This window comes from Monomorium pharaonis, chromosome 5, assembly GCF_013373865.1.
Source record: "Monomorium pharaonis isolate MP-MQ-018 chromosome 5, ASM1337386v2, whole genome shotgun sequence".
Taxonomy (NCBI): Eukaryota; Metazoa; Arthropoda; class Insecta; order Hymenoptera; family Formicidae; genus Monomorium; species Monomorium pharaonis.
The window spans coordinates 21090354-21162442 of record NC_050471.1 but is presented as its reverse complement, the minus strand read 5'-3'; the positions used below and the strand labels follow the sequence as shown (position 1 = coordinate 21162442).

At 39.5% G+C, this 72089-nt stretch overlaps 4 protein-coding genes and 2 long non-coding RNA genes across 10 annotated transcripts in view; 3 read left to right on the top strand and 3 right to left on the bottom strand.

The window, feature by feature from the left end:
* Nucleotides 1-13485, top strand: part of LOC118645502 — a 13868-nt gene extending 383 nt beyond the window's left edge. Inside the window, exons 1-8 of one of the 5 annotated variants that reach the window (XM_036286702.1) lie at nt 6003-6093; nt 6198-6382; nt 7604-7758; nt 8356-9945; nt 10232-11283; nt 12018-12633; nt 12725-12946; nt 13353-13400. In XM_036286702.1, the coding sequence (XP_036142595.1) occupies nt 7752-7758; nt 8356-9945; nt 10232-11283; nt 12018-12633; nt 12725-12946; nt 13353-13375 (3510 nt within the window). In that variant the 5' untranslated portion in view covers nt 6003-6093; nt 6198-6382; nt 7604-7751 and the 3' untranslated portion in view covers nt 13376-13400. Of the gene's footprint in view, nt 627-5969; nt 6094-6113; nt 6383-7603; nt 7759-8355; nt 9946-10231; nt 11284-12017; nt 12634-12724; nt 12947-13352 lie in introns of those variants that run through there. The other 4 variants (XM_036286706.1, XM_036286705.1, XM_036286703.1 and 1 more) reach the window with 4 other exon arrangements.
* On the bottom strand, nt 697-2196 carry LOC118645506. Its single transcript, XR_004963205.1, has 3 exons — nt 2143-2196; nt 1221-1530; nt 697-932 (listed from the first exon to the last, which is right to left on the bottom strand). It is a non-coding gene; the product is annotated as an uncharacterized LOC118645506 (long non-coding RNA).
* Nucleotides 2266-5815, bottom strand: LOC118645507. The gene is made up of 2 exons (XR_004963206.1): nt 3497-5815; nt 2266-2302 (listed from the first exon to the last, which is right to left on the bottom strand). It is a non-coding gene; the product is annotated as an uncharacterized LOC118645507 (long non-coding RNA).
* Nucleotides 13486-20948: 7463 nt separating the features above from the next.
* Nucleotides 20949-26204, top strand: LOC118645803. The gene has a single exon (XM_036287512.1). The coding sequence runs from the start codon at nt 20949-20951 to the stop codon at nt 26202-26204; it is 5256 nt and encodes a 1751-aa protein (XP_036143405.1).
* Nucleotides 26205-31447: 5243 nt separating this feature from the next.
* On the bottom strand, nt 31448-33685 carry LOC118645657 (putative nuclease HARBI1). The gene is made up of 3 exons (XM_036287199.1): nt 33032-33685; nt 32346-32928; nt 31448-32132 (listed from the first exon to the last, which is right to left on the bottom strand). The coding sequence occupies exons 1-2, from the start codon at nt 33297-33299 to the stop codon at nt 32600-32602; spliced, it is 597 nt and encodes a 198-aa protein (XP_036143092.1). The 5' UTR covers nt 33300-33685; the 3' UTR covers nt 31448-32132; nt 32346-32599.
* A 35-nt stretch (nt 33686-33720) lies between these two features.
* Nucleotides 33721-41023, top strand: LOC118645675. Its single transcript, XM_036287282.1, has 3 exons — nt 33721-38084; nt 38213-39294; nt 39422-41023. The coding sequence occupies exons 1-2, from the start codon at nt 37625-37627 to the stop codon at nt 38674-38676; spliced, it is 924 nt and encodes a 307-aa protein (XP_036143175.1). The 5' UTR covers nt 33721-37624; the 3' UTR covers nt 38677-39294; nt 39422-41023.
* The last annotated feature ends 31066 nt before the right edge of the window (nt 41024-72089 follow it).

The window sequence follows — 72089 nt, the reverse complement described above, 5'->3', positions numbered from 1 at the left end:
TTAAGAGATACAAAGCTTCGTAAGCATATCGCAACAAGATGCATTACATTAAATCTATCAGATCCTGATGTGACAGTATTAGCAAATTATCTAGGTCATAACAAAAACATCCACATGCAACATTATCGTCAATCTCTTCCACAATCAAATTTTTACAAGCTATCAAAATAATTAATAAAAATACCACAGATTTTTATAGTATATATTTATCATCCATCAATATATGATGACTGTTTTGTGTCAAATTTGACTTACTTTATATGCCAAACCTTATGTATTTATTGCAGAAGTATTTTAAGCAATGTTCAATGTTGAAATAGTTAAAATGTCTTGGTTACTTAAAATAGCACAAGATAAAGATAATGATTTTCAACAAAATAATGAAGAAAATAACTCGCAAATTAACAATGATAATTTGACTACAAATGAAATACACATAAAAACATAATTTTAGTTTTTCTTACATTACAACGCAAATATTTTTGTATATATAATTTAAAAAATTTACTGTATTTAGAAAAACGCCTTAAAAAATATATTTTTAGCAGATTTAGATTTTCTTGATGTTTGGTTGTAAATAATAAAAATAACTTGCTGCAATAAATACGTAAGATTTAGCATATAAAGTAAGTCAAATTTAACACAAGACAGTCATCATATATTGATGGATGATAAATACTATAAAAACCTGTGACATTATTAATTTTTCAATGGCTTGTAAAAATTGCCTTAATAATCGTAAACTCGTACATTGTTCTTAGTAAAAAAGCCCTTACATCCAGCACAACATATGAAATCATGTGCAGCTTTTTTTCTTGATTCTGTTGGTCTTCTACAAACTATGAGTCCTTCCTTATTATACATGGGATATTTATTATATAAACAATTGCCTCTTCGCCTTAGTCCGATAATCTTATGTCTTTCTTTGTTACCTAATATAAAACAACAGAGAGACAAACAACATTACAAAACATAAATGAAGAAATTTAATTAAAAAATATATAATAAAAGCATTAAATAATATTAAATATTATCATTTTTATTTTACTTTATTATTTTACTTTTATTTTAACACAAAATCAAAATTAGTATTAAATGTAAAATTATCAATAAATGATTCTGACTGATTAAATATATCTTGATGCAGATTACATTTTAATAGCATGTCATTTGAGATGGATCCATTATATATAAATAATAATATTGAAATATTTCTATACCTTTTGGTAGTCCAATAAACTTATTTACATCCTCTTCATTTGTATCATTGAACACATATCAATTGAGGTAAACTCATTTTCTAGCTCCAAACTACTTTTTGTAAAACTAGCACATGCATATTGCACTCTGATATCACGTCATTTGAGGTAGAGTTATATGGTATCTCCATATTAAAATGTACGATTGAAACGTGTAGATAGCACTCTAGTGGCATGTTGTTTGAAGTAGCTCCGGACCAGTGTTTAATTGTACCACTGGTATGTTTTTAATTTAAATTTGTGGCTATGGTATTAAGCACTTCAAGATTACCTGTATTAAAGCATTTTTAAATTACTTAATAAAAATTTAAATTAGAAATGTGTTAATCAAAATAAAATTAAATTATTAAACATACAGATATATTAAATTTAATTCAATAAGTTTTTTTTTTAATATTTTTTATTCTAATACAGAGAGAGAGAGAGAGAGAGAGAGAGAGAGAACGATTAGTTTAAATAATTTGTTTAGATTTACTTTATTCAAACGTGATGTTATATTAAACATTATTAATTAAAGAAATACTGACTTGTTAAATTAAACAATATTATGCTGTTATAATATATGCTGTTTGAAAAATTGAATAAACTAATTTGTTTCTTTACATAAACAGCTTTGATCAACTATTTTAAGTAAAAATTTCAAATATTTTGATTAAATTAAAGAAATTATTCTCACTCTAAGTACATACATATATTACATAACAAAAAATAAAACATTTTATATTTCTTGATTATCATTAAAAAAATATATATAAATATATATATAAATCTGTAGAATTATTTTTATTTATCAATAGATAAAAATAAAAATTTGCATGTCACTATATAAACAATCACTTAAGATATTTTACTGCATAACATTATTTAATAGCAGAATACTTACTATACATTACAATTAAATGTCTCCTTCTTCGTGCATTTCAAAATTCAACAGAACAATGTTTTTTATATTTATATAGACCGTACATATTAAAATAAATTGTTATTCCTGGGTTTATTTTTATTCTTTCGTAACTATATCATATTTAAAATCTCCAAAAAAGCTGCAACATAATAGCAACAATGCAAAATTACATAAATGTATTGAGTCAATTGTAATCGATTAGATTCTAATTTAACTTATGTTCTAAATTTTACTTTAATAATTAAACATATAATTAAACATATAATTAAACATATGTGATTCTATAAACAGAGTACAAAGAAAATTATTTTTTTATTATAAATTTTAAAATTACTGATTAGTGAAAAAACATAATATCATAAAATCAATTTATTGAAAATGGAAAATTATATTAGTAATTATAAAATTTCTGCATTTTTGTAAAAAAAACTTGTAGTAAAATCACATAGCTTTTTTATCAACGTTTTTTTTCTTTTCGCAAGAAAGACAAAAATTATTCATCACTTATCATGATACTTTTAAATTCTATGAAAATTCATCTTATTAAATAATAGGAGAGAGAGAGAGGGGGGGGAGGAGGGAGAAAGAGAGAGAGAGAGAGAGAGAGAGAGAGAGAGAGAGAGGAAGAGAGGTATAATATTAGATAGAATGTTACACACTATACTATGTTGAACCAAGATTCTGATCTCGCTACATACATTTTCATACCGTGCAACAAAATGCACAGAAATATAATGATAAACATAATTTTAGGTGTATCACTGGTCTAGATTATCTAGGACTCTCAATTATCCAACGAACAAACATTTAGGCTACGTTCAGAAACGTCACCCGAGTGCTCTTGGGTATCATTCTATCCTTGTGTCACATTCAATGAACAACAGTGACAGAATGATACCCAAGAGCACTCAGGTGATGTTTCCCAATGCAGCCTTATACATGTCGATAGTCATATCTGACAAAAATTTAAAATTTAGCTTCGCCAATTATATTTTCATATAGTACACTATAAGTATATATGTTATATATAATTAACACAACAGTCTATACATTTTCACATATATTATCAGCTCAGTTAAATAATTAAATGCATAAACATCCAACAAAATAATTGTTTTTACAAGCGACATGTTGACGAGTTGCACCTGAGAGACAAATACATGCAAATGCTAGCATATATAAATCTTTTTGATAAAAAGACTCTATGTTACTATTCAGATTTGAGAGTAGATTAAATCAAACAATAAGAGACGTAAAGTTAAAGCCAAACTTAAATAATTATGTACATTACTGATATCAATCACCCACACACATAACCTTCTAGCTAACCTACCTATCTACCTCTCTTTGAGGTTTGCACCGATCCACACAATCAACAGATACAATATTGCATTGCAGCAGCTTAACAATTTAGCTGCGTTTTGTTCCACGTATGATGCGCATAATACGTGAAACTGAACGCAGCTCTTGACATTACACTTCTCTTCTTAATCCCTCCGAAGATATGGGACGATAGGACCATGAGGTATAATAATATATGTTGAGCTATGATGAGCGTAATAAGTAATGAAAAATGCCGTGATGTAATAGATAAAAATGCTGAAGTTGAGGATGCAAAAAGGAATAGCAGATATAAATACAGCCGATTGCATCAGCCACGTTCAAAAATTTCGTTAACACATTCGCAACCGATGTGCGACTCTTGACTACACGTTTAAACGCTTACATTCGTATAGTTGTGAGTGCGGTCAAGTTGCCCCTACGAATACTTCGAAGCATTCTTTGATTCGTCAATTTATAAAATTTATTCTTTTGATTGGTTAATCAAACGCTTCGAAGCATTTGTAGCGGCAACTCGACCGCAGCCTATGAGAAACACAAGGGGTACGTTCCGTTTCACGCATGGTACACATGATGCATCGTTCATCCTTGTTGTTTGTCAAACGTTAAACAAGGATGAATAATGCATTATGCGCATCATGCGTTGAAACGGAACGCAGTCAAGAACGGTCCTGAACGCTTTCGATGACAAAATTTCAAAATTGACCTGACAACTGCCAGAAGTCTTGAAAACTGCCTTTTTATCAATAAAAATGACCTTAAAACTGCCTTTTCATATACATGTATATATACATACATATGTACATAATATTTTTCGACATAATCATAATTACGAATATATATAAATTTATTTATTATTATATGTGTATATTTATCTGCGTAGTCATAATTATATAGCTATGCAGCCAAATATATATCATGTATATGTAAATTTGCGTAGCTACACTAATGATCACACAGTAAATAAATAATATATATTATATATATATACAATATAAGAGTAAAAATAAGTAAATAATAATAAGTATACATAACATACATTTTATTAAAAAAATTATCAACACAAACTGCTATACTGACAAGATAATTATATTCACAAATCAATGGTTATCAATAATTTAAATATACTCACTAACTTTTGCTCAAATAAACAATAAATATGTTCTACGGAAGTAACCTAATTTCCGTTATAATCAGCATAACTATTGGTTAATTGTTATGCTAACTCAACCCAATTATTCAAACTCTCGGTGGAAAAGTTTATGAAAAAATTAACAATCTTCTTAATAGAACATCAGGTTTGTTTTTTATTCCTGCACTGCTGCACTAGCGCAATAAGTTAAAATGAGAAAAAATATTTAACTTATTGCAGCAGTGCTATTATAAGAGACTTTATTTTTACAAAAATACAGAGATTTTATCATTTCCAATAATGTAATCGCAGATTGTACAAAGAGTTCAAAAAGAACTCAATTGTATGTCACCAATTATGAATTCGTTTTGAGATGCAAAAAGAATTATTTTTATAAAAATATAATAAAAATAATTCTTATTGCATCTCAAAAAGGATTCATAATTAGTGCATTCAATTGAGTTCTTTTTGAACTCTTTGTACTATTTGGGATATCTTTTGTTCTTAATAAACAAATTTGACGATTTTATTTGTATTTTTTTCTTGTTAATTAATAATAAATTCTAATGAGTATAATTTATTAGATCATAATACATAATTGGATTTCTTTATGCTCTGTTTCGTAGAATATATTTTTATTATTTATTTAAGCAAAAGTTTGTGGTCCGTATTCAGAACGCGCTAACAAAAATGTTAGTGTGTTGTTATCCAATAGAAGAATATCTGTATTATAAAAAACATATTTTTATATTGGATATAACAACGCGCTAACATTTTTGTTAACGCGTTTCAGAACGTATTCAGATACGGACCCCAGTGAGCATATTTATATTATTGATAACAATTTATTTGTGAATACAATTATATTGTATTCACAAATAAGTATAGCAGTTTGTATTGATAGTTTTTTAATAATAATAATAAAGTTATTCTTTTTAAATTTATATCCCCTCATGTTATGTATAGTTATATTAATTGTTTACTTATTTTTACTCTTATATATATAAAATATATATAATATATATAATATATATAATATATTATTTATTTAATATTATTCTGTGTGATCATTATTAATTGCAGTAGCTACGCAAATTTACATATACATATATATTTGTCTGCATAGATATATAATTATGACTTATATGCAGATAAATATAATACGCATATAATAATAAATAAATTATTTATTGCGTTTTTAATGCGTATTATAAATACTCGTAATTATGATTATGTCGAAAAATATTATGTACATTGTATGTATATATACATGTATATGAAAGGGCAGTTTTGAGGTCATTTTTATTGATAAAAGGGCAGTTTTCAAGACTACTGGCAGTTTTCAGGTCAATTTTAAAATTTTGTCATCGAAAGCGTTCAGGATCGTTGGCAGTTCTTCTCATAACTATACTGCGTGGTCTACAATGGCAGCAGGAGTAATGGAGTAGGAGTAAGAAGTAAGAAATATGAAATCAGATTTGCCCATTTCGTTTACTCCCGGTTTTTAATTGGTCAATATACACTCTTACTCCTTACTCCATTACTCCTGCTGCCATTGTAGACCCCGCATACGAGTGTAAGCTGTAAGCGTTTAAGCGTGTAATGTCAAGGGCTGCGTTCAGTTTCACGTATTATGTGCATCATACGTGAAACAGAACGCAGCTAAATTGTTAAGCTGCTGCAATGCAATATTGTATCTGTTAATTGCGTGAATCGGTGCAAACCTTGTCAAAGAGAGGTAGATAGGTAGGTTAGCTAGAAGATTATGTGTGTGGGTGATTGATATCAGTAATGTACATAATTATTTAAGTTTGGCTTTAACTTTACGTCTCTTATTGTTTGATTTAATCTACTCTCAATTCTGAATAGTAACATAGAGTCCTTTTATGAAAAAGATTTATATATGCTAGCATTTGCATGTACTTGTCTCTTAGGTGTAACTCGTCAACATGTCTCGTGTAAAAACAATTATTTTGTTGGATGTTGATGCATTTAATTATTTAACTGAGCTGATAATATGTGTGAAAATGTATAGACTGTTGTGTTAATTATATATAACATATATACTTATAGTGTACTATATGAAAATATAATTAACGAAGCTAAATTTCAAATTTTTGTCAGATATGACTATCGACATGTATAAGGCTGCATTGGGAAACATCACCTGAGTGCTCTTGGGTATCATTCTGTCACTGTTGTTCATTGAATGTGACACAAGGATAGAATGATACCCAAGAGCACTCGGGTGACGTTTCTGAACGTAGCCTAAATGTTTGTTCGTTGGATAATTGAGAGTCCTAGATAATCTAGACCAGTGATACACCTAAAATTATGTTTATCATTATATTTCTGTGCATTTTGTTGCACGGTATGAAAATGTATGTAGCGAGATCAGAATCTTGGTTCAACATAGTATAGTGTGTAACATTCTATCTAATATTATACCTCTCTTCCTCTCTCTCTCTCTCTCTCTCTCTCTCTCTCTCTCTCTCTCTCTCTCTCTCTCTCTTTCTCTCTCTTATTATTTAATAAGATAAATTTTCATAGAATTTAAAAGTATCATGATAAGTGATGAATAATTTTTGTCTTTCTTGCATTAGCGAAAAGAGAAACAAAACGTTGATAAAAAAGCTATGTGATTTTACTACAAAACTTTTTTACAAAAATGCAGAAATTTTATAATTACTAATATAATTTTCCATTTTCAATAAATTGATTTTATGATATTATGTTTTTTCACTAATCAGTAATTTTAAAATTATAATAAAAAAATAATTTTCTTTGTACTCTGTTTATAGAATCACATATGTTTAATTATATGTTTAATTATATGTTTAATTATATGTTTAATTATATGTTTAATTATTAAAGTAAAATTTAGAACATAAGTTAAATTAGAATCTAATCGATTACAATTGACTCAATACATTCATGTAATTTTGCATTGTTGCTATTATGTTGCAGCTTTTTTGGAGATTTTAAATAGTTACAAAAGAATAACAACAAAACCTAAGTAATAACAATTTATTTCAATATGTACTGGTCTATATAAATATAAAAAACATTATTCTGTTGAATTTCGAAATGCACGAAGAAGAGACATTTAATTGTAATGTATAGTAAGTATTCTGCTATTAAATAATGTTATGCAGTAAAATATCTTAAGTGATTGTTTATATAGTGACATGCAAATTTTTATTTTTATCTATTGATAAATAAAAATAATTCTACATATTTATATATATATATTTATATATTTTTTTAATGATAATCAAGAAATATAAAATGTCTTATTTTTTGTTATGTAATATATGTATGTACTTAAAGTGAGAATAATTTCTTTAATTTAATCAAAATATTTGAAATTTTTACTTAAAATAGTTGATCAAAGCTGTTTATGTAAAGAAACAAATTAGTTTATTCAATTTTTCAAACAGCATATATTACATAATATTGTTTAATTTAACAAGTCAGTATTTCTTTAATTAATAATGTTTATTATAACATTACGTTTGAATAAAGTAAATCTAAACAAATTATTTAAACTAATTGTTCTCTCTCTCTTTCTCTCTCTCTGTATTAGAATAAAAAATATTAAAAAAAAACTTATTGAATTAAATTTAATATATCTGTATGTCTAATAATTTAATTTTATTTTGATTAACACATTTCTAATTTAAATTTTTATTAAGTAATTTAAAAATGCTTTAATACAGGTAATCTTGAAGTGCTTAATACAATAGCCACAAATTTAAATTTAAACGTACCAGTGGTACAATTAAACGCTGGTCCGGATTTACAAAATAAATTTACTGCAAACAACATGCCATTAGAGTGCAATTTACATGTACAAGTCGCACAAAATTCTAGTACGGAGCTACAAAATGAATCTACTTCAAACAACATGTTACCAGAGTGCTATTTACATGTTCCAATCGTACATAATTCTAGTATAGAGATACAAAATAATTCTACTTCGAATGACGTGATATCAGAAGGCAATTTACATGTACAAGTTACACAAAATTCTAGTACGGAGCTACAAAATGAATCTACTTCAAACGTGTTACCAGAGTGCCATTTACATGTTCCAATCGTACATAATTCTAGTATGGAGATACAAAATAACTCTACCTCGAATGACGTGATATCAGAATGCAATTTACATATACAAGTCATACAAAATTCTAGTATGGAGATACAAAATGACCCTACCTCAAATGAGGTGTTATCAAAGGGCAATGTTCATGTGCCAGTTGTACAAAATGCTAGTAAGGAGCTACCAAATGACTCTATTTTAAACGACATGTTATCAGAGTGCAATATACATGTACCAGTTATACAAAATGCTAGTACGGAGCTACAAAACGACTCTACCTCAAACGACATGCTATCAGAGTGCAATATTTATGTGCCAGTTTTACAAAACGCTAGTTTGGATCTAGAAAACGAATTTACCTCAAATGACATGCTGTCAGAGTGCTCTTTAAATGTGTCAACCATAAGAAATGTTAGTACGGAGTTAGAAAATGAATCTGCCTCAAACAACATGCTATCAGAATGCAATCTATATGTGCCAGTTATACAGAACGTTAATACAGAGCTACAAAATGAATCTGTCTCAAACGACATACTATCAGAATGTAATCTACATCAGGATATATTAAATCCATCAGAAACATCTATTGATAATTTTACATTAAATACTAATTTTGATCAAACAGTAACTATTTTATTTGATGAATTGAATGATTTAGGGATATCTCCGAATAATATGTTAAACTATTCTAATGAAGATGAAAATAATGTATCTAAGAATCTCAATCAATCCTGCAATGTGGATAATTCTATGGAAATTGAAAATAACAGAAATGAAGCAAATCATGAAAAAGCGATGAATGATATTGATGTGGCAAAATTAATAAAAGAATCTAATAACAATTTAAAACAGGTTAATGACATATCGAACTTAAATAATTCTGATTGTAGCGATTGCTACAGTGATAAAGATCCTGATTATCATTACAGTACTGATTCAGAAAATTCTGAGGTAGAAGATGATGCTCAACATTGTTCAATACAATCTACTAACACTACAAATAGTAGTTTAGAAACATCATTAAATGCGTCTAGACAACAAATTTGTGATGATGCTAATTTACATGTCGAATGTTCAAAACCTAAAGGTCAAGAAAAGAAAAATTTTTGTTTTTATTGCAAAAAAATGCAGGCAAAAATAAGTAGACATTTAGAACGTGTTCATAAAAATGAAGAGGAGGTAAAAAAGTTTACTGGACTACCAAAAGGTATAGAAATATTTCAATATTATTATTTATATATAATGAATCTTTCTCAAACGACATGCTATTAAAATGTAATTTACATCAAGATATGTTTAATCAGCCAGAATTATCTATTGAAAATTTTACATTGAATACTAATTTTAGTTTTGTGTTAAAGTAAAAGTAAAAGTTAATAAAATAAAATAAAAATGACAATATTTAATATCCAGTACTTTTATTATATTATTTTAATTAAATTTCTTTATTTATTTTTTGTAATGTTGTTTGTCTCTTTGTTGTTTTATGTTAGGTAATAAAGAAAGACAAAAGATTATCGGACTTTTAAGACGAAGAGGCAATTATTTATACAATACAGATCCCACATATAATAAGGGAGAACTCATAGTTTGTAGAAGACCAACAGAATCAAGAAAAAAAGCTGCACATGATTTTATATGTTGTGCTGGCTGTAAAGGCTTTTTTACTAAGAATAATATACGTCATCATTTTAAACAGTGTACAAAGAAAATTGTTGGCAGAACTGTGAAAGTACTGGGAAGAAAAGTTCAAGGAAGAATTCATGAAAGTGCGAACTCTATTTTAAGAAACGTTGTATTTCCGATATTAAGAGAAGATGACATTATCAGATTGATAAGATACGATGAATTGTTGATTACTTACGGTAACAAGTTGTGTATAAAGTATAAACATCAACACCAACAAGATATGATTAGAGCTCGTTTGCGATTATTAGGGCGATTTTTAAAAGCCATCAAAAAAATTAATAAAAATGTCACAGATTTTTTTAGTATTTATCATCCATCAATATATGATGACTGTATTACAGCTGTGAATCAAGTAGCAGGTTATAACACAAGTACAAAAGTTTATGCAGCTCCTTCCGTTGCATCAAGAATTGGCACTCTTATAAAACAAATAGGAAATCTTGCTATTGCTGAATGCATAAAACAGAATAAATTTCAAAAAAAAGTAGACATAGAAAACTTTTTAAAGTTGCTACAAGAAGATTTTGGCGTATCTGTCAATAAAACTGTTGAAGAAAGCATATTACAAGCTAAGCGCTATCAATTACAAGAATTACCTCCGTTAGAAGATATAAAATTATTGCACAATTTTTTACAAACTAATAGGCGTTTGGCATTTCAACGTCTCAGTGACACATTTACTTATGATAACTGGCGGCAACTGGCACAATTTACTCTAATTTCGGTTCAAGTATTTAATAGACGAAGAGCCGGAGAAATTGAACGCATTTTTATCGATGATTATAAGCACCAAGAAGGTATAAATGAACAAACAAATCCAGATTTATACGAATCTTTATCACCTGAAGCTCAAAAAGTAAGTTTGCAATGCTTCTATGTGTAATCGTTTAACGGAAACTTGGGGCAGAATGGGATAGTGGGATAAATGAGACGGTACTATTATTTTCATTGCACGGTGCCACAACCATGCAGAAAACTTGTTACAATCAAGAAAGTGGCCTCAATCTTATCACGACTGTTGAAGCACTTCACTAATTTTCACGGTTGCGGCACCATGCAATGAAAGTAATAGTACTATTCAATTTTAGCCCCTTATCCCATTCTGGCTTAGTTTTCCTTATGTGTTATAACATAAAAAAACTATAAAAATTAAAAAATTCATATATAGATATTAATTACAAAAGTTATATTGGAAATTATCGTGAAGTTAAACTTTTAAAAGTTATATTATACCTTATTTATATTTTTGTTCATTTATTTAATCTATTATGTATCCATATTTTTTCTAACTTATACGCTCTATTAATTACATTCTTTAGTTTTTTATTCTAATTTTTGTGAATGAATAATGAACATACATGTGCATAAAAAGATCTAACGTTTTAATAATATTAATTAAATTTAAATAGTTTAAATGTATTAATATATATGAATATTAATTAAAATTTTACACTTTTAAATAATTATATATATACATTTATACAAAAAATTAAAAAAAAATTAAATAAATATTACACTATTAAAACTATACGATATTATACTTAATTTTACATCTAATTTTTAAAATAAATATGTAATTGTTAATTTTAGATAGCTATGAAATACGTAAGATTTGTTATTAGAGGAAAATTAGGAAGACCTGTACCTGTTCTTTTGGATTCCGAAATGAAAAGTTGTATAGATTTGCTCTTACATTACCGTAAAGAAGCAAAAATACCCGATGCAAACCCATACATCTTCGCTTTACCAGGTTACGATAAAAAGAGGTTTAGATATATAAGAGCTTGTGATTTATTACGCACATATTCTGTAGCGTGTGGAGCAAGTATGCCTCTTAGATTAAGAGGTACAAAGCTTCGTAAGCATATTGCAACAAGATGCATTACACTAAATCTATCAGATCCTGAAGTGACAGAATTGGCAAATTATCTAGGCCATAACAAAAACATCCACATGCAACATTATCGTCAATCTCTTCCACAATTTGAAATAGTTAAAATGTCTCGGTTACTTAAAATGGCACAAGGTGAAGATGATGATTTTCAACAAAATGATAAAGAAAATAACTCGCAAATTAACATTGATAATTTGATTACAAATGAATTTGAGACTAATGGAAGTGGAAATAGTGATATAGATATTGATGTAGACAATGATTATGTAGACACAAATTCAACTTGTGGGGCTAATAGGAAAAGACGAAGCAGTAAGTATAAAATAATTTATTTCAATATTTCTAATATGGAGCAGGCTTAAATTTAATATACTATATAATATACATTTTTAATATCATGCAGCATCGCCATATGGTGCAACAAAACGCGTACGATGGACACAAACGGAATGTAATACAATAATTACAGCATTTAAACAAGAAATGTCAGAACGACGTTTACCATCAGGAAAACAAATGGTAGAGGTTAAAATGAAAAATAATTGTTTAAGTCGTCGTTCCATTCCTCAAATTAGAAGCTGGATTCACAATCAAATTTCAAGAAAATCTAAACCACGTGCTAAGGGTAATATATTTTTAAGATATTTTTATTTAATAATCTTTGATAGTTTAAATTTGTATATAGAATGATTAATAAACGAATAGCAAATTTTAAGAGATTGTTGGAAAGATTATGCTAAGTGAAAAGTGTCATAGAAATATAGTTATGTGAAAAATGTCGGTACAGGTTAAAAACAGATAATTTTTAATAGTTACGTAGGCATATAAGTTACAAAATTTTGTTATTGTATAATCAAATTATACGTTTTGGTAAAAAGTCTGCATATATATTTTTTGTTTTGCTATAATTTTCCAAAACTTATTTTCCTTTAAGATAAATATAATTTGCATATCATCATATGCAATTGTCTTTCATATTTAAAATTTATATTTAACATATTAAAAATAATATTAATTATTTTATGTTTCAGATCTTGATAGCGAGAGAGAATAAGATTTATCTAAATTATTTTCGAAAATAAAATTGAACATCGTTTAAAATACTTCTGCAGTAAATACATAAGATTTAGCATATAAAGTAAGTATGTCAAATTTGCCAAAAAATGAATTGCTGTTTTAAAATTAAAAAAGAGTTACATATTTATATTTATATATATATATATATATATATACACAGGGTGTCCCAACGCACGTGGACTCGTAAAAGGGTAAAAGGGATCGAGATGAACATAAAAGTCTAATATTGTCTTGGATTAGGTCTGCAAATAATCGAGATATTAACGTATGGAATTCTCAAATAATCTAATTAATTTCTATCATAATTGTGAACAGTAAATAATAAAAGCTTATCAAACATTCATAATAGATTTTTTTCCGTGTTATGGCTCAAGCGGATCGAGCTCTTTTCTCGGCGCGCTCTCATTCGCATAATTTGAAAAATTAATACCTTGATTATTGGTGAACCTAACCCGAGACTTAATCTAAGACCTAACCCAAGACAATATTGGACTTTTATGTTCATCTCGATCCCTTTTACCTTTTTACGAGTAATGGTCCACGTGCGTTGGGACACCCTGTATATTTGACCTTATGATAATGTGTTCATTTATCATAAAATAATTAATGTTGGCAATGTCTGTGATATGCATCTTGTTATGTAATATATAATGGTAGAAGTTAAAATAAAAAATGAATATTTATGCCGTCGTTCCGTTCCTCAAATTAGGAGTTGGATTCGTAATCAAATTTCAAGAAGATCTAAATCACGTGCTAAGGGTATAATATATTTTTAAGGTGTTTTTATTAAAAGAAGAGATTTGTTCTTTTTTCGTTCTTTCTTTTTTTCTAAAAAAGAAAAGGAAAAAATGTTTAATTTGAGAAAAATAAATTTTAGTTTTTCTTACAACGCAAATATTTTTATAGTATATAGTATATAGTTTAAAAAATTTACTGTATTAAAAAAAATACTTAAAAAATATATTATTAGCCGATTTAGATTTTCTTGACATTTGATTGTGAATAATAAAAATAACTTATGTAGCGATTTATCAGAAATTGTACAAATAGTGTACTTGTAGTACAAATAATATAATTAACTTAACGAAAAGTGAGAAAGGGAGAAACGAGCGAGTAGAAGTGAAGAAAAACCAAAGAAATATACTTAAGATTGGAAATTTAGATACTCTATATTTAGAAGTTATTCTTAATACTACAAATATCATAATTATAAGTTAATCTTTTTATGGATTATCATGCAATTATTTCTTTCAATGGTTTATTTTTAAATATGTATTCAATTGAGAAAAAATGTTTTTATAACGTTTTTTACAAATTGAAGTACAAATTATATGCAGTATAAAAATATGTACGTATGTACAGATTTATAATTTATACAAACTTGAATATGAAATAAACCATTAAAATGAATAATTGCACAATAAACCATAAAAAGATAAACTTATAATTATAATATTTGAACTAATTCATGTTAATACTCATTAACATAAAATGATTAATAACCGAAACGTCTGTGATGGTTTTACGTACACTAGAATAAGAGATTTTGTGTAAAGTGCTGATGGGAGAAAGATTTCATTTTATTTTTTGAGAAAGAGTTAAGATTCATATTTCTTTTTGAGAAAAAGAATAAAAAAGAGTAAAAACTCTTTAAAGCAATAAATTTTGATTTTTTTCTGTATTGCAGTGCAAATATTTTTGTACAGTTTCTCGCTGATTTATATGAAGTAGTTAACTATATCTCAACAAACTACTAAACGTTTCGAGAGCCTCATTTCTTCTACTCTTTTCCACTAACTTTTTTTGTATTAAATTATTTGTACTGTAATTTGTAGTTTGTAAAAATATATTGCAAGAACAATGTTTTTTGTCAATTTAAGTTTCAAAAAACCTAGTAAAATATTAATATTTTAATGAATCAGTTTGGAAATGCACAATAGTAAAAATAAACTCACTAATTAACTACTTTGAAACATCACAAATTGTAATACCCTAAACAATATTTAAAAAAAAATAAACAGAGAGTAAAAGAACAAACAAAAGCAACGCAAAAAAATTTCGTAGGATATTATAAATTAATAAGTTTTACTTTTATAAAGTTTATAAATTATATAATTCGATAAATTTATTTTTTTATCGATTAAAGTGTTAATATTTTTATAGTTTCTTTTAAATTTGAATTAGAAAAAAAATATTGTTCTTGCAATATATTCTTACAAACTACAAATTACAGTGCAAATAATTTAATACAAAAAAAAGTTAAAAAGGAGTGAAAAAATTGAGTCTCTCGAAACGTTTAGTAATTTGTTGAGACACAGTTAACTACTTTATATAAATCAGTGAGAAACTAAAATGTATTCCTACATTTATAAGTGTGAGATTATGCGCGCGCGCGCATGTATGTATACTTATGGTACCAAGCCAATTGTATGCGTGTTTTGTAGTTTTTAAGATATTCTGTATCACATTTTTGTATAATTCTTTGTGAATAATATGTTGCACATCTAACAAACTATTAATCTGTTCTTTTTATCTGCATTTTTTCATCTTTTTTTAAATTGACTAATATCTTATATTCCCATTATTTAAATTCAAGCTCGTCAAATATAACTTGATTTGACAAAAAATTGTAGCTAAAAGGAACAGATTTAATATGTTTTTCAGTATTATTAATGCTTATATTTTATTATTAAATATTATAACATATATATAAATTGGATTTATATGTCAACATAAATCAAATATGCCTCAATATACAAGATAAGATATTGTATACTTTTTTGTTGTAAGAGATTTCTGATGAAGTTTCTAATGATATATAATTTGTGATACAAATTGTTTAAATGTGATTTTGATGTATTCAGTATATAATTAAAAAATTTCAATTGATTTCCAGTTTCACTTTTATGACCTTTCTATTCTTCCTTAAAGTAATTTTAATTATTAATTATTAAAAAATTTTTTTTAATAATTAATTAATATTATCTTAAAATGTTTTAAAAATTATTTTTATATATGTACTTATTTATTAATTTTATCAATAAAATTGTTTTGTGTCGTGTTAAGTATTTTATAATAATTATTTTGTATATATTAAGCAATTTTTTTCAAAATATTGTGAAAAATTTTTGACTAATAAAGACTTTAAAGAACTTTAAAGAACAATTATTAAACACTTATATAATTTTTTTTAGTTAAAATAATTGATACTAATATTTTTTAATTATTTGTATACATGAATTAGAAAAATCTTTAATACTATTTATTTAATAACATTTATACAGATAGCGTTTGGTATAAGAGATATCTCGAAATTAGATAGGCATTCAATATGCATTAATCAATGACTTCTTGTTTTCTCTTACCATGTTTTTGGACTAAAATGTTAAAACAGTACTATTTCTTTCTATTTTTTGAGACACTGTTTCACAAGGATAAGAAACGCACAGTCTATTTGTTAAAAAGTCTGGCAAAATCAAGAATCTTGATTATAGAAGTTGGGACTAAAATGACTAAAATTTTGATGTAGTCTGAATCAAAACCCCATAGTAAATTAATGTTTGTAGAAAATCGAAATGTAACTTACTGAAAATTAAATATAAGTAAAACTTGTAATAAGAGCTTCGTGAGATGGACTGCAATGGACAAAAAGGTTGAACATATTAATTTTAAATGGTATATATAGATCTATATATGGCAGTTTTCAGTTCTAATATGTATAGTAACAGAATGGCAGTTTTCAACCCGTTAAACTTTTGACAAGAGAAACCGAAATAATGTCTATTTTTGAAATAATAGCGCATTGATGTTCACTTATAATAAAAGAAAGTAATTTATAATATTCTAAAATAATTTATGCATAAATTCTTGTTTATTAACGTAGTCGATTTCGTCGCAATAGTCGACTCAAGTTATAAATGCTCAAACTAGAAATTGTTTGTCATGGAAAGATTAAAATGTAACTTTTTGAAAATTTGATAGTAAAGTAATATATTTAATAAGGAAAATAGAATAGTAATCATTTCAATCTCTTCATGGATTATTTTTGAAATAATGTTGTCAATAATGCGCATTTTTGTCTTCCTTTGTCAAAGGTTTATAGTGTGAAAATCATTTGTCGCTATACATATGTATACAGACCTAAAAACATTCATTCTATTGGTATAAATAAATCTGAAAACTGTTTAAAATTAAAACTTGTAACTTTTTATTTATTGTGATTCGTTTTATGAAGAAAGAGAGAGAGAGAGAGAGAGAGAGATTTCCCTTGTTACATATATTACTTTACATCAAATTATCAGAAAGTTACGATTTGATCTTTGCCTAACAAACACTTTCCAATTTGAGCTTAAGCGACGAAATCGACTACCTAAATAAACAAGAATTTATTCAACTAGCATGTTGTTTTAGAATATTATAAATTACTTTCATTTATAATAAGTGAACATCAATGCGCTATTATTTTAAGAATAGACATTTCGGTTTTTCTTGTTGAAAGTTTAACAGGTTGAAAACTGCCAATCTGTTGCTATACATATTAGAACTGAAAACTGCCATTATGCTGTGATATACAGATTTATAGTCTATTTAAAATTAATCCTTTAAACTTTTTTTGCCAATTGCAGTCTATCTTATGAAGATCTTAAGTTTTACTTTATATTCGATTTTCAGCAAGTTACATTTCGATTTTATACAAACATTAATTTATTACAGAGTTTTGATGCAAACTATGTCAAAATTTTATTCATTTATTCTCAACTTCTATAATCAGAATTTCAAAGAAAGTGCAAAAGATATAATCTATCAATTTTTTGCCAGACTTTTTAACAAATAAACTGCGCGTTTCTTATCATTGTGAAAGGATGCTGATCTTTTAATTGCTTATAACTTAGAAATTATTGATGCTTTGACATTTTTGCTGAGAAAAATCTCAAAATTGGCAAGAAAACTCTGCCTTTAAAATATGATCCGATAGTTTCGGGATACCCTGTATATCTTATTTACACATTCTGTTGTTTTCGATAACTGACAGTGCAACATTAATTTTATTAACAATTTATTTATATATTTCTAACAATATTAAAAAAACGATATTTGATTAATTATAAAGAACTAATATGAACAAGTCATCCATTTTTGCTCTCAACTAGGACGTTCACATAGTTTTTTAAAGTTGTTTGTATGTACATTTACATAACATTTATTGCTCACAAAATGTGGGAAAAATGTATGAAAATCGTAAAAAAGATTTATTTTAATATCAAATATTGAAAAAAAACGAATATAGTGTTTTATTACTTATGTTTATCATACTTAAGAGAAAATTATTTAAAAAAAATTTTTTTAGATCATTTATCAGATCATTTATTCTAAAATAAAAAATTAGTTTATATTTTACAGTTTTCCATATCTAAATAAAAAGAAATGTAATTTATAATATGGTTTTTATATATTATTACGTATTAATGAATAAATAGAAAAACTATGCATTAAAATATTGTGTCCTGAAAACTACCTATTTGAAGATTTATAATATTTATCTGAACGGCAGTTTTCAGGTCACAATATTTTTATCTATAATTATACTTTTAAGTTTATTTATTAATATGTAAGGGCATAAAATCACATTATATCCTTTATTTCTTTTTATTTAGATTAAAAAATTGTAAAGTACGCTATAATTTAACGTTTTAAATGTATAATTTCAAGTGACCTGAAAAATGCCTTTCTACTGATAATTTAATTTACTAAAAGGTGTTTTTCAGGACCTACAATAGATTCATCTAATTCTTTTAAATTCTAAGTTAAATAAGCATAAATATAGCATTTTATTACTTATATATATCATATCTAAGAGAAATAGTTGTTAAATAATAATTATCTTTTCATATTTATGGAAAAATATACTGGTCCTGAAACCTGCCTTGCAATATATCAGTCTTCATATCTGGGAAAATACGTATTATTTTCAAATTTTTCAAACGGCATTAATGTTTTTTCAAGGATTATTCAACATCTATACAATAAAATTTGGGGGTTTTTTCGTGTCCCGAAAACTGCCCTTTCATATACCTATATATATATATATATATACATATATAAATCATGTAACAATTTTAATTATTTACTATTTTTTATTTTTATCACTTAGTATATTTTATAGCTTTTCAGTCTAACATAATGTTACGTTATATTAAGACTGTTTCTTTTTTTACAAGGACTTTAATTAATATTTTTACTCTGTAAAATAACATTTAAATTTTATTTTTGTTTGATTAGTCTAACACTGTTACGTTATATAATAAGAACTGTTCCTTTTTTACAAGATTAATTCGTTTTGTACTTACTACGAGATAATATATTAATTTTATTATTGTTCGGTGTAATACGAAGTATTTATAAAAAATACATGAGTGCGTAGAGAGAAAGAAAAAGAGAGAAAGGGGAGATATTTTCTTGATAATATATATTTTATTATGTACAAGTAAAGGTATTTAAATGAAAACATAATACATGTGTAATGTAATTTCAAACTGTATTTTATTTTAATAAATAAAATGGTACAAACATTAATATTGTTTAAATTTAGAATTTTCTTAATTCTAACGTACCTGTTTGAGATTCGACTGTTAACAATAATGTGTTTTGATAAACATAAATATTTCTTGTTTCCCGTCGTGAGATGTTGTCGGGAATTCATCATCTCATCTCGCCGAGCCGGAGCGTGGACCCGTGGACGTCACCCGTACACGCCGTGATCGCGTGAAGTACCGGGCCGATCAGCTGCTTGCTCTTCCCCGATATTCTCCTCCTAACAACGAATATCGAGGGAGAGTAAGGCGCGTTACCATTTTTCGGCGCGAAGTGAGTCAGTCTTGCGCCTGCTATTGCCCGCCAAGCCTCTCTCAGTTCTCTCTAGGCTTTTTGCATCTTTGAAAAACCTAACGTTCACTACTCGGGGTATCCCTCGGCTCAATTATCAAACATCGTTTCATTGTATTGTGGAAGTGTCGCGACTCGCGAGTGCGCGGTGTTCATTGCGACTTTGCGGGAACCGACGGTGATCTCGCGTTCGCGATCGAACGTCTGCCTCGCGATCAGTCCTGCGGTCTCGTTCGCGCTCAAGATATCCGTCCCGTTGGGGCGTCCTGACACGCGCCCGGCAAGATCCGTCGCGCAATTTAAAGGCAGAAAAGACGACCGTTCGAAACGAAGATTTCCGTTCGTTTGGGATTGGCCCGTCGCTCCCGCATGCTCGCGTTCTCCGTGATTCGCGAGAAGTTATAGTTAAGTGTATTTGAAAAATAAATGGTGCTGATAAGTGTGAAACAGAAAAATCCTGCCTTCTTTCATTTGTGTTTGTGCCTCCTCCAGCGAGTCCGCGGATTCGCGCAACACGTTCTCCGCGCTCAATTCTGAGCGGTTCCGGCCTCTAGCGCACACGGTTGCCGTCGGCAAACGACTTCGCGCGCACATTTGTTGGTCCTTCGAACCGGATCGCGAGAGCGTGTGGAGGGCCTACATTCGTCTTCATTTCGGTGCATCGCATCATGTCTCTCACAGCATCTCAAGCGTTATCGAGTCAAGGGGTGCGACAGCACTCTATTGAACGAGCTCTTGATAATTTTAAGAAGCTCGGTCGAAACAATTTGACGGCGGCGAAAATTCGGTCGCGCGCCACGTCTCTCAAGGAAATCTGGCGTTCATACCAGGAAGGTCACTCCACGTTAATGCAGATAGTTCCTGTCGCCTCCCAGTCTACAATAGAGTATTTCAGCAAGGCTCAATACGACCAGACCGAAGAAGTGTACAACACGACGTTGGATTATATGATGGACTGTCTGGAGGATATCGAGCCAGTAGTGAGTCACCACAATCAGTCTCTCGAGACTGGACCTGCCGTTCATGACACGACTTCGCTCTCATTAGTGCATTTGCCGCCTATAAATCTGCCGCCGTTCGACGGGAACTATGCGGATTGGGAAACATTCCGCGATCGCTTTACTTCCTTAATCATTAATAATAAAGACTTGAATGATTTCGGACGCATGCATTTTCTCGTGTCGTCGTTAAAAGGCCGTGCTAAAGAACGTCTCGCGACTCTCGCGGTTACCGCTAACAACTTTAAGCTTGCGTGGCAAACATTAACCGCACGGTACGAGAGTAAACGACGACTACTCTCGTTTCATTTATCCGCGCTGCTCGATTTGCCCAATGTGAGTCGGGAATCCGCCAGCGAATTACAACTTTTATGCGACAAAATTAATATAGCGATTACCTCACTGCAGAAACTCGATCGCACTCCGAGCGATCTTTGGGACGACTTCCTCGTATTTCTGACGTCACAAAAGTTAGATTCGGCCACTCGTAAAGCGTGGACACTTTATACCACTCACGCCGACGCGCCGTCGACGTACGAAGCATTAAGTCGTTTTGTCGCCTCTCGCATTAGCGCACTGGAAGAATGCTCTCCTGATAGCAACTCAAAATCCGCCTCTAAGTCTGCGGCTTCGTCGCGCGTCCATCTTGCTACGTCCGATAACGCGGCGCTGACTTGTCCGCTGTGCAAGTCCCGTCACTTTATTAATCTATGTCCGCAATTCATCGCGAAAAATGCGAGTCAACGGCGGGAACTCGTCAAGCGATTCAAGCGCTGCGTCAACTGCCTTAGCAGTCGTCACTCCGCGTCCGATTGTACAAGTAAATATACCTGTCGTTTGTGCGCTAAGAAACATCATACGATGTTACACATCGATGTGGAAGCGAATTCTGATGCGGCGACGAGCACCTCACAACATGCGAAGGTATCGTCCGACGCGGCGCCCGCAGTCGAAGTGAATTCATTGCTCTCCTCAGCGCAACCGCGCACTAATGTTCAAATACTTTTAGCGACCGCATGGGTCACTGTCAGGGTCGCTTCCGGTCGATCTGTATCCGTCAGAGCTTTGCTCGATCAGGGCTCTGAAGCCACGTTCATCAGCGGGAACGTGGCTCAATTGCTGCGCGCGAAACGCATCCGAATGCCGGTTTCCATCTCTGCCGTCGGCGGGACTCATGTCGGCACGGTGCAACACGCCGCCGCGATCATTATATCTCCTCGTGCGTCGACTACGCCGGCTTTCGAAACGACGGCGCTTGTCCTCAATTCGCTTACGTCGTACGCTCCGAAATTCGTCTCGGACTTGTCCGGCTTTCCGCATCTAGCCGGCTTGTCATGGGCGGATGCTAAACCGACTAGCTCCGACCCGATTCAACTCATTATCGGCGCCGATCTTTACAGCGACGTAATATTGGAGGGCGTTCGAAAGGGGCAAAGCGGAGAGCCCGTCGCACAAAACTCCGTATTCGGCTGGATTATCTCCGGTCCTCTTGCGCCGACGGTCGACTCGTCGCGAGCTTCCGTCGTTAACTCGCCGCCTCAGCAATACTCCGCTCACCTCACAGTCCACAACTGCTTGCTCGGTCAATCTCTCGCCGAGGAAATCCGGAAGTTCTGGGAGATCGAGGAGCTCCCTCAATCTCAGACTCTAACGCCGCAGGATGAGTCATGCGAGGCTCACTTCCGCGACACTCACTCGCGTCGGGAGGACGGCCGATATATCGTGCGATTACCTTTTAAAAGGGGCCCGCCAATCGACATCGGTCGTTCGCGGGCTGTTGCCGAACGATTATATCATTCGTTATTACGCCGTTTCCGCCTGCATCCGGAGTTGGCACAAGAATACGACCAATTTATGCGTGAATATGAACAGCTCGGGCACATGCAAAGGGCACCGCCCTCGCAAGACGCCTCTCATCAATCTGTTCATATTCCGCATCACCCGGTGTTCCGCGAAGGAAGTGCGACGACGCACTTACGCGTCGTGTTCAACGCGTCGAGCGTCACGTCAAACGGGTTATCGTTGAACGATTGCTTGTACGCGGGTCCGAAATTGCAGACGGATTTGCCCGCGATTATTCTGCAGTGGCGCCATTTCAAGCTCGTTTACATGGCTGATATCGCGAAAATGTATCGCCAAATTTTGGTCGATCGGCGAGATATAGACTACCAGCGTATCGTCTGGAGGGGTGCTAACGATCAGCCTAGCGATTATCAGTTGCTCACCGTCACCTACGGTATGACATGTGCGCCGTTCCTAGCACTTCGCGTCCTCCGCAGTCTTATCGACGACGACGGGCACCGTTTTCCGTTGGCCATCCCCATTCTGCGCAATCAAATTTACGTCGACGACGTTCTATTCGGGGGTGATGACGAATCCGGCGTCCGAGAATCTCGCGATCAACTCGTCGACTTATTACGCTGCGGTGGATTCGAGTTGCGAAAATGGGCGAGCAACTCGCCGGCATTGCTCAGCGACGTCGATCCGTTGGATCACGGACTCGCTTGTGACCGACATATTGCGACCGATGAGAAAGTAAAGGTTCTAGGCATTGTATGGAATCCGGCGCGTGATGTCTTTCAAGTTAGAGTCTCTCTCTCCGCATCAGTTCCTCGGTGTAAACGAGCAGTTTTGTCAACAATCGCAAAGCTATACGATCCCTTGTGGTGGGTGACTCCCGTCACCGTCTCAGCTAAGATCTGTATGCAGCAACTTTGGCGTCTTAATGCGACCTGGGACGAAGACATTCCTGAGACTCTTTTCCGTCAATGGCATTCCATCTATTCTCGGTTTTCCTCACTAAACGATCTCCATATCGCGCGGTGGACAGGAGTTCAATCAAACGTCTCGCATATCGAGCTGCACGGCTTCGCCGATGCCTCCACCCTCGCCTACGCGGCAGCCGTTTATCTGAAGGTTGTCTCCGCCTCAGGTGCAGTGACGCTCTCGTTGCTCGCCGGTAAGTCAAAGGTTGCTCCCATTGCGCCTCTCACCGTCCCTCGCCTGGAACTGTCCGCGGCTCTCTTGCTCGTCCGTCTCGTAAACTTTGTATCTGGTTCGCTCTCGATTAAATCTGTTCCGTGTTTCTGTTGGACGGATTCAACCATCGTGCTTACGTGGTTGCGCGCTCATCCATCACGATGGAAAACATTCGTCGCCAACCGCGTCAGCGCGATTCAAACCCAGTTGCCGGACGCTGAGTGGCGTCACGTGCCGACCTCTGATAATCCCGCGGATTGCGCATCACGAGGCTTGTTCGGTGACGAATTAACTCATCATGCTCTGTGGTGGCGGGGACCACCTTGGTTGCAAGCCTCACGGGAGGAATGGCCTCGCGAGCCCGCCTCGCCGGTTGTGGATGCTCGCGCCGAGGAGAAACTCGTATCGTTAAATGTATCTTCCCCGCCCGCCCGGTGGGATCTTGCGACTCGGTATTCTTCGTGGCTCAAACTTATTCGTATCACGGCGTATCTTTTCAAGTTTATTAACGCCTGTCGACGCCGTAGCGTCGATTCCTCTTCTTTCATTTCCTCACTTAACACCCCTTCACTCCTCGAATGTAAGTCAGCCAAAACATTTTGGCTCAAAAGCATCCAATCGGAGCTTTTTTCGGTTGAGATTCGCGCTCTAACCGCCGGTAAAACCGTCCCTACGAGAAGCTCGTTGGCCGCTTTGACGCCTTTTCTCGACTGCGACGGGATATTACGCGTGGGAGGTCGTCTCCGTCACGCTCCACTCCCATATAAAACACGCCACCCCGTTTTGCTGGCGTCGCATCCCCTCGTGAACCTCATTGCATTGCAAGCTCATTTGCGAGTTCTGCACGGGGGGCTGCAGCTCACCCTTAGCATGCTCCGTCACGAGTATTGGATTGTTCGCGCTCGAAGTTTGGTCAAGGCGGTCATCCACAACTGTACCGTTTGTTGTCGAGAGCGAGCCGCTATTCCGGTTCAGCTAATGGGGGATCTCCCCAAAGCGCGCGTTTCAACTCCGTCTCGGCCGTTTTCTCACTGTGGCGTCGATTACGCCGGGCCCGTACAGATACGCGCGTCCGCCGGGCGCGGTATAACGTCGAGGAAGGCATATATCGCTGTATTCATATGCTTGGCCACATGCGCCATTCATTTGGAGTTAGTCGGTGATTATTCGACCCCGTCGTTTCTTAATGCATATCTTCGTTTTTGTTCGCAACGAGGCCTCCCGTCGGCAATGTACTCGGACAACGGCACGACGTTCGTTGGCGCCGACAGGGAGCTGCATTCCGCTTATCAGCATGCCCTGCGCGATCCTGATTTCCAAAATAAAACTGCATGTGATAACGTCTCGTGGCATTTCATCCCCCCGTCTGCCCCGCATTTCGGTGGATTGTGGGAGGCGGGTGTCCGCAGCATGAAGCATCATCTGCATCAAATTTTAGATCGTACCACGCTCTCGTTTGAAGAGTTCACTACGCTTTTGTGCCGGATCGAGGCATGCTTAAACTCGCGTCCGATCGCGCCGTTGTCCGATTCATTCGACGACTATGAGAGCCTCACTCCGGGACATTTCCTGATAGGCTCCGCTCTTAATGTTCCCCCTGAACCTTCGCTGCTGCAACTTAACGAAAATCGGTTATCGCGGTGGCAACTCATTCGTCACCTCTCTGAACGATTTTGGAAGCTTTGGGCAAACGATTACGTCAACACGTTGCAGCAGCGAAGCAAGTGGCGAAAGATTCACCCGAACCTAAAAATCGGGAAAATAGTTCTATTGCGCGATGCGACGCTACCTCCGTGTAAGTGGAAGCTCGGGCGAGTCACGCAGCTTCATCCCGGTGCCGATAATCTAACACGCGTCGTCACCGTGAAAACCGCTACATCCGAGTTTAAGCGCCCAATCGGGCAGCTATGCCTCCTTCCCGTCGAAGACGTAGCGTCGAGCGATTAGCTCGTTCGCTTCTGCGACATCTAATTCTAAGTTGCGTCGTCAAATTTATCTTGTTTCGACATGTTAGATTTAGTTTAGTTTAAGTCATATTTAAGCATTAAGTGTTCTTCGCCTATAGTTTAAGGAACGTTCGTTCTTTTGTACCTCACTCGCGTCATTAAGATACATTGTTAAGCATGACTTTATCATTTTCATTCCATGTTTTGCGCTCGCGGTCGTCGACCGGCTCGCGTCTTCGTGCGATTATCTTTTCGTTCCTTTGAAACGAGCGTTTCAAGGAGGCCGGTATGTTTGAGATTCGACTGTTAACAATAATGTGTTTTGATAAACATAAATATTTCTTGTTTCCCGTCGTGAGATGTTGTCGGGAATTCATCATCTCATCTCGCCGAGCCGGAGCGTGGACCCGTGGACGTCACCCGTACACGCCGTGATCGCGTGAAGTACCGGGCCGATCAGCTGCTTGCTCTTCCCCGATATTCTCCTCCTAACAACGAATATCGAGGGAGAGTAAGGCGCGTTACCATTTTTCGGCGCGAAGTGAGTCAGTCTTGCGCCTGCTATTGCCCGCCAAGCCTCTCTCAGTTCTCTCTAGGCTTTTTGCATCTTTGAAAAACCTAACGTTCACTACTCGGGGTATCCCTCGGCTCAATTATCAAACATCGTTTCATTGTATTGTGGAAGTGTCGCGACTCGCGAGTGCGCGGTGTTCATTGCGACTTTGCGGGAACCGACGGTGATCTCGCGTTCGCGATCGAACGTCTGCCTCGCGATCAGTCCTGCGGTCTCGTTCGCGCTCAAGATATCCGTCCCGTTGGGGCGTCCTGACACGCGCCCGGCAAGATCTCCGTCGCGCAATTTAAAGGCAGAAAAGACGACCGTTCGAAACGAAGATTTCCGTTCGTTTGGGATTGGCCCGTCGCTCCCGCATGCTCGCGTTCTCCGTGATTCGCGAGAAGTTATAGTTAAGTGTATTTGAAAAATAAATGGTGCTGATAAGTGTGAAACAGAAAAATCCTGCCTTCTTTCATTTGTATTTGTGCCTCCTCCAGCGAGTCCGCGGATTCGCGCAACACGTTCTCCGCGCTCAATTCTGAGCGGTTCTGGCCTCTAGCGCACACGGTTGCCGTCGGCAAACGACTTCGCGCGCACAGTACCTAAAATTAAAAAAGATGAAATAATATTAATATATTACTAAATATTTAAATATATTTTTAAGTTTTTGCATTTTTTGAAAAGATCTTGATATATACATTGTGACGTGGTAGCTTAGCTGCCACGGGTAGCAGCGTCCCTCCCCCGTCACAGGCTGCGAATTCGCGCCGTACGGGGAAAATAGGCGAGAGGCGAGAGGGGATCTCCATGGGGAACCGCGACGGGCCTAGCGAGCGTATTATTAATGTTACATATTTTTGATTTCTTTGCGCGGCGACCGCCTCTCGATGGAATTTGGCGAGAAAGCGAGAGAGGAAGAGAGAGAGCGACGGCGATGCGGGGAAGAAGGAAGGACGCCACTGGTGCCCGGGAGAGACGAGCACGCGGCCCGCACGGGAATTCAGCATGGCCCTGGGAGAGCCACGGCCGGAGCCTAAAGCGGCGGTGCCCGCCAACACCACGGCGGAACATCTCGGAGGGCTGTGGAGGAGCCCGAATGGGACCAAACGCGTCGAGGGAGGCGTCAAGTCCTCTCGCGAGGAACGGAGGTCTCCGCGTGCGCTGCCCCGGCTCGGGAAGTGGCCCAGCGGGAGAAAGAAAATTTCGCGGGGGCCTGCGAGGCCCCCGGAAGGATTACGGCGCGCACGTCCCTGCGTACGCAGGACTGCGTGCCTTGTAGCAATTGGGTCGCGGCGCGGAAACAATGCGCATGACCAAACGGGGGGTCGCGGCGTCGATCTGGGATCGACCGCGATCCACCCCGCTTTTGCGTGCGAGCGGTTTAAGCGGAAGGTTGCGTGCGGTGCCTCGAAGGGCTGGTTATCGGTGTGGCTGGTGTGAGGCCTCCGCGAGAGCCAAGGGACGAGCCCAGAGACGAGGGAGGACATCGCCTGGGGCATTATCGGTGAGGTGGCCTGCCAAGATAAGTTAGTGTGAGCGATTGCCGGCCGGCGAGGTGTTTCCGGGCCCGTTCTGCATCCGTTTTTGTGTTGGTGCGTGATTCGCGTGGGCCGCAGGGCGGTCATACGTTCGCGTAAGTAATTGGGGATTCGTCGGATGCAAGCGGGCGGGACGCCAACGCGCCGATCCACGGGGAGGACGGTTGTGAGGACGCTCGGGTTTCGTCGGAGATTCCCCTCGACCGTGTGCGCCGCAAAGCCCTCGCGCGAGCGAGTCGACCGTCGCGAATAGCGGGTGGACGGGACTTCCGGTTTCGCGACGGCGTAGGTTGCGGCCTCGGCCGGCGAGTATTTTGTGACCCCCGCGAACCACGCGGTCGTGTTCTATCGTTGCCGGGAGTGTCGGCACGTTCGAACGCCCGAAATTCATTGTGCGCGGAAGATTCCATCGTCTGTCCTTGTCGGCCGCGTGCCTACCGCGGGAGCTTCCCGCGTATCGTTCGCGTTTCTTTTGGTCTAATTCGCGCCGTGGCGCCGCATTGTCGGAGCGCCGCATGCCGCGTCCCGTGAGATTATTGTTTCTGTCTGACATTTATTTTTAATAAAGTTCATTATTTGTTAAGCTCGGAGTCTAATTTTCTGGCGTGTCGTCCACCACTTCGTGTTACCGCAGTCGCCTGCTCCCTTACGATTCACCCCGCCCCTCTACCGTTAGGCAGAGCTGGTCGAGATTGTCGCGCGAGGATCGAGGACACCTTGGCGTATCGATTTTCGCGAATTGACGCGTCGTCGAGCGCGTCTGGCGCCCAACAATTTCTCGCGATAGCGTGTGGCTGAGATTCGAGCGCGACAAGCACGGCATCGGGGGTATCGGTTACCCCGCCGGTCTTATTGTTTTTGCCCGCGGCTTTTCCGGTCAGGAAAAGTCGTGACAACATATATATGTGGGGTTGTTTGGTATCGAGTGTACGAGCGTGTTACTCCCCACTTGAGATGTTCCACCGTGTGGAGCTCTTTGGTCGCCCTGAAAAGGGCGGTTTATCAGGCGCCCTTATAAGGACGGTTGTCCCACGTTGGTCGGGTGGCGTTTATAACGATGCGACAAATTCTTCTTACAAGTCGAATTCCTGCGGCTTCACCCGGACCCTAGCGCGATTGCTTCGAGTTTTCTTCTTGGGGGCCCGTGGAGTCCTTGACTTCCCGGACGGTGTGCTGGGCCAGGAGTCGTCGGAACCGCCGGAAGACTTGGCCTGAATGCTGGCGTCGACCTTCGGTCGGGTCGGCGTAGTCTGTGTCCCTGTGGTGTTCTGCAGGAAACGTGGAGTCCAGTTAGTCCGTAGAATCGGCGGAAGGTCCCAGGTGATTAGCTTCCATGGTAGCTTGGTTTCCCCCGGGTCGAGTCTTGGTGTTCTTAGGTCCTTGATCCGGGATGATGGCCGCTCCTTTGGCTAGGTCGGCCGGTTGGTCTTCCTTCTACGCGGCAGGATGCTGCCGTCGAGCACACTCCCAGAAGGAAGCCCTGGTGAGAGCACACTCCCCGAAGGAGACCCTGGTGCGAGCGCACTCCACGAAGAAGGCCCGGGTAAGAGCGCACTCCACGAAGGAGGCCCGGGTAAGAGCGCACTCCACGAATGAGGCCCTGGTAAGAGCGCACTCCAAGAAGGATGCCCTGTTGCGAGCACACTCCGATGAGGAGGCCCGAGGTCGTCTCGGACGAGCACACTCCGAGAGGGAAGCCCGTCACACACAAAAGAGAGTACAGAGAATATCTTGTCTCAAGTTATTTTCTCTGAGAATCTTAATTTTAGATTATTCTTCAGCGCTGCGGGTGGTCTTTATATAGCCGGGCCGCTGCATCTCACTCCGGAGTGCCGCGGCCGCTCTATCGGCTGCGTCGCGCACTGCTCCGCTGGCGACTCGCGGCGTGGGCGGTGAGCGCGCGTCGGTTGACGCGTCGGTGTACGCCGTGAGCGCATTAGCCCAGGCGCGCTGCGGGAGTGGCGTGACTGCCACAATATATATATATATATATATATATATATATATATATATATATATACCAGGTCTGTAACTTTAAAATGCGGGTTTTTTTCTAAGAGATAGAGCACAAAACCTATATATGCTGGTGTCATAACCAATATGTCATTTTGTAGCTATGATAGTTAGCTTCAAAACGCCATATTTGTTTAAACGTTTAAGTGTTAGTAGCATTTTTTTTTTCGGTGGTAAACATGTCGAGTTTTGAGCCGAACAAAGAGCATTTGCGGCACGTGCTGATTTTCTTATTCAATCAGAAGAAAAAAGCAGCAGAAGCACATCGAATACTTGTGGAAACATACGGTGCACATACTCTATCTGTCAATACTTGCGAACGGTGGTTTAAACGATTCAGAAGTGGTGATTTTGATGTCAGTGACAAAGAACGTGAAAATCGACCGAAAAAGTTTGAAGACACCGAATTGCAAGCTGAAACCTGGCGAAACAGTTAATACTGATCGCTACCGACAACAAATGATCAATTTGAATTATGCGTTGGTCGAAAAACGACCAGAATGGGCTCAAAGGCATGGGAAGGTGATTTTGCTGCATGACAACGCACCCAGTCACACAGCAAAACCGGTTAAAAACACTCTGGCAGCACTTGAATGGAAAATATTACCTCACCCGCCGTACTCACCAGACCTTGCTCTTTCCGACTACCACCTGTTTTCATCCATGGGACACTCACTTGCCGAGCAGCATTTCCATTCTTATGAAAACGTTCAAAAATGGCTCGACGACTGGTTTGGCTCGCGCAACTTTCAATTCTTTTAGAATGGCATCCATAATTTGCCTACTAGATGGCAAAAATGTGTAGAAAGCGAGGGCCGATATTTTGAATAAAATATTTTTTTCCATTTTGTCTAAATTATTGCGTATTTTTATTGAAAAAACCCGCATTTTAAAGTTACAGACCTGGTATATATATATATATATACATATATAAATCATGTAACAATTTTAATTATTTACTATTTTTTATTTTTATCATTTATATATGTATATATATATATATATACATATATATATACATATATATACATATATAAATCATGTAACAATTTTAATTATTTACTATTTTTTATTTTTATCACTTAGTATATTTTATAGCTTTTCAGTCTAACATAATGTTACATTATATTAAAACTGTTTCTTTTTTTACAAGAACTTTAATTAATATTTTTACTTTGTAAAATAACATTTAAATTTTATTTTTGTTTGATTAGTCTAACACTGTTACGTTATATAATAAGAACTGTTCCTTTTTTACAAGATTAATTTGTTTTGTACTTACTACGAGATAATATATTAATTTTATTATTGTTCGGTGTAATACGAAGTATTTATAAAAAATACATGAGTGCGTAGAGAAAAAGAGAAAGAGAGAAAGGGGAGATATTTTCTTGATAATATATACTTTATTATGTACAAGTAAAGGTATTTAAATGAAAACATAATACATGTGTAATGTAATTTCAAACTGTATTTTATTTTAATAAATAAAATGGTACAAACATTAATTTGTTTAAATTTAGAATTTTCTTAATTCTAACGTACCTAAAATTAAAAAAGATGAAATAATATTAATATATTACTAAATATTTAAATATATTTTTAAGTTTTTGCATTTTTTATTCGATTCTTACGCAGTTCATTATTACACATGCAACAGGATAGAAAGTTTCAGACTTTAGAATATCTAGATGTTCTTTATGTCTTTTTTAGTTTTTAATATCTCTTTTGTTCGTGTATGTTAATTGTAAAACATTTCGGGATATATGGTTTCTTCAATTTATACTCGGGATGTATGGTTTCCTCAATTTATACTCTAATGCTGAAAAAATTATATTTCTTAATAATAGAAGTATTTTATAGAATTATAAATTATGTGAGGTAATATATAAAACTAATATTTTTGTATTATATCATTTATGCATTCATGTATGTATATCAGCGTATGAACACACACATACACACAAAATCTACTGGAAATAAGAAATTTTAATATATTACATATATGAAAATATTTGTAAACAAACATATATACTTAGCAAAATAAGTATGAATCAGTTCTGTTCTTATTGTTGCACCAGCAACCTCGTCATTGATTCTCTGGTTAATGTTGCATTCCGCTAGCATATAATCCCATGGTGCAGGTAAATCTAAATTTGGATCATCATCTGGTTGTGGGTTATGATTTTCTTTAGCAATATTGTGAAGCACTGCTGTTGCAATAATAATAGGCATGACTCTCTGTAAATGATATCGCATTGCCAAAGCTAGAATTGGAAATCTCCTTTTTCAAACACCAAATAGACGTTTTATTATATTGCGGGTACGAATGTGTGATTCATTATAAAGTCGTTCTGCAGCAATTTGTGTCGTTATCAGTAGAGTTAGAAGATATTGTTTCGAAGGGTATGCGGAATCTCCTAACAAAAAACCGTTATCATATGCACCATTCTCAAAATTTGCTTTCAAGCGACTATTATTAAAAATAGTGCTATCATGCACAGAACCCTGCCAACGAGCAACTATATCCGTTATTTGCAAATTGCTGTTACATGTTACTTGTGCATTTATAGAAAAGTATCCTTTCCTATTACGAAATAACTCAGCATCTTCTCCCCCTATACAACAATTAAAATTAAAGAATATGTAAGTAGTAATAATTATATAGCAGGCAAATTAATGCAAATAATATAAATAGTATCTCATATTACAATAATTTACCAAATGATTGGACACGGATATGTGTGCAATCTATACATCCTATCACTCTTGGAAAACGTGCAATATTATAGAATTGTCGTTGTTCCTTCCTTATTTCTTCTTCCGTGTTTGGAAAATGAATATAAAGAGGTCGTAATCTAGCAATGGCTTCACTGACTCTGTGCACGATATAATGTGCTGAAGTTGTGCTCACACCCGAAAAATCTCCAGCAGATATTAAAAATGATCCAGTGGCATATACACGAAGCGTCAATAACAATTGTGTCATGGGAGATTTAACTTTATTTCTAGAAAGAAATTAATATTACCTTTATGTTTACTAGAATTTATATTTGCAATTATAAAACCATTTCTTATACTTACTTATTTGTTGCAAATTCTAACTCTTCTCTTATATGTTGTAACACTGATAACACAGATCTTTTACTTATTCGAAATCGCATTATAAATTCAATGTCATCAAGCTCTTCGAAATAATTAATACGATGTTTAAACCTTTTTCTCCTTCTAATCGGTCTCACAATATCTTCATCATCAGAAAACAACAGATTTAATAAAAAGGGCATCATATTTCCTATATGTAACTTTTAATATAAATTTTTGTATCATAAAATTTTTACATCATTTATTAAATGTATTTACTTTTTTACTTACTTTATATTACTTTAATTATTATATGTAATTTTATTAACCTTATATATAACCACACAATTTTTCTAAAAACTAGATAGTTATATTTTTAAACCGTGGTTTAACAATGCTAAACGGTCAATATTGATCGTTTAAATTAAACTGGATTTACATACGTTTAAACGTGAGTTTATTATTAGTAGAAACCAACATTTTGCTAAACTTTGGTTAACCGAATGTCACTAGGGATTAACTTTTAAACCGCGTTGGTAGAAATGGGCATTAGAAATATTAAGTATAAATGCCAGATTTTCGGGAACGGTCCATGATAGTTTTATATGGTGTGACGTGGCGCGTCCGGCCGCGCTTGTCACAAGGGCGTAAGTCCAACCGAGGGGGTCGGTTTGGGGCTCCTCCTCGCCGTGCCGAGGGGGGACGCAACTTTATTTCACTTATTTTCTTTTTTTTGTTTTCGTGGTACCGCATTAGGATATTTAGGATTAAGGCGCCGAGTGAGGGCTCAATTTTTATTGTACAAAGAACGGAAAAGGAGCAGCCGTCGGGGGAATAGTATCGCGAGTAAGCGACAGTAGGCGGGGTGCCCCGCCAAGAGTTTCCCCGCCGAGCCGTGCGTCGAGCCCCGCTGCTTGTTACCGCCCTGAGCCGCAAGGATACCGTTGCCGCAAGTAAACCGTGGCAGCTAGGATACCGCATGGCGACATAAAAGATTTTTGGAAGGAATCACGCCGAGCGCACGCCACCGGGCTGCAGACCGGGGGAGCGACCGTTAAACTGTCAACCGCCCGCCACCCAGATCAGTTCGGTCACGGCATGGCCAGCCGGGCCAACCGAAAACAGCAGAGCTAGAGCACTCTCATCGGCGGAAGTCGTCACGCGCGGACCACGAGACATTGGGAGAGGCTATGCGGCGCAGCATGGGATCGAGGCGTGCGATCGACCGAAAATCGAAGTACGCGCATGCGCGGCGGCTCGGGCCGGCCGGCGCGGGACCGGGGTTCCTCACTGTTCGGCAAGCCGTGTCAGCATACGTGTCGACTAGGACGAGCCCCAGGATACCGAGAGTTACCGCTAAGGACTTCGAAGACCAGGACACCGTTCACTTTGTAAGGCCATCACTCGGCAGCCATCGATACGTAAGGTTCGGATAAGGCGGTCAACCCTCGTGCGGGACCGGATACCGTTTGTAATTGTGATAGCGGGCATCCGGAATCCGATACCGTTGGTGTTATTGTTTTAGTGTAGAATAACTCGAAGCAAAGAGTAGAGTTTTGTGGCCGCACGAGGGCTCGGACCGACCGGCCCCGAATATTTGATAACGTGAGTACGTCCCTCTCGGACTACGCCGGTGCCGACAGTCATAGTTATATTAGAATCATTATTACCGCGAATTGTTTCTGCAATTAATAATTTTGTCTCTGTTCGAGCGGAGAGCCTCGCCGGCCTCCCGCCTCGTATTATCCATTCTATAGTTTCCGCATTTTTGTGTCTATCATTCGTTTCCGTCTGTCAAAGTTATATCCGTGAATTAATTGTGTGCATACGCTTTGAGTAAGCTCATTGTTGCATTGTTACCGTTTTCACTATCACTAAAGAAATACAATATGACTCTTTAATTGTTTAACAAGTTGAGTACCGAATCTTTCTACGACCTGCCTCGATCCGACATCTCCACACTTTCCGTCTCAATGAAAACCACGCCACTCTACGTCTCGAGTAAAAGAGCTACCGGCACTTGTAACGCTTTCTAGTTGGTTACCGCATTATCGTTGATTATTGTGTGGCGCGAGAAGTCGCGCCTGGCGCCCAAAAATTTAGAGTATTGGGAAGATACAGTTCTTGCAAATTACCGCTATCGTATTAAGAGCAATCTCGATCGATATTGGGGGATACCGTATACAAGTTACCGCTATCGTGTCGAGAGCAATCTCGCCCGATATTTGGGAGATACCGTATGCAAGTTACCGTTATTGCTTCGAGAGCAGTCTCGAGCGATTGGGGGGATACCGTACGCAAGTTACCGATATCATATCGAGAGCAGTCTCGAGGAATACTGAAGCTACCGTTCTCGTAAATTATCGAATCTAACTAGGAGAGCGTTACTCGTTACCGTCTATAAAGAGATTTCCGTTTAATTGGGCGTAGCCCCCTCGGACCTGGCGTTCCCGGGGGAAAGCAACGTCGCAATGGAGACACTCTGCTGTACGAGATGAAATGATACATCTATAGGATACGTCTATATAATTTTGTTGATCGATCAACATGGCTTTTAGATAATTTTATCGTTAATATTAATTTAATATACATACCTATACTTACAGAAATTTATAATTGTTTTTTATATAGGTGATGCAGGTTACAGTTTGGAACCTTGGCTTATAACTCCAATCACAAATGCTCCTGAAGGGAATGCAGAAGCGCGATATACACAATATCATACCTCTACAAGAAATTGTATAGAGAGTATGTTTGGAGTTTTAAAAAGTGTATGGAAATGTTTTTTAAGTCGTCGCGTACTTCATTACAGTCCTATTATGGCAGCAAAGATAATAATAACTTGTGCTGTATTGCACAATATGCGATTTCGTCATAATCTTATGGATAGAGAATTTGATATTGATGAAGAAGGTGAAGCCGTAGCTTTGATAAGAGCTAGATTGCCAGGTAATCTTTTAGCACGTGAACGTGTTAGACTACGAGCTGGAGAAATAAATGGAGCAGATAAAGCGCATTTTAATCACGGTGAAAGATTAACAGAAGCAAGAAGAATACAAATAAATATTCTTCAAACGCAACTTGGCTTACGTCAAGAAGATTAATGATATGTAAATATGTATAAAATATCTGTGTCACCTATATGTATTGTATACATGTGTTCTTAAAAAATTTTTATTAATTGTATATAATTATACATATATATATAATTGTCTACCTTTTTGGTATGTAAAAAAATATAACATTTAATTTCTTTAGTATTTCAATACTTGTACATTGTCACGAAAAAAAGTTCCGGAAAAAAAGAGATCGGACACAACGCGGATCCGCGGCGTTCGCTCAGGCAAGGATGAGAAGAGAGAAAAAAACGTGTATCAAGTGGAAGAAAATAAAAACTGTTTTTATTTAAGACAGTTCCGTTTAATTTTGACTGGCAAAATACAAGGGGGGATTCGCGAACGTAGCCGCTTGCAAATGTCGGCGCGTAGCACGCGCGACAACGAGAGGAGAAAAAAAGGCGCGCTTTTTTCCCCTGAGACAGAATTGCGTTCTGTACTCTACGACGGTCTAGCGAGTCACTGCCTTCGCAAGCAACGGACGAGCCTTGTCTCCTCGAACCTCCGGAGGAGTCGATCACACAAAGATCTGACTAAGTAGCACGGAGTGAACACGACTCCTCCAGAAGGTCGAGATGTTGACAACAGGTCCCCGCGTACCATCGATCTCACGCGGCTCGCCAGTGACATTCACGAATCGCGGAGGCCGCCGAGCAAAATATTGAGGGCTTTGGCTTGCCGCTAGCGAGAGCGCGAGCGCCCGATACTTCACGTTATTTGCGCTTATTTTCGAAACATCCCGCCCACCTCGTCGTAGACGACCGCGGCAGGGCGCTGTGATTGCTCTTCAACGAGGCGGGAATCGCGACGAGCGGGATGCCGATCTTGACTTAGCCTGACCCACGGAGTCGCGATCAGCTGATCGGCATGCGACCGCACCGGCGATGAAACACGTGCGCGTGACAAGATCAAGCGAATGACGGATCCTCATTGCGGTGTCAGGTAAGTAAGGACTTCTACTCGAAGAAAAAAAAACAACGAAACATTTTCATAATTAAAAGGTAAATTTTAACAAAGGTATCGAATAGGAATTGTTAATGTCAAATTAATCGTTATCGTTCGAAATGTTATGTACGGAAACTAGGTCACGAGTTGACACGGATTTAGAAAAAAAATGAGAAGGAAACTATTCAAGAGCGGCATCGGCAGCAGGCAGCGGCACAATCTTCACGGTGGGCCTGGTGAGCGTCCCAGCAGGTGTCCGCACGTCAACGATCCGGATCTGCCCGTCGTCGCCAGGATACAGGCGCACGATTCGCGCCAGCGGCCAGCGGGTTGGTGGTGTCGTCTCGCTCCGGAGGAGGCACAGCTGACCCTCCTTCAAGTTCGGCTCCTGCAAGTATTCCTGCGTCCACCGCTGCCACAGGTGGTCACGCATAGCCTGAAGCAGCCGCCAGCGGTTGGCTGGCACCTCGGTCAACGCAGGCTCGCGGATGGCGTTCAGCGGGCCGCCCACCAGGAAATGTCCAGGGGTGAAAGCCCCAAGGTCGTCAGGATCGTCCGTCAAGGCCTGGAGCGGCCGGGAGTTGAGGCACGCCTCTACCTCAGCCAGGAACGTCGACATTTCCTCGAAGGTGAGTTTCGTTTCTCCTATCACTCAGCGAAGATGGTGTTTGACCGACTTGACGCCGGCCTCCCACAATCCACCAAAGTGCGGTGCAGCCGGTGGATTGAAATGCCACTGTATTCCGTCTGTCTCCAGGCTCCCCAATATACGATGGACCTGGCTGGTTCGAAGAGGGCGCGGAGCTGCGAGTCCGCGCCGACAAAGTTGGTGCCACAGTCGCTGTAGACAGCCCGGCACAGACCCCGACGAGATACGAAGCGGCGGAAGACCGCCAGGAAGGCATCTGCTGTGTAGTCGCTCACCACCTCCAGGTGAATCGCCCGGGAACTAAAACAAACAAACACGGCCAGGAACGCCTTGTACGCTTTATGGCCGCGACCCCGGCTGGTCCGGAGCTGCACCGGGCCAGCGAAGTCCACTCCAGTGCACAGGAAGTGACGTCCAGGCGTGACTCGCGCTCGGGGCAGACTGCCCATCATAGGCTGCGGGGTCGCCGCCCGCTATCGGGCGCAGCGCGTACAACGATGAATGTAACGTCTCACGAGCTGTCGTCCCCGGGGATCCAGTACTGCTGTTGGATCGCTGCCAGCGTCGCCTGAGTGCCGCCGTGAAGTGTTCGTCGATGGTTATCATCGACTACCAGCAAGGTTAGGTGGGATTCCAGAGGCAGGATTACCGGATGTCGCTGCTCCACGTCGAGCAACGAATGCTTTAGGCGGCCACTCACGCGTAAGATTCCACGGGAGTCCACCAACGGGCCGAGACGCCGGAGCGAGCTCCCAGCGTGGAGCGCTCGATCCGCAGCAATGGCCGCGAGCTCCAGTAGGAAGGCACCGCCTTGTACCACCCTGAGCCAGCACTCCAAGGCCATGCGCAACTCCTCGACGCTTAAGGGGGCAGATCCCACCAGCGATTCCGCGGCCCTGATCACGCGAAGCCGAGACCATCGACGCATCCAAGCCGTGACGCGCAGCAGTCTCCGCAGCGAAGAAAAACGAGTGAGCTCTTCCAGTTCGGACGCCCTCGAGGTCGCGAGACACGGGAGCGGTCGTCGCTCCGGAAGGTCGCTCAGGGTCAACGGTTCCGGCTCCCCCGGCCACCGCGAAGCATCCCCGCGCAGGAAGTCTGGCCCGTCCCACCACAACGTGTGAGAGAGCAGTTCTCGGGGGGGGGGGGCATCCCGCGAGAAGCGCAGTCCGCGGGGTTGATCCGGCCAGGTAGGTGATGCCATCGGGCAATCGGCACCGAGCGCTGAATCTCGGCGACCCTATTGGCGACGTAGGTTGTCCATCTCGCCGGGTGGCCCCGAATCCAGCCTAAAGTAACCGTAGAATCTGTTCACAGGTGAACAGGCACGTCCGACAGGTCCAAGGTCGACCGCACGTGAGCGACCAGTCCAGCGAGAAGAGCGGCCCCGCAGAGTTCCAGACAAGGCACGCGCCTCAGCGGAGCCACCCTGGTCTTTGCAGATACGAGGAAGACAGACGTCTCCCCGTCCGACGACGAGCGAAGGTACACCACCGCGGCGTACGCTCTCTTCGACGCGTCGGAGAAGCCATGGAGCTCGATCCGCGCCGCGGGATCATCGCCTCGAAACCATCGGGGCACCCGCAGTGCCTCCAGATCATGGAGCTCGGCCTCGAGCCGAGACCAGGCAGCGGCCTCGGTCGCGGCCAAGGAGGTGTCCCAATCCAGCTGCTGCAACCAGGTCGTCTGGATCAGCAGTTTGGCGAGGACGGTGACCGACGCCAACCACCTCAGAGGGTCAAACAGCCGCGCCGAGGCAGACAGCAGCGACCGCTTCGTAGGCACCATCGACGGGGGGCGCCGGACGATAAGTGAAAAGCAGTCGCTCTCCGGATTCCAATGAAGATCCAGCACCGAATGTTCAGCAACCGGCAAGAAGTCATCCGCTGCACGCGGACTTCGGTGCTCAACGGATACGTCATCCAGAAGCGCGGCGCAGTTGGCGGTCCTTTTTTGCAGGAGAAAACCGCCCACCGTGCACAGCGACATTCACGAATCGCGGAGGCCGCCGATTCGAGCAAAATATTGAGGGCTCGGCTTGCCGCTAGCGAGAGCGCGAGCGCCCGATACTTCACGTTATTTGCGCTTATTTTCGAAACATACATATTTCCAGATACAATTTTTTTTAATGTTTGGAAACTTAAAACTTATTTGTAAGATAATTAAACGAAATGTTTATTTATTTTAGCTATACAAGCTGTTACAGCCATACAAAAAGAAATCAAAACAAATTGAACGAAAAATAAAGTGTACTCTACTGTTAATATCAGATTTTTCTATTAAAATCTGTTATAGTTAAACATAAACAAAAACTTAACTAAATAATTTGAATAAAAGATAAAGGATACTCTATATTAGACTATGGGATGCATAGTAATTATAAAATGTAGAGCCACAGTTGTTAGGTGCCTAAAATTTTTTTATTAACAATGAGAAATATTAAAAAATGTTAAGTCTTATAGTTTAAGCTAGATGTTTGTGCTAATATTTTTTATATAATTTTATATATTATTTCAAAATTTGTCAAACTTTGCATAGAATAGATTTTTGGTCTTGAAAAACAGCTATAAAAAAGAGTAGTAACATAACAACATTAAATTAATAATTAATTTAATAATAATAATATTAATATTATGTAATTACTATTTATTGAGTTAGAGTTCGATATTTTATTTATGTTTTATTATTAAAAGTGTAGTGTTCGTGTTTGTAGCTCTATGTATAATTAGTATATATATATTTATGTTTAAACTACGCATTCTGCCGAGACATGCGCTTATGTGTATCCGCTTTACCGGAAATGGGTGTACGATAGAGAGCGCCCTCTCTTCTTTCTTTTCTTTCACCTCTGTATGTTCCTGTTCCGCTCTGTACTCACAAGAGACAAATTATATTTGAATAAAGCTCTGTTGTAAGCATTGATATCCAACAAGTTATGGGCCCAGCACGCTTCCACTGCGTATGAATATTGAGAATTTGTGGGTCAGAGTGTTGGACGGTATTTTTGTATGATTGTCTGGGACAGCAGATTGACCGTTTTTGTGTGAGCCGAGCAAAGCGGTAAGATAACCAAGAATACCAAAAATCCGCCATTTTGGGAGCGGTAACGCTACAACGCCATAAAAAAATTGTGATACAATGAGTAAAGCTAAGCATTAAAAAATGGCCACAGAAACTAGAACAGCAAAGATTGAACTGCCGAATATTGACAAGCTCCGTGATGAAAAACTATCGACAGTGGCGGTTCACAATCAAGCGATTTATGAAGCTGAATGGCGTCTTCGAGCTGGTAAATGGAGTCGCAGTAAAACCGGATGTAATAGATACAGCGAAACTCAAGACATGGACGACAAAGAATACAATCGCTGAATTAATTATCAGTGGCTCCATTGAATCCACTAGATCACATTATGGCTTGTGAGACGGCACGTGAGATGTGGTCGACGTTGGCGCAAGTGCACGAAAAATCTGATTCGTCAAGCAAGATGATGGCCAATGACGCATTCTATCATTACACGTATAATACGCGCCACTTGTCGATAACACGCGCGTATCGTAAATTTGGACGATGCGGCGGGCCCTGATACTCACTGGGTAGCGTTCTCCACTAAACCGCATTGCGTATTTCGACAGTTTCGGCAAGTTTCGGCAGTTTCTTTAACCACCTAAAAAACTAGTGCAATACTTTGGGGGCGGAGTGACAACGATCAAGTATAATCGAACGTCTTATCAAACCTACGACCAGAACATTTGTAGAATTTAAAAAGCTGGGTTAGTACCGCAAAGCCTCACTATTTTACCACCACCATGTCGCTGATGGTGCCCATGACGTTTACGCTGAGCGGTAAGAGCAGCGTTTTTGCGGCATACTATTCTCCGGCTATAGATTTGTGCGACAATGACTACGAGCTCGGTCTAGCGATTTTGGAAACCTATAACACAATACCGAACGTGAATACGTCCGAACAATACGTTTTACTTTGACAAAGACAACGCGGAGATTACAATTCCCGAGGAATCGTACGAACTGCGAGCTATAAACGAGTTTTTGAAACGCGCAATTTCGTGAAAACGTCCGCAACACGATGGAATTCGTTCCGTTGAAAAAGTCGATGACATCACACGTGCGGACAACCATGATGAAATTAAAAAGGTGAAGCATTCCCGAAGATGCGCAGTTGTTCAGTAATTTAGTGGGAGATCAGCCAATCAGATGTGTGCGAAAATGCAAAACCAATATGATGGAGTAAACAATGTGATAAGGTAACCTAACCTTGAGACCGATGAGCACGTCGTGCTCAAGGCGCGACCGGTGCGGCGCCGCCGAAGCGTGAGTGAGAGTAAGACGCGCGGAAAAGCGGTAACGGACCGGCGGAGCGCGGGAACCGGCCCAAAGAACCGCGAAATACCGCAGAGCTACGAACACGCGGGTAAGAAGCCGTAAAAAACGGTAAAGTACGGGCGGTCTCGCGATCCGTTGATCCGGCATCCCCGCCACGCGACCAGGGGGCGTGACGGGCATGCGCGAGGACGCGAATGGGGAGAAGCGCGAGGACCGAGGCGTCTCGGCGAGTGGGGAGCCTCGGGGAGTCTCTCCCGGGCGTTTCAACAGTGAGGATGCGTATCACCGGTAGCTCCGTGAAGGAAATTACGCAGTTACGTGCGAACAAAGGCGCGACTCGTCGAGCGTGTTAACAGCGTCGTGCCTGTCGAACGGAAGTGCCACGACGTGCGTGTCGAGAGTGTGCGCGATGGCACCGCGAGCAGGGCCGGTTCGTGCGTTTGCGGCGTCGTGCCTCGACGAGGTAGCAACGAGACGAGAAGCGGAAGCGCGACGCGGACGCATAGCGTCGATCGGTGGACAAGCGCGGCTCGGACCATCGCGGCGGCTGTAACGAAACGCTTCCGAGTTAGACGCGCGAGATAAACGCGGCGAGCGCCGGCGAGCGTACACGCCCGGCGCGTCGTAAGCGGCAACGGGCGTGAGTGAGCGTGCGTGCGAGTGCGAGAGGTGTGTGTGTGTGTGTGTGTGTGTGCGTGCGGATGCGCGCGAGCCAGGACCGATCGGTGTAAGGAAAGCCACAAGTGACGAATAAAGGCTCTGTGTTGCATTGTGAGACACGCATGATTTCTAACTTCCTCAATCTCCACGTCCCGTACGAATCAGCGAACGCGGGCGGCGAAGCCAGCGGGCGCGCCCGCGACAGTGATCCTCGGCGGCTGGAGGATAAGCCGACCTGGCGACCGTGAACGAGGGCGCGGCAGCGCCAGAGGGACCGAGCGACGGGAAAGACCGACGGGTGTCCCAAGCATACCGAGAGGACGGGATCACCGCAAGGTAAGGCGAACAAGTTACGCGAACCCGGGATCCGGACGAAAACGCCGATATTCCCGGAGATCTCGCGAGCGCGCGGGATCCGTCCGGCCACAACCTAACCTAACCTTGGGACCGATGTATCCATCGCCCATTGGGTTAAGCGACCGATTCGACGACCGAAGTGTGAGTGCGCGTGAAACGCGAAACGGGAATAAAACCCGTAAGAAATTGGCAAACGTGCGGAAAACGCGACGGGAGCACGCGAGACAGCGACGCGACCGAAAACGCACGACAAATGGTTAAAAGTACGGAGGTACGCGGGAAACCGGAGCAAGGCACGGTAGTTACCCGAGAAACCGCGAAAGAACGGTACGAACGGTTCAGCCACCGAAACAACGGCAAGTACGGACACCGACCCCCACCACTCAACGGTAGGCGGCGCGAGCATGCGCATAGGTAAGAGTGGGGACAACGGACCGTAGAGGGGATTAACGACGCGAAGACAAAGGGATTCGGGAGAGTCGTCTAGAGAACGCTGACTCGAGCGGTAGCAGCGGAGACTCCGAGTAGATCGCGGACTATTTTAGTCGGATAAAACGTGATCGAGTGTGAAGTTATCCGAGATTCCGGACACGACGCGCGGACGCGAGTGCGTATAAAACCGACGTCCCGACGATTCGGATACACGACAGCGCGACAACGAGGCAACGCCCGATTAATAATCGCGACCGGCCAACGGCATAACGACGCGAAGGGTGTGGCTCGTGTAGAGCGACGAAGGTTTAACGGCGTGCGAGATCGACGAAGCGCGAAACGCGTACGCGACGACCCCGGCGACAGGCCGAAGGGTTTGTATCGACTCGTACACATCGTCGATATTAGTGACGCGATATTGTGAATCGCAAAGGCCAGAGCAGCGGCGCGTCCAGCGAGACGCGAGAGCCGATCGCGTGCGTGAGAGATAGAGTGCGTGAGTGTGCGTGAGTGCGAGGAGCTCTAAGGAGCGGGTCGATGTAGTGGAGACAAAGCAGTGGAACAAAGAAAAGGTGAAAATCCATTGTTTGTGTTTGTGGGATTAACCTCATTCCCGACCGATCGTCCCGACCACGCCAGACACAAGGAGCGCGCCACGCAGCGAGCGACGGCCCGAGAGGCACAAAGGACGGGGACCGACGCGTGAGACGAGCCCCGATCAGCCGAAACGACCTTGGCGGTTACGAAGGTGAAACCGACCTGGCGACCGAACAAAGGACCAACCGAAGCAACGGTGAGTCAGAATCACGGCGAAACTGCCGAAATACGCGAAATAGCCGTTTAAAATTGTGAGATTCCGTGAACCGACCGTCAATGTCGAATCGTCCGGCTACAACCTAACCTAACCAAGTTAGTGAGATAACAAGTGCGGCGGAACTCAAGACGGAAATCCATCGCTATTAAGGAGAATCGCTAAGAAGAAGACAAGTGCGGCTTGCGTGACCGATGTGACATCTTAAACTCTAAAAGATAAAAAAATAGAATAAGTGTTGCAGTGATTTTATTTATTTGTATCAGTATTTTACCTAAGTGCGACAGAAATAATTAAGAGTAAAATATAAACAATTGTATAAAATAACAAATTAATAGCTTTCGTATTACTTATTAAGGAAGTAATGATAAATTAATAATAAAATAATTTAATTATTGTAAAGTGTATGATCTCTTATTATTTCATTCTTATATCATACATTTGATTGATATTTGAATTATACAAAGACGTATAATAATTAGATTGCGCATTTGACTTGAAAGGCTATTACAAATTTTAAAAAGACAGCACCATGTTTGTATCATTATTTTATTTTTGTCTAACCCGGTTGTTAGAGAAAAGTGGATTAGTGATCTAATTTCTTTTAATTTATGCGTTTCAATGTAGAAGACACGGGAATACGCAATCTAATTATTATACACTTATGTGTTCATACATTTGGTTCAGTTTCTTTAGAGATTCCTTTAGAGGTTCACTCAGTGGTATTTTCAGAGATTTCTCCAACTAATTCAGAAATTCAGTTTAGAAGTGCTACAACAAACGGATTAAGGCTATTGGAAAACTTTGAAAAAGAAGTAGCGCATCAGAAAATTGAATCGGAAACTTTAATTTACATCGCAGATTATGTTGCACATCGTTTTCGCTTTTCTCATTCTTATCTTGGTTTACTTACAAAGACAATGGAACCACTTGATAGGCATGATTGGTTATTGTACATATTAAAGGGTAATTGTATTTATCCCTTGGAGGGTTTTCAAATAGTTGCTAAAATTATGGAAGATGAGTTCATAAAATTTCATGATGGATTAAGTAAAGAAAGTAGTATATTTGATAAAGTTACTGATTGCATCTTTTCGAAGATTGATTGCAATTTATATTTAAAACAAATAATTCATTGTCTAGTCAGAACTCGAACTTATATACGTTTAAAAAATTTAAATTTAAGAATAAAAGAAAAAAATGTATTAGGAAAAATAAAAAATATGAAAAAAATGAAGCACATAACAAACAAGATTTCATGATAAATTCATTGTTTTTTGGATATTATATTTTTATTTATTTTATTTTTTAATACAATGTTATATTTATATACAAACTAAAATTTTATAACAGTTTTATCCTTTCTTTTTTTAGGTAATATGATATTTATAGATATAAAAAAATAGATTAGACGTAAATATATAAAAATAATAAATATTAACTTATAAATGAAGTTTTTTATTTCGTATCGCACAAATTTTCTTTAAAATTCGTGGTTTGCATTGGTGCATGCATCTAATTGGTCGAAATAGAAACGGCAGACATTATGCGCAATGCTTCACCTTTCTAATTTCGCCATGGTATAAAGTGCCACGTAAGCCTCTGTTCTGTTGTAAGCCGATTACAACCGTATCTATCACAATTGCGAAACGCATCTTTCGAAAGACGTTGCAAGAAGCACCTCTTTCGAAAGACGCACAAAAATCCGCCGCGCTCATGGAAGTCCCCAGTAACTTCCGTGAGATTACAACATCGCGCTCGGAAGCAGTTCCGTATCGTCCTAGAAATAGGCCCTACGCTGCACAATCAAACCGCAAGGCTACCGCGTTTTGATGTCGAAACGCTTAGCCTCGCGGAAGCTACGGTCATTGGCCCCCGAAATTGCGCCAGAAACCATCATATATAAGCGCGACCACGCCGTGATCGAGCCGAGAGTAACATAATAACGTCCAAGCTACATCGCGTACTACAAACCTTATCGCGAGTAATACTTGACACCAACACAGCTGACTGTAAGCGCCAGAGAAAGAAATAAAGACAACGAAAAAGCAAGTAAGGAGTATTTATTTTCTCATACATCGAGCTGAACCTTCATCCTTCGGGTCCCCTAAGGCAGGACGAATCCCAACTACTTACGGGAAAGAATTCCCGAAACGAGCAAACGCTCACAACAAAATTGGTGGCAGCGGTGGGATTGAAGAAGCCGTCAAGAACAAGGAATAGAAAAAGCGGGTTGAAGAAGCCATAAGGATCAAGGAAGCCATAAAGAACAAGCTGACTGAGGAAGCTGAAAAAGAACAAGGAACCAGCAAATTCAAAAAACTCGAAGGAAGCACGGTCCTGCTAGAAGAAGACCAGCTGACTGTAAAACGAGCTGAGACAACACCATTATGTTATTCAGTGCGCGAGTGGAAAAATCTGTGCCAACGCGTCACTACACGGTGTTAAGTGCTCTTGAAGAACGAGCTTCTCTGCCGGAGAAAGGAACGGCCGACCAGCCAACGAGAGGTGGATCACAACAAGGGGCGACGACTAGACGACTGTAGACTACGAAGAAAAGCCGCACACCCTACTACAACGCCGTACGCGCCAGTCCATCCAGCGAGCTGATCTACGACAACTATCATGCGCGTCGTTCTACTAATGTAAGTCAGAATTATAAAAATATTTGCGTACTCATTGTAATGTCCTGTGCGAAGAGCAACACGACCGAAAAATAACGATACAGCGGAAAATCAACACCGTGCGAAAAAACGAGGCAACGCGAAGTTTATCCGTGAAAGAAAACGTTTGTAAAAAAAGTACGCGCCAATTAATAATACATTATCAGCGAGTAAAACTCCGATTCAAGTACGACGCTCTAGCACGTACACACGCGACCGCGATAAGACGCTTAGCCGTGCGTATTCGACTCCACCAATAGTACTCGGGAGACGACCGCGAGACATACAGCATGCGAGCTGCACTGTCTCGAATAATTAAAATAAATAATTAATGTTCCACAACGGGGACAGGCCGCAAAATGAAGGCCAGCGACCCTCGGGAGATACAATAAACTCTCCGGAACATGAGGCAGTAGGCCTAGCGGAAACCGCATTACGCGAGATATGAGACGCGACGCACTACATGTTATAGGCGAACGCTGAACACACGTCGTCACCGAACGAGGGACCACAGCGGACGTACGCGAGTTTAGTTTGATAAGCGCCGAACATAATACGACGCGTGACTTAGATGGACGAAATCAGACCGACAATCGACTAACATCCAGTCCAACAACAATGGGTCACTTTCCCGCCGAAACGTCCAAAAATATACCGCGAAATGAAGTCAACGCGCAAATATTACGACTTCATAATTCCCTGCATGAGAAAAATGACCATGCAGGAGAACCGGCACCGAGGATAAATCCGAACTTCCCGCCATGACCTACGCGACTTGAAATTCCAATTAGGTCTATATAAAAGAGATCCGGATTATCAGCAAAGAACGGAAGCACTCTTGAAATCCCAAAATTTTCACGATCACGCCTTAGATTTGTCGTACGGACAATCGAATAACGATATCAAAAATCAGCGCGGATCAACAGTAAATTTTTTGAGTTTGAAAGAAGCGCAAAATATGATACCGGACATCGACGGCACTCAGCAAAACCGCGTCCGCGAATTTATTAGCGCCGGTACATACGCGATGAAAAACATACACCTAGCCGACGAATATACCCTGCTAGAAGCCATCCTTTGCACGAAATTTAAAGGTAAGGTCATGATGAACTTCTATACGCGCGATGTATATAGCTTCGAACAACTGAAAAGAGAGCTCGAAAATGAGTACCTTTCCAAACGAAGCACCGCCCATCTGCAACTCACTAAAGCAAAAACTCACGGAAAGCGCACAGGAATTCGGACGGCGAGTGGACCTCCTTGCCATAGAGCTATACGAGTCCAGGGAAGAGGACAAGAATCACATCATCGAACAACAGCGAGCCATCCTGGACAATATTAAGGAGCAAGCCCTGTACAATTACCAGATTGGTTTGCATGAAAACATCAAACTTCTGGTACGCGCCCAGCGATACAGAACGCTGCAGGACGCGATATTCGGCGCAAATGCCGAGGAAAAAGTAAAAGAGCCTAACCAAAATCGGAAGGAAGACCCTCGTACCGCCCCTCAAGTACACACGAAATACTCTGCGATGCAGAAAGTGCGGCAAGAATGAGTACGACGGGCGAGAATGCCGCAGCAGCCGATACGCTAACCGGTTCGAGTTACCGCGATCGGAGGGACAGCCTCGCGTAAACACAGTGGAACTATACTGTGACCATTGCAAAAAGGCAGGCCACACCCGAAAAGAGTGTTGGTCCCTTCATGGTCGACCCAAGAAAAAGAACGATGATCGCCGGAAATAAAAAAGATCAAGCATACGCAAAAGAGCACGTCCTACGTAAGCGAGAATTTCCTTTCGGGGCCCTCGACTCCAGTTTATTTTCCAACAACGCAGTTGACGTGACACGACGGGACCGTGTGGACAGACGGACAAGACCGTACGTTAGTCGCACTCCGAGCCACGTATCTTCACGAGGTGAATTTTCACTGACCTCGTACGATTCCGATATCTTTAACCCTGAAGAAATTTTCGAGAGATACGAAATGAGTACCAACGAACAAGCCCAACCCTCGGGAACTCAACAATCGGAGGCTCAACAATTCATAACCGACGCAGAGCGGGAAATTCAAGAAATGCACCAAGAAATCCGCGAAAACCTAGTTGCACGAGCAGCACCGCCCAGCGTAGCGCAAGAAAGAGACAATGACGTCCAAGACACTCTGCGCGCGGTGATCCAAGAATTACGTCGGTTACAAACAGATATAGACGCCGTGCGGAAAACGCAATTACACACTCAGCGCATTCACGACTATCGACCATCGCGACCCAGCAGGAGAGACAACCTACGTAGGTCACGATGACGTTCGTCACCAGCGAGTCCGCGGGTCCCTACCGCTAAAGGAAGCGCGCTGCATAATCCCTGAATTTGACGGGAATGCAAGTAAACTACAAGAGTTTCTAAGCGCGATGACGTATGCGGTCGAAAACATCGATCCGAACGACGAGGTAACTCTGTTAGGAGCTATCCTATGCACAAAATTGAAAGGGCGCACAATGTTGGACTTCCAAACGCGAAAAATTCGCGATTTTGAACAACTAAAACAGGAATTGGAAGCGTGTTACGCGAGTAAAAAGAGCACCACACATTTACAAATTAAATTTAATACTCTCAAACAAAAAACCGGAGAAAGTGCGCGGACCTACGGACTTAGAGCCGACAAATTAACAATGGATTTGTACGAGTCCATGATAGAGGGTCGACAACATTACACAACGGAAAATAAACGCGCGATATTAAATATCCTACAACAACAGGCGCTTCAGAATTATCAGATAGGGCTAAACGACGACACAAAAGCCGTAGTTAGATCACGAGGATATGCAACGTTGCAGGATGCGATAGCCGCCGCGACCGCAGAAGAACGAATAAAAGGAACGGCAGTTTCCCGCCCGAAACCAAAATATTATATGCCGGCCGCAGATAGTTACAAAAATAAGCTACAATGTCGGAAGTGCGGAAAATTAGGACACCACGGAAAAGACTGTCGTAACAGTCGTTACTCGAACCGGTTCGCACTACCACAACCTGATAAAACACGTATAAATGCCGTAGAGAAATTCTGCAAGCATTGCAAAAAACGTGATCACACCCAAGCCGAGTACTGGCACTTGAACGGGAGATCTCGCAACAAAACGTCATATCACCTTCCACGACCACAAAATAATAGGATTAAAAATAACAACCCTAGAAAAGCGATCGAACCACGTAAAAAGAAGAATTCCGGATCCGAGTCTAGTAGCGAAGAAGAAAGGGAAACAGCCGGAAAGAAAGATAAGCGCGCTCGGTCGTATCAGGTCGCGCAAGTAACTCGAGCTGCCCAGCCGAGCAGCGGCCTAGACCAAATCACGCTTCCGATACGAGAGACGCGCTCAGGAGAAATCAACATGCTTTTCGATTCGGGCGCAACCCTTTCACTCATCAAAGTAAAAAACTTAAAAGGGAAAACTAGAATTTCCCCCGAAAAAATCACCCTTGCGGGAATAACGGGGCACAAAATGTATACAATCGGAAGCATGCAGGCCCACATTAATCTAGGCGAACAAGTATTAAAACATACCATGTACGTGGTCAAGGACGACTTCCCCATGGAGTACGACGGAATACTGGGACTCGACTTCATGAAAAAACACCGCGTGATCTGCGATTACGACAAGCAACAATTAAACATAGCCGGCGTCACTTTCAAAATAAAACCTTACGGTAAAATAATTCTACAGCCGCGCAGTGAGACTATTGTCCGAGCAACCACTAACCGAAATCAGCCCGGAGTAATCCAAGCAAAAGAATCTAAGTCTGGAGTATATATCGGTCGATGCCTGGTCGAGCCGAAAGATTTTGCATGCGTAGTTAGCATCATAAATACCACAGATAAGCCGGTGGAGATACGCACGCCACACGTGACCATAGAGGATCCCAACAAAAATGATCATCAAACATACACGGTTGTCAACAAGGCGGAACGTGCGGATAAACTCTCACGAAGCAAACGGATCTGACAAACATTGCGTACCAAGCATCTCAATTCGGAAGAACGACAGGCACTCACACGGATATGTAAAGAATACCAAGATACCTTCCACCTAAGTGGAGAACCACTGACATGCACTGCAGCAGTGAAACACGAGATACGTACACAAGCCGACTCATCGCCGGTCAACGTACGGCCGTATCGCCTCCCCGCAAAGCATAAGGAAGAAGTGAATACACAGATAAAACAAATGCTGCATGATGGCATTATCAGAGCCAGCACGAGCCAATGGAATGCACCACTACTAGTGGTACCCAAAAAGGCTGACTCGTCTGGAAAACTAAAGCTCCGAATCGTGATCGATTTTCGAAAGCTTAATGATCTGACAATTGGCGATTCTTTCCCCCTACCCAATATTGAGGAAATACTAGATCAACTGGGAAACGCCAAATATTTTTCGACGCTAGATTTAGCGTCAGGGTATCATCAGATACCGATGGCTGAGCCAGATAAACAAAAGACAGCGTTCTCGACATACGGACATTATGAATATAATCGGATGCTCTTCGGATTAAAAAATGCGCCAGCCACATTCCAGAGGCTGATGAACTCGGTACTCATGAGAATTCAAAGACTCAGATGCTTAATATATCTCGATGACATAGTGATATACGGATCGAGTCTAAACGAACATAATAAACGTCTAACGGAAGTATTGCAACGCCTACGAGAAGCGAATTTAAAGTTACAACCGGACAAGTGCGAGTTCCTGCGCAAGGAAGTAAATTACCTAGGACATGTAATTTCCGAAAATGGGATATCGCCCGACCCGGCAAAATTGCAAGCCATAAAAGATTTTCCGGAGCCACAAAAGGTCAAAAATATTCAATAATTTATAGGCCTGGCCGGATATTACAGAAAATTTATCAGCAATTTTTCCAAGATTGCAAAACCATTAACGAAATTAACAAAAAAGACGGAAACATTCGCGTGGACTGTCGAACAGCAATTAGCTTTCAATACATTAAAGGAAAAACTAACCACGGCGCCCGTACTTCAATATCCAGACTTTACAAAAGAATTTAATGTGACTACCGACGCCTCAGATTATGCCATAGGAGCCGTACTGTCACAGAGACCGATAGGAAAAGACCGTCCCATTGCTTACGCGAGCAGAATATTAAACCGCGCAGAGCAAAACTACAGCACGATAGAGAAAGAATTACTTGCAATAGTATGGGCTGTAAAACACTTTCGGCCATATGTCTATGGGACAAGATTCAAAATCGTAACCGATCACAAACCCCTCATATGGTTATTTAATGTAAATAACCCCGGATCAAGATTGATCCGATGGCGATTAAAACTGAAGAAATATGATTATAAAATTATTCATAAGGCCGGTCGAGCGAACGCGAACGCCGACGCGTTAAGTCGCAACGTGAAGCGGGAAGCTCACGTTACAAAAGCAGCTGATAAAGTCCTCACACTAGACAAAGACGGCGAACACGCACGTGCATCTACAGAAGATGAAAAGGAAGAGGACAACGTATGCAAATCAGCATACACAGAAGAAGAGAAAAAACAAATTTTATATGAATATCATGATGCACCTACGGGAGGGCATCAAGGGATTGAAAGAACAATAAAGAGAATACGATTGACTCACAATTGGGCGGGTTTACGGCCATTGCAGAGCGGTACATTAAAAAATGCGAACTTTGTCAGAAGAATAAACTTTCTCGAAGAATAAAAGCACCACTCATTATCACAGATACACCTAGCCGACCCTTCGAGAAGTGTGCACTTGATATAGTAGGACCACTGACAATAACGAGAAATGAAAATCGGTATCTACTAACCTTTCAGGATCATCTTACCAAATTTAGTAAGGCGATACCTATACTAAACCAGGAAGCGAACACCGTGAGCAAAGAATTCGTCACGAAAATCGTCCTGGAATACGGAACGCCAGACTACGTATTGACAGATCAAGGCACTAATTTCATGAGCGAAATATTCAAGAACACGTGCAAACTACTGAAGATAAATAAAATCCAGACGACCGCCTACCACCCCGAAAGTAATGGAATTCTAGAACAATCGCATCGGACTCTGGCCGAATACTTGCGACATTATATAAAAGAAGACCAAACCGACTGGGACGAATGGATCCCATACGCGATGCACACATACAATGCCACGCCGCACACGGCGACAGGGTATACACCGTTTGAGTTAATTTACGATCGACAGGCAGAACTGCTGACAAAACCGCCTAAACCTACCTACAACTACGATGATTACGCGCAGGAATTACGGGAAAGGTTAAGGGCTACTAACCATGTCGCACGCGAAAATATTAAGCACAAAAAGGCCAAGGCCAAGACCCAGTACGACAAAAAGACGAAAGAAATAAAATTCAAAGTCGGCGAAAAAGTATTGCTATACGACAAAACGCTCCGACGCGGAAGATCGAAGAAACTCGACGCGCAATGGACCGGACCGTATACGGTAACCGAAAAACATTCTAAAATAAATTATACCATAAAGCGGGAAAGGACAACGACGCGCGTACACGTAAACCGTTTGAAACCGTTTATTGAAGCCTAACCCGCGGTCAAGAGAGAGGATAAAACATGCTCACATTCACGCATACACAACAAAAATAAAGAAGAGAAAAATAAATAAATAAAAAGAATTAGACTCACCAAAACGAAAACCGCCAACCAGGAACATAATCCACCCAAATAATCCCAACAGCAGTCAGCAAAAAGAAGAACTATACACTAAAACTAAACTATACACTAAAACTAAACTACACACTACAAACTACTACACTACCATTACAAAGTATTCATGCACATAATTAATCAACCGCGTCCATGTCTGGATCCTCCGGCGGAAGATCCAAATGCGGCAAGTTCCCCCCGCGTAAATAGAGGTCCACGGCGAATTCAAACTCGAGGTCGAGATTGTCACCGAAATCGCTCGTTAAAAAACGAGCAAGCAAAGGACCGGGTATCACAATTTCCCCAAGCTCTTCGGTCGGAAAACTCTCGGAGACCACCTCGCCCTCCGCACCGGCGGGAACAAACATTTCGGACTCCTGAGAAAGGTCCATAAATAAATCCAAATCGCCATAAGGAGCACTATCAGGGTCTGATAAATGTTCAAACCCGCTGACGAGCAACGGCTCAGCGGCATCCGTACACTCCTCCTCAACAGAAGAAAAACTTTCGCCCAAAAGGGCCACAGTGTCTAAATCGCTGAAGTCATCAAAACTACTACCGTTTTCTTCAGCACTCTCCTCACTGGAAGAAGCAAACGTAAACTCCCGGCGAGACATGATTATTAAAACTTCAGAGTAAACGCACGAACGGATAGCCGACAAGAGACTAAAGGGCCATATCGTCCAGAGAAGAAAAGACACACGAAAGAAGGTGTAAATAGATAACAGGATGCAACGCTAAGCAACGATAAAAAAAATGAGGAATCAACGAGATGCACAGGCAACGGAAACGAAAATATGACACATTTCGAAGCGCGAAATAATAAACGATACAAACTGGAGAATTCTTTTCCGCTCCCATCTGAACTTGAGAATCCTTTTCCGCTCCCACAGTCCTACAGCGACCACATTATAAAAATACTTTTATAGTAATTAGATATAATACATACGAACAAAAAAAAAACAAGTATTTATTTAAAATAAAACAAAATAATTACAGATTTATAATCTGGGTGACGCTAAGTTCCGCAGAAGACCCGGACATGAAGGCGCCGTATGAAATAGAAAAATTTACGCACCATCCAGGGATATATTTTGAAAAGCTAGCAGGATTACATCAGGTTGAATCCTTCTGGAAGGTGGTCATCAAGATAGACGTGACGTCACTATCGAAACGACTCACACAGGTAGAGAAATACGTACGCAAAACAGATAATTTATGCAAAATGATAGCAGTCATAGGTAAAGAAACATGCGAAAATCTACACAGTGTCATTGCAAAAGGGTGTGGAAGAACTAATAAACTAATAGAACGCATAAACTCAACATACAATACAAGAATACACAGAAGAGGATTAATCGACGGGATAGGGTCAGTCGCAAAATCATTGTTTGGTACGATGGACGCAAACGACGAAAAATTAATTAACGAACAATTAACGGTACTATACTCACAGGAATTAAACAAACACGCAATAAAAAACCAAATAAAAATAATGCAAGCCACTATCGCCCACACTAATAACAGTGAAAGAACTATTCGACAAAACGAGAATACTCTCGCGGACGCGATAGATAAACTAAGGACAAAATTATTAGAGGATGAACGTCAAAGTAACCTACACGAAAATTTTATAATGATTAACGCGGTACTGTCCGATCTAACACGCGACGTGGAAGACGTACTAGAATATTTAACGTTTTTGAAAAAGGGAATTTTGCATCCTCCCATTTCAGCCCGTTTAACACCCATTTCAATAATAATAGAATCACTTAAAGATGCTAGCTCGCAATTGCCCGAAGAACTCTACTTCCTATTCAGAATAAAAGAGGATGAATGGTCGACAATAGAGAAATTTGCGACAATAGGCGCATATTGCGACTCAATAAATATATACACTATTTTGCGATTTCCTCTAATTTCGATGCCAAAATATAAAATACTAAGCGTAATTCCGCTACCTATCCCAAGTCAGACCAACATTTTCTCGTTCGTAGAAATTAACAATCCCCTGATCGCAATAGACACAGAACAGCGTACTTACATAATACTCGCAAAGAACGACTTGCGAAAATGCATAGAGATAAATACCGAATACCTATGCGCGGAAAATCACCCCGTATATCGAATAAATCCAGACTCTATTTGCGAAATAAAAATGTACCTAGATACTAAAGATTATTATAAAAATTGTAACATAAAAAATGCGACGTCGAACCACAGCCTTTGGATAACGCTAAGTAATTCACACTCGTGGCTATACTCGTCACCACGAAAACAAGCAATTACTCTACATTGTAAAGACCACGAAAAAATAAAAGAAACAATTGAAAAAGTAGGTAAAATTACATTAAAAAATAACTGTAAGTTAGTGACAGAAAATACAATTATAAGATCACCCAAGATGTCACATGAGACAAGAGTAGAATCATATCTGCCTCAGTATAATATTTCACTACTACAGAAGCCTGGCTTAGAAAACGATACAGGCCTCACAAAGGAAATAAAATTAAAAAATATTATACCAAATCCGACGGAATTAAAAAATTCCAAGGATAAATTAGAGGAGATAGATAACGGACTAGATAAAGATTCAAGTTCGATTTTTCAGTCGCCACACTTTATTTTTCCAATGGCAACAAGCGGAACAACAATTGTAATAATAATAATAGCCGTAGTAATAGGATTTATTATAATGAAAAAGAAAAAGCGGAATAACAATAAGCGGGTCACATTAGATATAGATACAGAATATACGATACCGAGATCTATCCTAAAACGAAGCAATAGCACACGTTTCTAACACAAAAAACACATATACCCAGTGAACACAGTAATATAGTAGCAGTGTAACAGCAATGTAACCGAATATAACAGGTTACGTTACTCTGAAATTACACGTAACTTACATGTAAGTTACAATTTCCGACTCAGCAATATAACATGTTATAATTACATGTTATCTAACCATTACACAACAGTTACAAAGAAAAATAAAATAAAATAAAAATTCAATTTTTTTGAAATTATTTTTATCAACAGCACATACTACATTTAGAATAAAGTTTTATTAATTAATTAAATTAAAATTATGTTATTTTTTATTTTATTCTTGCCGCTGCTAGGTTTGAATCCGGGACCTTAGGATTACGAACCTTGTACTCTACCTGCTACGCCAATTTGACTCATCGATATGGGTACTTGTTATTGTCTACATATACTTATATGTAAACTGACGCGACTATATTATTTTTTATAAAAGCAATTAAATTTTGCAAAACATATTAAAAATAAATAGCATTAATTTATTTACTTATTAATTTCATTGTTAAATTTATCTTTTTCCATAACCTTAATAATTTGATGGAAATTGCGATCTATTTAGCACTAATCTTTGAAGCGTTCAAATGATTAATTAGATGGTTAACTATATAGATCATAACTCTAAGAAAAATTGAATAGTATACATTTATTATTCTGTTTTTGTTCAGCACATGATGAATTTAGATTTTGTGCATTTTTTGTGCGCAGTAATTGTAGACAAACCGTTATTTTTGTCTTGAAACATTATCTTTATAATAATTTTTTTTATTATTAAATAGATCTGTCATTTAGGATGTTATAATGTTGTCTAATTTCTGAGTCAACTACGACGCATCGTTCCGTAATAACATTAATACGAACGTGTTATGTTACGATTATACAATTTTTGTTGAATAACTGTAACGCCAAAACAATGTATAACAGCTATATCACTTGCGCATAACAAATATTACGTAACAGGTTATTTCCATGTCATATAGCACCTACATATCACAAGAATAACAATGTTAAATTACATGTAACTTCCATGTTATATTGCCGCTATAAAATGTGTTCACTGGGTATATACAGGGTCATTCAGAATAACATTAGGTCCGTAAAATGACGTATTCCTGACGCAATTCTAAAACGATTTTTCCTTTACCAAAATTTTATTTGAAGCGTAGTTTTAGAGTTATAAACCAAAATAGTTAACGAATTACGCGTCGAGTACAGAAGGCAGGCAGGGGCGGCGCGTCACGAGCGTAACGCGGGCGCGGCTGACTATCCGCGTCAGCTGACGGGTGATTACCACCGCGTAAGTCGCTATTTTATCTTATAACATAAAATTATGCTTTAAATGAAATTTTGGTAAAGAAAAGATTGTCTCGGAATTATGTTAGGAATACGTGTTTCTTAGAATTATTGTAATAATTCAAAGTTGTTCCGGATCGCCGGCCGTCGAACGCTGCAACCAGCTGATTGCTACTTACACGCGATGTGTGTGTATGCCGTGTTTCTGTAAGAGAGAGCGCGAGAGAGTGAGAGAGAGAGAGTGAGAGAGGGGGGGGGGGGAAGAAAAGACGTTCATACACACGCTCGCACACACTTTCTCTCTCTCTCTCTCTCTTTCTCTCTTCTTTACACAAGCACGGCATACGTACACACATCGCGTGTAGCAATCAGCTGGTTGCAGCGTCTGACGCTCAAATACTCTCTCATTTAATTACTCACACACCTATTCACTCACCTTGTAGCAGCGTAGCCAATCTTCATGCTTATGAACAATCATCAGAGATGATTGTTAAAGATGCGCGACACATCCAAACTTTCTCGCTTTTACTAATTACACTCAATTGATAATTACACAATAAAAATTACGGGTTTACTGTTTATTCACTCACTACCGATTTCCAAAAATTATTTTACTCACCGTTTTCAAAAATTACTTAAAAAGAAACGCGAATGCAAATAGCGCAGGACTCGACGCGAAGCGATGGACCGCAGAGACTGCACGACGACGACCACGAGGGTTAAGGCCATCACACAATGCCAGGCAACAGGCAATAGGAACAGGAAATAAGGAAAGAGAGAAAGAGAGAAGATGATCCTTTCTCTCTTTCACTATTGCCTGTTGCCTGGCATTGTGTTTAGGCCCTTATGTTTACAACGTGCTGCGACTGGAACCAAGAATGCCGGCGCGACGCCGTAAACAGAGGGAGCGAGCGCGTCAGTGCGACGGCGTGGTAGGAGTCGCTGTCGCGACTGTTGCCGTCTGCGGCACCGCATCCTTGGCTGCGTGGCGCGTGATTGACGCGAGCGGCGAGATAAAACAAACGATCGGCTAAAACCTTTGTATTGCGAATGCGGTAGAAAACATGAAACGTATGACGTACTTAAAAAAATTCATTATTTATTATAATTAATAACTATTTCTAATTGTAATAAATAATTATTATTTTAAAAAGCATGTGTTATACGTTATTACGTTTTCAAAACTATTGCAGTTACGATACAAAAGTGTCAGTCATCGTAAGAATAATGTAATTAATAAATTACATTTGACAAAATTTATTTTTTTTCTGCTCGTGAGAGATGTTCCACTGTCGAAATGTATTGGTCGCTCTGAAAAGAGCGGATTGTTAAAAAAATTTTTTTAAGTAGATGCTCGAAATGCCCGCCGTCCATCCTAACGCAAGCTCTCATGCGTTTTAATAAATTTCTTTCGACGTTCTCCATTACTTCTTCGTCGATATCCCAAACAGCAAATCGTAATCTTGTCTCTAGGTCTTCGATATCTTCGGGAAGCGTTTTATAAATTACTTCCTTACAATATCCCCATAAGAAGAAGACTAGAGGATTAAGATCCGGAGATCTTGCGGGCCAACGTATCGGGCCGTACCGATTCAGCGTCCGGGAAAATGTTCGTTTAAGTAATTTGTAACAATTCTGGCGTTGTGTGGCCCAGCACCGTCTTGTTGAAAGATAATCTTGTTTCTTTCAAATAATGGTACATTTTCTAGGAAATCTGGTAAATTTTCTGTTAGAAAATCAACGTAGGTTCTTCCAGTTAAAATGTCTGGGAGAATAACTGGACCAAGTATCTCAGTGCCTCTTATTCCAGCCCACACATTAAGTTTCCAACGAATTTGAAAATTTCGGAGTTGCGTGACTCTGGGATTTTCTTCACTCCAAAAGTGCATATTATGCACATTAAAAATTCCTTCTTGCGTGAATAGCAATTCATCGCTGAATATTACACGAGAGGAATATCGAGGATCTCGATCGATGTTTCGCAGAAAATTTTCGCAAAATATTCGTCTTGCAGAGTAATCTGCTGGTCGTAAATGTTGCACGCGTGTATAATGAAACGCGTGCAACTTTTCTTCTTTTAATATCCTTTGTACGGTTGACCAAGATAAGTGTTGTTCTCGAGCAACTACCCGAATACTCGTTTCAGGATTATTCTCGAAAGCACGTAACACTCTCTCCGTGTTCCGTACATTTCGAACATTGCGATCTCTCCCAGCGTCATGTTTGTTCGGCAGGAGACTGCCAGTAACGTGAAGTCTTTGAGCTGCTGTATGTATGACTTGACCCGATGGATGTCTTCGGTGTGGAAACAATTCGGCTATTCCTCTCGTGTAATATTCAGCGATGAATTGCTATTCACGCAAGAAGGAATTTTTAATGTGCATAATATGCACTTTTGGAGTGAAGAAAATCCCAGAGTCACGCAACTCCGAAATTTTCAAATTCGTTGGAAACTTAATGTGTGGGCTGGAATAAGAGGCACTGAGATACTTGGTCCAGTTATTCTCCTAGACATTTTAACTGGAAGAACCTACGTTGATTTTCTAACAGAAAATTTACCAGATTTCCTAGAAAATGTACCATTATTTGAAAGAAACAAGATTATCTTTCAACAAGACGGTGCTGGGCCACACAACGCCAGAATTGTTACAAATTACTTAAACGAACATTTTCCCGGACGCTGAATCGGTACGGCCCGATACGTTGGCCCGCAAGATCTCCGGATCTTAATCCTCTAGTCTTCTTCTTATGGGGATTGTAAGGAAGTAATTTATAAAACGCTTCCCGAAGATATCGAAGACCTAGAGACAAGATTACGATTTGCTGTTTGGGATATCGACGAAGAAGTAATGGAGAACGTCGAAAGAAATTTATTAAAACGCATGAGAGCTTGCGTTAGGATGGACGGCGGGCATTTCGAGCATCTACTTAAAAAAATTTTTTTAACAATCCGCTCTTTTCAGAGCGACCAATACATTTCGACAGTGGAACATCTCTCACGAGCAGAAAAAAAATAAATTTTGTCAAATGTAATTTATTAATTACATTATTCTTACGATGACTGACACTTTTGTATCGTAACTGCAATAGTTTTGAAAACGTAATAACGTATAACACATGCTTTTTAAAATAATAATTATTTATTACAATTAGAAATAGTTATTAATTATAATAAATAATGAATTTTTTTAAGTACGTCATACGTTTCATGTTTTCTACCGCATTCGCAATACAAAGGTTTTAGCCGATCGTTTGTTTTATCTCGCCGCTCGCGTCAATCACGCGCCACGCAGCCAAGGATGCGGTGCCGCAGACGGCAACAGTCGCGACAGCGACTCCTACCACGCCGTCGCACTGACGCGCTCGCTCCCTCTGTTTACGGCGCCGCGCCGGCATTCTTGGTTCCAGTCGCAGCACGTTGTAAACATAAGGGCCTAAACACAATGCCAGGCAACAGGCAATAGTGAAAGAGAGAAAGGATCATCTTCTCTCTTTCTCTCTTTCCTTATTTCCTGTTCCTATTGCCTGTTGCCTGGCATTGTGTGATGGCCTTAACCCTCGTGGTCGTCGTCGTGCAGTCTCTGCGGTCCATCGCTTCGCGTCGAGTCCTGCGCTATTTGCATTCGCGTTTCTTTTTAAGTAATTTTTGAAAACGGTGAGTAAAATAATTTTTGGAAATCGGTAGTGAGTGAATAAACAGTAAACCCGTAATTTTTATTGTGTAATTATCAATTGAGTGTAATTAGTAAAAGCGAGAAAGTTTGGATGTGTCGCGCATCTTTAACAATCATCTCTGATGATTGTTCATAAGCATGAAGATTGGCTACGCTGCTACAAGGTGAGTGAATAGGTGTGTGAGTAATTAAATGTGAGAGTGTTTGAGCGTCAGACGCTGCAACCAGCTGATTGCTACACGCGATGTGTGTATGTATGCCGTGCTTGTGTAAAGAAGAGAGAAAGAGAGAGAGAGAGAGAAAGTGTGTGCGAGCGTGTGTATGAACGTCTTTTCTCCCCCCCCCCCCCTCTCTCACTCTCTCTCTCACTCTCTCGCGCTCTCTCTTACAGAAACACGGCATACACACACATCGCGTGTAAGTAGCAATCAGCTGGTTGCAGCGTTCGACGGCCGGCGATCCGGAACAACTTTGAATTATTACAATAATTCTAAGAAACACGTATTTCTAACATAATTCCGAGACAATCTTTTCTTTACCAAAATTTTATTTAAAGCATAATTTTATGTTATAAGATAAAATAGCGACTTACGCGGTGGTAATCACCCGTCAGTTGACGCGGATAGTCAGCCGCGCCCGCGTTACGCTCGTGACGTGCCGCCCCTGCCTGCCTTCTGTACTCGACGCGTAATTCGTTAACTATTTTGGCTTATAACTCTAAAACTACGTTTCAAATAAAATTTTGGTAAAGAAAAAATCGTTTTAGAATTGCGTCAGGAATACGTCATTTTACGGACCTAATGTTATTCTGAATGACCTTGTATATGTAATAGTAATTAATAATTATATGTAATAGTAATTATTATATATTATATACAATTTGATCCATTTTCCCCCGCGGAAAAAGCGTGGCATTAGTTTGCACAACTCGACGTCTCGGATTAACAAAATCAGACCACACGATATCGCGTTACACCGGAACCAAAGAATAAAAAAATTTCTTTCTGCAAATTTCGCTCACACACCGGATGTGCACAGCTGAATTGACTATGACCATATATGGTCCGATTTAGGGAATTACACCCCACCAATTCCGTTTTTTACGGGATTATAAAAACTGACGACCCAATCGAGCCCCAAAGACTCGATACTGTCGTCACGGTAAACAAATCAAGCTCAAGATCAAGAACAGCAACAGCCAGGCGGAACCAGCCCCGCAAATTACCCCGGTGACATAGAGTTTCCAGGGCATACACACCAACTTCAAGGACAGGATGAAAATTTCTGTGGAATTCGAACTCAGTCAGCCCATCGATGGAGTGCGCCCATTGGACCACCCAGAAAGGTACGGGAGACTTTTACGAAGCATCTGTCTCCAACCAACGGAGAGATGTCTAGTGGAAACAGAGTTTCCTTGGAGAAGATGGTGCCGAAGCTGTTATCGCCAATGATACCGGCTTCATTGCACCATACGAGATCCATCGGCACACGAATACCGGACGCAGCTCTCACCTAACGAACATTGGGAAACGATCACCCAGTGCTTCAAGTGCGGAAAAGTGCAAATGGACGTGCGCCCTGCCAGAGACTGCCGGAAGTGCATTGAGATATTCCTCGACGAAGAAGAGGCCATAAATGAGACCCTGGATATGAACATGTTCAGTTTTGAAAAGTTTTAAATCTATGTGTATGCGAATCTGAGAACGAGCGATACCAGCTACGTATGGTATGTAATTATTAGTGTAAAACAATAAGGGAATAGCGATTAGTATAGTCAGTATAGAGTTTTGCACTACGCGAAAAGCGATAATATAGCGTAATCTATTAGTTGCGAAAACTCGACCCCCTCGTTTTCTTTTCAATAAGGGGAAGGGATGTTGTGAGTGCGCGACACTCACACAAACTTTACTCGCAATAACGATAAGAGTGTCGAGTGACACCTCGCGCGACGACACCGTCCGGCCTTGCTACCGGGCATCGCACCGGCCTTCACACCGGACATCGCACCGGGCAACATATCCGGTTACTACTCATTTTGCCACCCGAAATCTCCTGATTTCCGGTGGAATGCGCCTAGCTAGCAATTGCTGGCTAAGCTAGTGCACGGGCCAAAGGCCCGTGACCGCGAGTGACATCACTTGGCAACGAGCCGAAAAGCTGAGTATATAAAGGCCGCGGAAAGAGAACGAGTGGGCTCATTATTAATAATAATAGCGACAAGTCTACGTCGCTCGTCGAATCTACAGCCTACACTTAGTTATTCATCTTTCGGGTTCGCTAACGAAATTGTAAAGAAAGAACAAATATATATATATCTTTTAATATCAACTCTCGGCGTTATCTTTTGGAAACCTGATCCCGAGAAGTCATCGGCAGCGGTCCCGCACTGTATCCGGAGACAAAAGATACAACAATACTAACGAAAAAAGGAGAAAAATTTGCCTGGACGACTATGCAACAAAATGCGTTCGACACACTCAAAATAAAATTAACTACCGCACCGGTATTAAAATACCCGGACTTTAGCGAAGAATTTCTCGTCACTACCGAAGCGTCAGAAGCGGTGTTATCTCAAGGCACCGTCGGCCAAGACCACCGGATCGCTTACGCAAGCAGAATAATGAATCGAGCGGAACAAAATTATAATACTACTGAAAAGGAATTATTGGCGATCGTATGGGCCGTGAAACATTTTCGGTCGTAGGTATACGGTACAAAATTCAAGATAATTACGAATTATAAGCCACTCGTATGGCTATTTAATGTCACGGACCCGGGATTCCGTCTGATAAGATGGAGACTCAAGCTCGCCAAAGATGATTACGAGATAATACACAAAGCAGGCAAAGGCAATACTAATGCCAATGCACTGAGCTGACACTCCGTAATAGAAGATACGGAGCACGTAAACACCGTCGAAGATAAAAACCGACAAGAAGAAGAAGAAACAGCAAACCGGAAATACACGGAAAAAGAAAAGAAACAGATATTATATGAATATCACGACGCTCCTCTAGGAGGTCATCAAGGAATCGCACGTACACTAAAAAGGATACGATTGGACCATAATTGGGGAGGTATTACGAAAGATGTAGAGGACTACATCGCAAAGTGTGAACATTGTCAGGAGAATAAGTTGAGAGCAAAAACAAAGATGCCTATGGTAATAACAGACACCCCCGAAAAACCATTCGAGAAATGCGCCATGGATATTGTGGGACCATTAACGATAACGGCAACAAATATATCTTGATCTTCCAAGATATCCTTACAAAATTTAGCAAAGCAGTCCCGTTTGGAAATCAAGACGCAAATACAGTGGCACGAACGTTCGCCACTATAATTTTTGAACATGGAATATCGAAGAAACTACTCACAGATCAAGGCACCAATTTTACGAGTGAAATTTTCAAGAACGTATGCAAATTGCTAAAGATCGAAAAAATGCAAACTACCGCATATCACCCAGAGAGCAACGGAACAGTGGAAAGATCACACCGGACTCTGGCGGAATATCTGCGCCACTACATAAACACCAATCAGACAGATTGGGACGAGTGGCTACCGTACGCTATGTTTACGTATAATACTACACCACATACCGTAACCGGGCTTACCCCCTTTGAACTAATATATGGACATAGAGCTACCCTACCTACAACCCTAAACCAATTGCCTAGATTGACATACTCCTGCGACGACTATGCGCAGGAGCTACGAGAAAAATTGTGAGCCTCAAGCAGAATCGCAAAAGAAAAAGCAGAAAAGGAAAAACAAAAGGCGAAGAAACAATACGACAAAAACTCAAAGCCAGCAATTTTTAAGGTCAGGGAAAAAGTTCTACTTTACGACGAAACGGTAAGACGCAGCCAATCGAAAAAATTAGACGCAAAATGGATCGGACTGTACAAAATAATCGAGAAAAATAGCGATGTAAATTATACGATTAAAATGGGGCGAAAGACCTTACGCGTACACGCGAACCGGCTAAAGCTATTTATTGAAGAATAAAAAGGACTTACCCAGGAACAGCCCCGCACCTCAGCTAAACCATAATGGTAATCTAGGGCACAATTAAAATAATAAAAACACAAAACATACACTACATTACTATAGCACTACTAAGCAAAATTATGTTAAATTATATTATATTGATATAAGCACTACAGTAAAAAACTACTATGTAAAAAAAAAATTTTTTAAGCACTACAAGCAAACTACGAAAAATATATATAAAACTATACTTCACTCCTCGTCCTCCCTATCAGGAGAAGCATCACGCACAAAATAGTGCTTTACGGGAACCCCAAAATCGGGATCCCACTCATCATTGGGTTCATTCTCAAAATCCGATACATCCATATCATTGAGCATACGGCGAAAGAAATAGGGATTCAGAACAATGTTTGGCTCCGCCCCAGGCAAGTCCACTTCCGGGAAGTCAGGAGGCTCATCCTCCCCACCAGACTCCTTCTCACTAGGCAAAATGACCTTTTCTAAATCACCTTCCTCCTCAACCTCCCTCTCATCCATGAGGAACTCTCCCGCATTTTCCACGAAATCTTCAAATCAACCTCGAATATCTCCCCCTCATCGGGAGCAAAGTCATCAAGGGCAATAACGCCAGGGAGGGGCGACGGAGGCGGAGAAAGCACTAAAAAATGCATTTTTTTTCTTTTCTTTTCTTCCTACTCTTACGACGCGACACACACCAAAAGAAAAGCAGTCCACGACTAACTCCACAGCGATTAAATGACAGTACGAGAGGACTCAAAACGCTGACATATAAAAAACTAAAGATAGAAGTCTGAGCATCTGAGACGATAACGCACCTTGAACTTGCAGCATAATCACCTGCACGCACCTCAGCGACGGGCTGTCAACCTAACCAGCGTACCACATAGTAAAATTCAAGGACAACCCAGGAATTTATTACGAAGAAATCGGGCGACTACACCAAGTCAAAGCCCATTAGAAACTAAAGATAAGGATGGACATCGCATCACTAGCATCTAGGCTAGAACACATAACCAAAAGCATAGAATGTACTGACATAACGTGCAAATCATTACTAGCGAACATAAAAACATGCAAGAATCTGCATGGAATTCTAGATAAGGGACACAATAAAACGAAACATCTGATACACGTTATACAGATGATATACAGGACGCCGACAGATAAGCGGCGCGGACTGAGTAGGCTCAATAGCCAAAACACTGTTCGGAACCATGGACGCCGACGACGAAAAAACGATTAACGAACAGCTGATGCTATTAGAGAACAACAACGCGACAATGCAACACGCCGTAGAAAACCAGCTAAAAATAATTAATGCCACGATAGCTCACGTGGAAACATTGGGACAAACCATCGAAGAAAACGAAAACGCACTGACGACACTCCTAGAGAAAATACAAAATCAAAACCTAATACATAACAGACGATACGACTTAGATGAACATTTTACAGTTCTTAACGCCCTAACGAACGACCTACTACGAGACGCGTCCGAAATTATCGAATACCTAGCATATATAAAAGAGGGAATACTTCACCCTAAAATCGCGAATATAGACCGTATAATGGAAGCTCTCCGTGAGGCTAGTTTAACTCTACCTCCCTACAGATATGCGAAATCACGACTGGTTAAAAATAGAGAAATTGATTAAAATCAGCGCCTATTGCGACGCAAAAAACATGTATACTGTACTTAGATCTCCACTAGCGAGCCTACTAATCTATAAACTTATGCGAATAATAGCGTTACCGGTACATAACCACCTAAACATTTTCTCATCTGTAAAAACGAGTACAGAATATCTAGCGGTAGACGCGGAAAAACAAATATATATAGCCGTAAGCGAAAACAACCTGTGAGAATGTAATAGAATAGGCAACGAACACATATGTGAGACGACGCATACGATAAATAAAATTAACGTGAATACAATCTGCGAAGTTCAAATGTACATACACAACCGCAACCTACACTGTAATATAAATCATGTCATAAGCGAACGCGCAATTTGGATTAAGACACGACTCTTGGTTGTACTCCACCTCAAAACCCGAAGAAATTAGTATAAAATGCTTAAACCACCCCAAAGGTAAAGAAATGATAAACAATACCAGGAAAATAACTATAAACAAAGACTGTAAGATAATCACAACTGAACTAATTATTAAACCACATAAAACTCTTAGTTTCAAAATCCTAGACACATACATGCCTAAAGTAAATATCACAATAACACAAAAATTCCTTTTGATAACCACACAGATAATTTGCACTTAAAAAGAATATCCGACAATCCACACGACTTCGGACACCTAAAAATGAGTATAGTAAAGATAAAACAGGAACTGGAGAGTGACCAAGAGCTGTTCTTCCGGAAAAAACAATTCATATATCCAATGACAACCAGCAGCGTTACCGCCTTAATCATAGTAGCCATCATGATTTATATAATCTATACAAAACAAACTAGTAAACCACCAAGGCCTAGCAAGCAGGTTGTCATCTAAGAACAAAACTGTAGGCGCAAACATCGCACCCTTGTTTTCTTATCTAACGGGGAGGGATGTTGTAAGCCGATTACAACCGTATCTATCACAATTGCGAAACGCATCTTTCAAAAGATGTTGCAAGAAGTACCTCTGTCGAAAGACGCACAGGAATTCGCCGCGCTCACGGAAGTCCCCAGTAACTGAGATTACAACATCGCGCTTGGAAGCAGTTTCGTATCGTCCTAGAAATAGGCCCTACGCTGCACAATCAAACCGCAAGGCTACCGCGTTCTTTTCTTGATTTCTTCTCCAGAGAATCCGTTGATAGCAACGATCCTTCTCGTGCAATAGTATTTGCAAATACATTTTTTTATATCTGCTATAATTACATATTTATAAGTTCTAAATCGAATTAAATACGCGAATAGACTGTCCTAAATAGTGGCACCGATTAACAAATTATCGTTCAAGAATATTCCGGTGCGTCTTAGCTGACGCATCAAACACCACGCGTATTTTTGTGGTCTCGCTCGACGCCTTAGTGACGGCAAGGTGCGGCATGTAATATCCATCATTAATAGGATCCTGTACAGCTGATAAATAACCCGCTTGTATATATTCTTCAATCGCCTGAGTATATTCCGTCTTTAGTGTAGCATTTCCTTGAAACCTTTTCTCTAACGCGGTTAGCCGTTTCAGCGCGAGGTTCCGAAATTCCTTGAGACGTTGCCGCGTTCTCCGGAATGGTAAGCACACGACGTAACGACCGCAAGCCTTCCGTTCGACGCTACTCGTAAAATGTGTTTCGCACTCATGTTTCGATTGCAACTCGTCTTTATCCGTCGCGATCTCTTCTATCCACCAAAACTTATTTAACCCTTTGCGGCACGGTGGTCGATATATCGACCACCTATCTTGAAGTCATTTCTTTAATTTTTTGGACACTAAATACTGTATTTTATTACTTTTTTGTAATTTTACTTTAGTAAGAGTCTTAATAATATTTAGTAAGATATAATTTTTCTTTATCATTAGTTAATTTTGTTATATAAATATCTCTCTCTCTCTAGCACGGGTAGATTTTGAAGTGAAGATAAATGCCGCGAGACTATGATTTGTTTTACCTCATACGCGCGTTGTAACAGATCCTACGCTTTTGTATAATTCATACCTTCTACGACCAAAATTTTTATTTTGTTAGCTGCATCCCCGATTAGACAGGATTGTAAGTAACCTAGTTTATCTATGTCCGACAAATCCTCTTGCGACTCAATGAGATTCTGAAATTGGTTTTTGAACAATAGCCATGACTCATATTTGCCATTGAACGTCGGGAAGGAAGCCTCGGGTAGCTTAATCCGTCGTCTTTTGACCGGTAACGCATCTTCGTGGTAGGACCGTATCTCGCCGCTCGGACCGACACTCGCATTTGAATTTTCCGGCACGTTTACGATGCTCTCGACCTTACTTGCTAGAGTGTAGAATCGTTCTTGAATATTAGCGAACTCTTCTTGATGCGCCTCGTTAAAATCTAAGATCGCGAGTTCATCGTTATTGTCCTCGAACGCGTGATATAATTCCGTTACACGCGCCATGCGCATTTTCAATGCGGTATGATCTAAATTGTCTTTATCAAGGAGGTTTGTTAGGCTAGTAAGCTGCGCCTTTAATAAGGTTCTTTTCTGAATCAGTAATTTAACTTTATGCGACATTGTAAAAGATTCGTGCTCTAGCGATAGTCTAGATAATAAAATGTATAAGTACTGTTTTTTGTGTGGCTGTCGATCCGAGCCCGTGAATGAAGCTACCTTGGCCGGTTCCGTTTGCGATTGATTGTCCGTATAATTGGATGCAGTTTTCGCACCTCGTAGGAGGCACCAAAATGTTTTATCTATTCGATGGTGTCGTACACTAAACGCACACACACCGGTGGTTTTGCATATAAGTTCTTTGATTATGGGTCTATATTCAACGAGTCCAGTGCAATGTTTATAATATATATAATAGTTTATTTAATTTCTATCCGAATAGTATTCACAAACACAAAAGGTATAATAAAACGCGAAACACGCTAATAACGCGCGTCGTGATAATCTTACGACGTTCGTGAGCTTTTGTACCCTAAATCGCAAGATATATTGTCGTACGCGTGAAAATATCGAGAACTCAGACTGACGTCTGGACGTGAGAAAGTATTCACTGCGACTGACTAACTGACGAGATCTTTCTTGGCGACAGCAATCCCTTCCGATGATGTATTTTTCCGCATCTGATTCGGTAATGAACCACAAATTAAGGGGAGCGTCCCAGATTCGCACAGTAATAAACGGACACAGCAGGCTGAGTAAAACGGACACAGTAACAAACGGACACAGTAATAAACGGACACAGTAACAAACGGACACAGTAACAAACGGACACAGTAACAAACGGACACAGTAACAAACGGACACAGTAATAAACAGACACAGTAATAAACGGATACAATAACAAACGGATACAGTCCAAATGCGCATAGACCAAATGCGCACAGACCAAACGGATACAGTAATAAACGGTGTTACGTCCTGGACGACGGACCTTCCTTTATTCTACTTACCTCGGCAGTAGATAAAGGGGCGCTCTCTCTCTTTTTGGGCTACCTGCTGGGCCGGCAATACCCTGGGATATGAGAGCTAGGGTTGATTCAATTATTAGCTGGGTTGTAAGACATTTGGACAAAATAACTGAGTTTACTCCTCTATGAGGAGTTCTTACTCAAAGGTCTTGGGTAGGCTTACTCTATAGTAGTAAGAGTGACAATGACTTACGGGTAACAAGAACGGTAATAAGGGCGATAAAATCAGAATAATAGTAAGGTAGTAGCAAATATGGATAATTCTGGCAACAATATGATAACCTTATAATAAAGATTATAAAATAATCATGACAATAAGCTGATAATTGAGTAATAATAATAATAATAATAATAAGAATAATTGTAATAAATTAGCAATTACAAAGTCTTAGTGAAATTATAAATGATAATATTAGTAGGATAACTGTTTAATAGTTGAATAATAATAATGATAATTGAAAATTGGTAACTCCAACGGTAAAGATTATAAGGCAGTAATAGTAATAAGATAACAGTTGAATAGCGATAATAATAATAATAATAATAGCGAAGTTGGCAATTGTGAGAGCTCAATAAAATTGTAACTAGTAATGACGACGAGATAAATTGATTGGTGGTTGGATAATAATAAAGATAGTCGCAACAAAATTAGCAATTACAAGAGTTTAGTAAGATCGTACACATAATAATGACAATTAAATAATTAATTAATAGTTGAATAATAATCATAATAATAGCTGAAAGTTGATAACTTAAATAATAAAGATTGTAAATCAATGGTAATAATAAGATGGTAATTAAATAATACTGATAATCGCGACAAAATTAGCGACTACAAGAGTTCCGTAAAATCATAAATAATAGTGGCAGTAAAATAGCTGGTTGGTAGTCGAACAATAATGGTTGTAACTAAAAGTCGACAACTATAGTAATAAAGATTATAAATCAACAATAGTAATAAGATAATAATCAAATAGCAATAATAATAATAATAACTGAAAGTTGGTAACTTCAATAACAATAATTCAATAATAATAATGTAAATCAATAATAATAATAATAATATTGCAATTAAATGGTTATGATAATACTTGCAAC

Excerpts from the sequence above, each read along its gene's own strand:
- LOC118645803 (XM_036287512.1), top strand. The coding sequence starts at position 20,949 with ATGTCTCTCACAGCATCTCAAGCGTTATCGAGTCAAGGGGTGCGACAG.
- LOC118645657 (XM_036287199.1), bottom strand. The coding sequence starts at position 33,299 with ATGACACAATTGTTATTGACGCTTCGTGTATATGCCACTGGATCATTT. Across the intron at positions 32,929-33,031 it reads TATCCGTGTCCAATCATTTG|GGGGAGAAGATGCTGAGTTA; the intron begins GTAAATTATTGT and ends ATTGTTGTATAG.
- LOC118645675 (XM_036287282.1), top strand. The coding sequence starts at position 37,625 with ATGAGAAGGAAACTATTCAAGAGCGGCATCGGCAGCAGGCAGCGGCAC. Across the intron at positions 38,085-38,212 it reads ACGTCGACATTTCCTCGAAG|GCTCCCCAATATACGATGGA; the intron begins GTGAGTTTCGTT and ends GTCTGTCTCCAG.